This window comes from Scleropages formosus, chromosome 13 (assembly GCF_900964775.1).
Source record: "Scleropages formosus chromosome 13, fSclFor1.1, whole genome shotgun sequence".
NCBI classification, from domain to species: Eukaryota; Metazoa; Chordata; class Actinopteri; order Osteoglossiformes; family Osteoglossidae; genus Scleropages; species Scleropages formosus.
In genome coordinates this window covers 27,097,866-27,168,055 of record NC_041818.1, presented here as the reverse complement: position 1 = coordinate 27,168,055, position 70,190 = coordinate 27,097,866, and the positions used below count along the sequence as shown (strand labels likewise).

At 46.2% G+C, this 70,190-nt stretch overlaps 4 protein-coding genes across 7 annotated transcripts; all 4 read left to right on the top strand.

Annotated features, from left to right (window-relative positions):
- Positions 1-13,245: 13,245 nt before the first annotated feature.
- Positions 13,246-20,013, top strand: lman2 (lectin, mannose-binding 2). Of its 2 annotated transcripts, none has more exons than XM_018733200.2 (8): positions 13,246-13,606; positions 14,146-14,264; positions 14,410-14,527; positions 15,657-15,736; positions 17,592-17,753; positions 17,911-18,025; positions 18,168-18,287; positions 18,512-20,013. In XM_018733200.2, exons 1-8 carry the CDS (start codon positions 13,408-13,410, stop codon positions 18,670-18,672), a joined length of 1,074 nt encoding a protein of 357 aa, XP_018588716.2. In that variant the 5' UTR covers positions 13,246-13,407; the 3' UTR covers positions 18,673-20,013. The 2 variants fall into 2 exon arrangements, with proteins under 2 accessions (XP_018588716.2, XP_018588715.2); XM_018733199.2 differs by lacking the exon at positions 15,657-15,736 and adding an exon at positions 15,529-15,611.
- Positions 20,014-20,569: 556 nt separating this feature from the next.
- On the top strand, positions 20,570-24,306 carry tmed9 (transmembrane p24 trafficking protein 9). The gene is made up of 5 exons (XM_018733220.2): positions 20,570-20,764; positions 22,573-22,673; positions 22,794-22,919; positions 23,329-23,475; positions 23,949-24,306. Exons 1-5 carry the CDS (start codon positions 20,617-20,619, stop codon positions 24,096-24,098), a joined length of 672 nt encoding a protein of 223 aa, XP_018588736.1. The 5' UTR covers positions 20,570-20,616; the 3' UTR covers positions 24,099-24,306.
- A 2,036-nt stretch (positions 24,307-26,342) lies between these two features.
- Positions 26,343-31,249, top strand: b4galt7 (xylosylprotein beta 1,4-galactosyltransferase, polypeptide 7 (galactosyltransferase I)). 3 transcript variants are annotated; one of them, XM_018733443.2, is made up of 7 exons: positions 26,343-26,816; positions 27,862-28,194; positions 28,419-28,644; positions 28,742-28,825; positions 30,161-30,265; positions 30,344-30,412; positions 31,026-31,249. In XM_018733443.2, the coding sequence occupies exons 1-7, from the start codon at positions 26,764-26,766 to the stop codon at positions 31,083-31,085; spliced, it is 930 nt and encodes a 309-aa protein (XP_018588959.1). In that variant the 5' UTR covers positions 26,343-26,763; the 3' UTR covers positions 31,086-31,249. The 3 variants fall into 3 exon arrangements, with proteins under 3 accessions (XP_018588959.1, XP_029113343.1, XP_018588958.1); XM_029257510.1 differs by adding an exon at positions 27,130-27,171 and having other exon boundaries at positions 30,344-31,105; XM_018733442.2 differs by having other exon boundaries at positions 30,344-31,105.
- A 7,453-nt stretch (positions 31,250-38,702) lies between these two features.
- Positions 38,703-50,281, top strand: emx3 (empty spiracles homeobox 3). The gene is made up of 3 exons (XM_029257610.1): positions 38,703-39,638; positions 48,579-48,763; positions 50,114-50,281. The coding sequence occupies exons 1-3, from the start codon at positions 39,212-39,214 to the stop codon at positions 50,279-50,281; spliced, it is 780 nt and encodes a 259-aa protein (XP_029113443.1). The 5' UTR covers positions 38,703-39,211.
- Positions 50,282-70,190: the final 19,909 nt, after the last annotated feature.

Here is a 70,190-nt window from a genome sequence, read left to right as displayed (position 1 = left end):
TTTTCGTTCCCTTTCGGTAGGATGTCTCTTCTATCCCTGTTACTTCAGAAAACACTCTAAGAAAGGTTGGATTCTTTGCCCTCTTTTGCTTTTAGCTGGTTATTCTTTCTCTCCTGTTGGTTTCCATGTCAACCTTAAAAAGAGGCACCCTGGGAGACAATGACTGACACTTATTATTATTGTTATCATTATTTTTAAAAGTAGTGTGTTCATTAAATGAAGTAACTGAGACTGCAATTTCAGACATACATGTTGCAAGTCATTATGTGAACTTTACTATGGTGGAAGAGATGATAAAATAATTATTGCAGTTCCAAACTGAATGCAGAAAGGCTGTCAATCATCAGCGAGAGGCGCAAATGTTTGTGAGTGAACACGACACTGTTCCTGTTGAACTAAAACATGGGAAAGTTTAGTGCATACAGTACAGTACAGCACAGGCCATTTCTGTTATTAAACCAACACCCAGGGGCATTGCAGTGTATCCAGCCCTTGCTGCCCATCTGCGTTAATGATAGACTTCCAGCCAATGAGAAAAGAGCCGATTATGAGCACTTGTGCTAAACACAAAAACGCATTACAAAATAGGTATAAAAGGTATAAAATAAAAAGCGTGACGTGCTTTATAATAAATACCGAGGTTTATATGAGAAGGAAAAGATGAGCACAGTTCTGCTGCACTTCAGACACTCCAGTCTCATTTTCAGATGGTTACCTGAGTTCATCGGTTTTGTTAGCAGTGCCTGCAAATTGCTGTGAATCTACATTTACATGACATTTCTGTAAAAGTTGTCATGGTTAAGCTGTGATTTAAGGGTGATTCAGTTTTCCAAGAATTCTTTTATTATGTACATCAGGTATTGCATGCAAGGGTTTGAAAACTCAAGGATTCATGAAGTGTTCAGTTCTGATTCCTCAGAATTATAGTCTGTGTTTGTCACACACCGCAGGAAAAGTATGTGTGCATCACATTTACATTTACTCCTTTGGGGGAAGTTGTTCTAAGAAGTGGCGTGCAGTTCAGACTCTACAACTGCGGATTCTGGAACAAAGAGCTTTAGACACAGATACAGGATTATGGACACAGCTTGCGTGTCTCACACCACCATGTTGCTGATTCACTTCCCTCCAGTAGCGCCAAAGTGACATTCACATAGCAAACACATAGATTATCATAGCACATGGTGTTGATGGGAGGGATTCAGCAGCTCTGAGGGGCACAGGGTGCTCACCAAACTCTACTAATGGAACTTAGATTCAAATAGCAAATACATCAATAATTGCAGCAGATGGTATTGGACTCATGGAGCTGTCAGGAGATCAGGAAGTGGCTCTCAAAGAGATGGGTTCAAGACCTTTCTTCCATCTGGGAGGGATTCAGCAGCTCTGAGGGACACGGGGAGCTCATTCCACCACATTGGAGTGTTTTATTAGGGACGGCTACAATCAAATATCTGCAAAAATGAGCCTTGAAGAATAATTGAACTGTCAGCTGCACTGACAGATCTGTTCCATGAAAGTCCCCAGGAGCCCCGAAATGCCTTTTTGAGGGGCCCACGAGTCGTTCCGTCACCATCAAGACAAAACCCAATTTCAGTTTCCAGCATGCAGAGACGCCCCAGCCATTCCTGCTCCTTTCAAGCGGAGTTTCCACGGGGAAATGCTTTGGCTCTCTCGTGCTCCAGCACAATAATGCGTGTGTCAGGTGTGTGAAGCCACAGGTGGCGAAGCAGTTATAGAATTCACCCGCTTCTGTGTGTCTCTCCCAAAAGGAACTCTTTGGTTGCACTTTTCAGAGAGAGTTTTACTCTGAAAGATAAGTAAAAATCCAACTGTTCAGACAGATAATACAGTGTTTTATGAGTTTCGATTTGGACAGCGGATAAATCTGCTTATTGTGAGTTGGGTGGCGCGACATCGCTGTAAAATAGTTCATAACTGAGCGTTATTTTCCTTTCTGATAAAAATCAGTCTCCAAACATATCGTTTTGTTGGCGCTAATCGATTTTAACCTCTTTGTCACAGTGAAAATTAATTTAGTGGCAACAGTTTAATTACATTTAAAAAAAAGAGAAAAATGACTAAATATTGAGTCTAGATATCACCCCCTCAGCATCTCATCAAAAGTAATTTCACTCTTCACATTAACTGTTCGGTTAATGACAAACTTCACAAAATGTGCATTTTTATGTAAAAATTTGCATTTTTTCTCAGAAATACAAAACATATCCCATGGCTTTAATGAGGAATTGGCTGTAGGCCACAAGTGGTCTATCGTGTCTTGGGGTAAGTGCAGGGAAGTGTTATTAATATTATTTCTTCAGTTAATAAAATCCATCAATACATTTACATGTATCCATTTGAGGGGGGTGTGGTGGCGCAGCGGGTTTGGCTGGGTACTGTTCTCTAGCGGGTCTGGGATTCAAGTCCTGCTTGGGATGCCCTCCAATGGATTGGCGTCCCGTCCTGGGTGTGTCCCTTCCCCCTCCAACCTTGCGCCCGGTGTTGCTGGGTTAGGCTCTGGTTCACCACAACCCTGCTTGGGCTTAGTGGTTTCAGACAGTGTGTGTGTTCATTTATCAGGCACTTTTCTCCAAAGCGACGTACATCTCATAGAAAATTACAGACGTGTGATTAAGTGCAGCTAGTTTGTTTCTTTACACCATATGAACCAATGTTCATCACACGAGTAGCTGCATAAAACTTTATCCCAATATCGACAATTCCTGATCACCTTCCTAGTATTTTTTTTGAGATACATATAAACGTTTATGTTACATTACAGGAGTAGCTGTGTAAAGGTTTATCCGGCATCATCTTACAGTTATAGACCATGAACATTTATACCTTACATTTACATTTATACCTTACGGGTAGCACGGTGGCACACAGAGTAGCATTGCTGTCTCACAGTGCCTTGGTGGTGCAAGAGGATGTGGGTTTGATTCCCCGCTCAGTCTGTGTGGAGTTTGTATGTTCTCCCCATGTCTGTGAGGGTTTCCTCTGTGTGCTCTGGTTTCCTCCCACAGTCCAAAGACATGCTGTTCAGGTTCACCCACAGTGTGTGTGTGTGTGTGTGTGTGTGTGTGTGTGTGTGTGTGTGTGTGTGTGTGTGTGTGTGTTCCGCTGATGTATGGATGAGTGACCCATTGTAAATAGTGTATCTAGCAGTGTAAGTCACCGTGGTGAATAAGATGTGTGGGCTGATAACACTACATAGAGTTCATTGGGAGTTTCTGTGGAGAAAAGCATCTGATAAATAAATATACATGAACTTAAGAGATGATTGACCAAGTGAGTCTGGAAGAGGTGAGTTTTAAGACCCTTTTTAAATGTGGACAGAGATTCAGCAGTTCTGAGTGAGAGGGGGAGGTCGTTCCACCACAACGGAACCAGAATCCCTCATGCAGCCAACAGGTACATCACACGTAACATCTTGTAGAGATCACGACTCCAGGTTTTTAGAACCCGTAGTTGCGCAGCTTCGAACGTAAACTGGGTGACATGTTGGATGGTGGGCAGACTGGGCAAGGCCCACATACACACACACACACAAAGACACACACACACACAAAGACACACACACATGCACTCAGAATGTCTACATTACCTGGAGAAAACCAAAACAAACCGACAGAAGATGTACAAACTCCATAAACAGTGCGACCGTGCAAAATGGGGCTGGAACCTCGACATCCGCATCCGCAGCCCAGAGCCACCAGCTGCCGGAACATCGACCCGCTCGGCCCAAACAACGGCGTCCTGGCAGCCGCAGCAGAGCTGATTGCTTACAGGACCCGCAAGGCGCCAACAATCTGCGTGGCGCGTCCATCGCATCTGGCGAAGCCACCGCTCATTTTCAGTCTCGGTTCTGATGGACCAGCCCGGGTTGGCACCTCGGCCCATTCCCTCCTTATTTGGTCCTCCTCGGTTGACCTGTTTTTTCCACTGAGTTCAACCAGGGAGCAGAGCCCAGGAGGCAGACGGTCACTCGCTTGTAGATACATGATGACTGCGATGAGGCGCACCTGAGATACCATCTGACGGACGAAGAACATCAGCCTTGGCGTGCTCCGGGCGACAATGTGATGTCCGCGGATTAGGAGATCTACGGATGGGTCGTTTCACTTTTGCTCCACAGATCTCAGTTCAAGTGTCGATGTTCTTAAGGAATATGTTTCTGCCCTCATTCTCTTTTTATTATTTATTTAACAACGGAACAGTGGAGAAGCAGGTCACAGCAAAGCAGAGACAGAACAACTGATAAACTGACAAGTGCAAATATATACAGATATGTAACAGAATGGCTGGGGAAATTGACAGTATTTAATGGGGTAGGGGCGGCGGGGGGGGGGGGATGCGTTTCACTCTTGGAGGAATTCCAGATTGAGGGCTGAATCTTCCAAAATTTGTGATGTAGCTCAAACGAAAAGTTTTCCGGGCGGAGAACGTTAGATGGTCGAGTCAAACGTATATGTGCAGAGATCTTCCAGCGCAGACCAGAGCAAAACTCATATTTTCTTGCCAAAAGTGTGTGAATATTCAGTTAAGCGTGTTTTTATAGGGCGCTCTTCTTAGCAGAGGGACGTGTGCAATCAGCGAGTATTGTGTTCCTTCATCAGAAACAGAGTACGGGTTGTGCCTCGACAGGTCTGAAGAAAGTCAGACTTTTTATGTTTTTAATGGTTTAAAGAACACTGTTCTTGTTAGCTGCACACACACACACACACACACACCTACTCTCTCTCTGCCCTGGACGTCCCTGACACTAGACAGGGTGTGAAAATGAACCCATTGAACCACTTCTGGGGTTTTCAGCATCAGATCTCTCTGAATAAGATATTCATCCCTAACCCTAACCCTAATCCTATTCCTAACCCTAACCCTAATCCTAACCCTATCCCGATTCCTAACCCCAACCTAACTCTCACTCTAATCCTAACCCTATCCCTAACCATAACCCTAACCCCTAACTGCACAGACATAAGTGCTGCAATTTCAGAATGCTTTCTCGCCCCCGTCCTCTTGGTGGACACCACATCTGGACTCATCGTAGTCCTTTGGCAGCAAGCACGGAAGAAGAAAATGATTCAGATCCACCACCCAAAACGAAGACGACTCCCCAGGCTCATCTCATGCGAGTTGTTATTGAGAAATTGACAAAAAAGCGAGTGGTTAACAAGTGCTCTTGGGTCAGCGCCTTGGTCAGGAAGAGGACAAGGAGCTCGGCCCTGCAGTCGTCACGCTGTACATCGTACACACCCCGCAGACCTCATATTAACCCCGCGCACACCTATCCTTCAATGCAGCAGCCTTTGGGAAAAACACACATTTTTTCTAACGGCTGCACTTTCAATAAGTGCTTCATTTGCATATTCATGATGTTCTGTGATGATTGAGATGAGTATGTTATTCAGAGAGAGCCGATGTTGAAAACCCCAGGAGTGGCTTAACGGGCTCCTTTTCACACTCTGTCTAGTGTCAGGGACGTCCAGGGCAGAGAGAGTAGGTGTGTGTGTGTGTGTGTGTGTGTGTGTGTGTGTGTGTGTGCGCGTGTGTGTGTGTGTGTGTGTGTCGGGAGGGGGGCACTCAAGCCTTAGCACGGTCCAGTAAAACAATCCCAGCATGCTGTGCTCCCCTCCTGACCCTGACACCACCACTCACGGCTCAGAAACAGAGCCCTCTTTTTGTTTAGGCGTGTGCCATTGTGTGTTTGTTCTGTGTGTGTGTGGCTGGGGGGGGGGGGTCCTCCACAATGGGAAGCAGGTGTTTCCACTGGACGGCCCCTCCGCAGCGAGGCAGTGAGTCAGCGGAGGAGCGCGGGAGGCTGAGAGGCACCGGTATGCCATCCCGCCGTGCCATCCACTCCTCTCGCAACTCTGGGGACAAACAAATCGATAACGCGCTCTCCTGGGGCGCCGCCGACCGACACAAATCCGTTGTCGTGCCCTTCACCGCATACCTCCCTCCAGCGTACTGTAGGGTTTTACACATCATGTACACATACAGACATTTTGTTTTTTAATCTGATGAGTTATTTGCCTAATCACCCCGTCATCAGCACCTTTTGCTCCGCTCTCTGTGATTGAGGGCAACATCGAGGCTGGAGGAAACTTCTGGAATTCCATCGGGCTGATGGTGATGGTTTCTACAGGCTTGTCCTTCACCACGTGGCCATGTGGGCTCCGCCCTGAGGGGGGCACCTGCGATCTACACATGCAGAGAAGGAGCGGTCGTGTCAGTTTCTGCTCTCCATCCTGTCTTACGCCTCCATGACTTTCTTCTGTTTCCACCAGCACTGTGTCTCCAATGTAGAAAAATCATTTCCACTGTAACTGGCTGAGGAAACAACGTCACTTAATTCACACATAACCTGTAATCAAACAGTAATAATTGTTGATAATAGCAATAAAAATAATAATAAGTCTGCGCAATTATTCTAGTTTTGCATTGACAGGTATTTATTTAGCAGATCGCGCGGTTTCCTGCAGCGCCACCTAGTGCCTCGGAGGAAAACTGCATTGCTTAGGGAAATGAGCAAGCCATACTGGAGATCGATGGAGCCAATGGGAGGAAAGCGGAATGATTACCCCTGATGGAAATGCAATGAAACCGTGTAACATTGATCCGCACCATAATGTCCTTCCAAATGGCCAATTTGTTCAATCCACTTAGGTGGACGTGCCTCTGCTGGGCACATGGATCAGGGGAACGGGACAGCTGATTTTGGGAGATGTATTTGAAAACTAAATGCCTTTTGCAGGCAGCTGCGTGGCTTTTGTTTCACCCCCACCCCCTCCTCAAAGCTGCTTTTTGAGCCAGAGCCTGAGAAAAAGCCAAACATTGGTTTCAGTCCAACACTTTTAGCGTAACAGGCTTGTCTGGGATGTGATAAATCAATGGAGAAGTAAGTCACTATCATAAGCTCTTCTCCATGGAGTTTGCATTAAACTGAAGGCTTTGGCTCCCGTCTTAAATACCAGCCACGGCCTTACTTGGTGGTATTGGCATCTAGTGGGGAAACATAAACCATCATCTCTAATGTTGTTTTTTTGACATTACTAGGTAAGAGCAGAAGCCTGAGCACTTTGTAGGCTGTAGAATGAAGCAGGGCTGTGGAGTCGGTACACAAAACCTGTGACTCCAACTCCAGTAACCCAATAATTGCTTCCGACTTCGCAGCACTGCCCAAAAGTTGCACGTTATTTTCAGACTCGACTTATACGGCGAATATGGGCCTAAACCTATATTACACCTCTCATTTTTGGGGGTCGACTATACGCCGGATCGACTTATATGCCAGCATATACGGTACGGTACATTTAGTTGGAGTTGGAGTCGGTACATTTTTACCAACTCCAGTAACCAAATAATTGCTTCCTACTCCGACTCTGACTCCACAGCACTGGAATGAAGTGTCTGGAGCGGGAGGTACATGTGTAAAGCTCTTATGGTGCAACGTTAGTGCTGCCCAGAAACTCATCTGGTGTCAAAAAAGTTCAAACCGCCCCAATTAAGCTTCTTCCAGACGCTGAGGTTCTGATGAAAAGTTCTCACGGTCCAAACAGAGTGATTTTCGGTCAGTGTGGTTCTTGTGCAAAGTTCCAATCGTCCACATTGAGTGAAAGCCGGACACTAATCTCGTTCTGGGTGTCAGACTTCATGCTTCGCAAGCCGTCTAAGTCTCCTTTTTAATCCCTGACCAGAAGATTTCAACCAGTCTCCCATGACACCCAGTCGTTCACGTTACTGCGCAAGAAGAGTTCGAACGGTGCTGGTTGGACTCGTCTCTTTTACTACAGGCACTGGATAGAAACAGACATTTTGTCAAGTTTAACAGTTTATTAAAGCTTTATATGTCTTCAAGCTGAACTACACGAACACGGCCACATGTCTTAGGTAACAAAACCAAATACTCTTCTTATTTATTCACTTATTTATTTTTTATTTCCTCCTGGCTACGTTTGGTTGTTCTGGATCAATGTTCTTATACTGTGAGATCTTAAATTTTTCATTTAATTAAAAAAAAAAAAAACAAAAAACTGAACACACAGCACTTCCTACTTCCTGCTTCCTGTCACATTGGCAGCGTCAGCCAATCACAGCCATCGATTGAGGTAAATACAAATCACAACTGAAAGAGCACATTCGCTGCTAGATTTTAGAAATAAGCAATGAACTGTATTAATGTAATTATTTAAATTATAGAAATAGATTTAACAATATGAATACTCATAGATGGTTTTTAACCCAGTCACCGATACCCGAACCCAGAGGACTCTCACTTTAGTCTCATTTAACCCAGCGTGTCTTCTTCCTGCCAACCTGCCGTCAGTAAGGGAGGGGTCACTAAGGTCCACAGCAACACGAGCGTGAACATCTTCGAACACTGACCGTGTTACAACAGCGAGACGGAGAACCGGTCGAAGGTCGTCTCCGAGGCCAACTCAGCGTTCTGAGCGTAATGAAATCTGATTGTAGATTTCATGCAAAAGTTTTACTGTGTGAAATGCCGGTAGTAGATTAGGTTCATTACACACGTGACACCTTTATTAGCTACTGAATCACCCTCTTGTTCGGGGCCTTGGACTTGGGGACACAACCTTTGCCCTGGGAATCGTTGGCCGGCGGAGGCGGTTCGGCGCAGTCTGTTCCACGGCTCAGTTTGGAAACACAACGGAGGTTCGTTTCATTTCGCTGCATGTTTATCTTGACCCCACAGACTGACAGACGTGCGCAAAGACATCTCGCCCGTTCAAAAAAAAGAAAAGTTCCAAGTTGCGTATAAACCACTCTGAAGTGACAGCTGGAGAGAACGCGCAGCACAAATGATAAATCACCATGACAGATTATCCTCTCTTGCTACAAATGCCTCAAGTATGAAGAATCTCTATAATAAACGAGATATTTTCATTGGATCTCAGCTTTTGCTCAGTACCTCCTTGATTTATGACAACTTTTATGGCTTGATGTCCATCGCTGTGTGTTCCAGTGTGACCAGAACCGTTTTTCCACTAGAAAATTTGAGCTGTTAACTCAGAAAGCATGAACGGGGCCATATGCAAAAACTGGAAATTAGTGGGGAACTCCTGGACCATGGCTGATGGCCACTCTAAACCGCCTGCTGAACGGTTCCTAATTGGAGAGGCTACTGAAGTATTGGTGTGGACATGGACAGACACACACACACTCAGAGCCAAGCAGCTGCAGCAACATCTATGGTAAGGTGCGGACAGCTTTGTGTAGGTTGGGGTTTGCTCGGTGGTACTACAGCAGGGGACAGGGTTTGAACCTGTGTCCTTTGGATGCAAGGTGGCAACTCAATTCTAACCACTACGCCACCTGCTGCTCCCTCGGAAAGCCCTTGATTCCCACTCCTGGGTTCAACTCTTCATTCTTTGCTGCAGTTCTCTTGATGAATGCATTTATACTGAACTACTGCTGTAAGAGGGTGGCGCGGTGGCGCAGTGGCGCAGTGGGTTGGACCACAGTCCTGCTCTCCAGTGGGTCTGGGGTTCGAGTCCCGCTTGGGGTGCCTTGCGACGGACTGGCGTCCCGTCCTGGGTGTGTCCCCTCCCCCTCCGGCCTTACGCCCTCTGTTGCCGGGTAGGCTCCGGTTCCCCCGTGACCCCGTATGGGACAAGCGGTTCTGAAAATGTGTGTGTGTGTGTGTGTGTGTGTGTGTACTGCTGTAAGAATTACCCAGCTTCACGCGAAATGTAAGACCTTACGAGCAAAATCTTGTTTAAAAATGCTTAAAAATGACAGGAGTGCCGTCTTAAAATAAAAATGTCCTGAAAAATTCTAAATGTTCACAAACTCAACCAGTGTAGCTTAGCAACTCCCCACCTCCTGAAAAGTTTGAATGTGATGTGATGTAATCAGTTTTGGGGGGATCTTGTCTAATGGCGTGTGATTGTTAAGCCTTTTAGTAATCAGAGGTGTTTCTGGACCTCCGAGCATTTCCCTCCCAAGCGTTTCCTAATCAGCTTTTAATTGAACACAATTTATGCAAAGCCGCCTCGATTTTCTCGCAACATGGCATTCTGGGAAGGAGGCCTCGCTGTACAGCCTCCGCCTCCAACACTTCATGAGCGTCAAAGCGATCGCTCTCGCACTCTGACTCACCGCACAGCCACAAAGCCGGGAATTTGTTTCATTACTGGCACTAATGGGGCCCCTGGATGCTGTCCTGTCCCGCGGTAAAACCCCTCGCTGCCAAACTGGCGTCACGTGACCTCCCCCCCTTTCAGGGACCCTTGTCATTATTTCTCAGTCGATTTGATTTGCAGGTACAGGCAGCAGCATCTGTCCTCGCTTGGGCTCCGTTAATGGTCTTCAGCCTGGCAAAGTGGGGCCTCATCTTCCTTTTCCAAGCGATGGAAACTGCAGGCGTACCGTAGTAAATGGACAGGCGATGGAAAAAGCAGCCTTTGACCTGTAAAGGGAGGAACGCAAACATGACATAAATGAGGAAAAAGGTGCTCAGAGTTTAGTTGTGCTGCTCTGTGCGCAGCAGCCGCCCCACGAGTGCCTGACCACCAGACATTGGTGGCTGATTTTGTTCCAGACCCGTCGCTCACCCCCACCGACACTCGGGCGACCTCTGACCCCTCGGCAGCCTCCCATTCACATTTCATACGCATCACCTCCGAATGGCGTGAGGAGCCTAGAGCTGAGGCACTTAAGACAGCAGCAACAGCAGTGTGGATGCTGTTAAGGCTACTGCCTTGCAATTTCAAATCCCACTCCTGCTGTGTTACCCTTCGTCAGGGAACTCACCCGACAGAGTAAAATCATGCAACGATGAATGAATCATTACAAATTTGTGCACAGTGCCAGCAATTAACACTGAAATTGAGCTGGAACTAAACCACTGGCCAATGTCTTTGCGCTGTGAGAGGAAACCAGAGCATGGGGAGGAAGCCCATGCAAACATGGAGAGGATGTGCAAATTCCACACACAGAGCTGGATGTGAATTCATTGCCCAGGAGCTGTGAGGCACCAGCGCTCCCTGCTCTCCCACCCATATCCAGCCTTTTTTTTATTTAACAGGCTGCACGGGGGCACAGCGAGTAGCACTGCTGTCTCATAGCACCTGGGTGAGAGGACATGCGTTCGATTCCCCGTCTCAGTCTGTATGGAGTTTGCATGTTCTCCCCGTGACTGCGTTGGTTTCCTCTAGGTGCTCTGGTTTCCTCCCACAGTCTAAAGACATGCTGTTCAGGTTCCCCCATAGTGTGTGAGTGACAGAGAGAGAGTGTGTTCCACTGATGTATGGATGAGTGACCCAGTGTAAGTAATGTATCAAGCAGTGTAAGTCACCGCGGTGAATAAGGTGTGTGGGCTGATAACACTACATAAAGTTCATTGGAAGTCGCTTTGGAGAAACGTGTCTGATAAATAAATGTAATGTTTCAAGTGTTTGTGCACATTATGTTTGTGGGGAGGATGCAGTGGTGCAGCGGGTTTGGCCGGGTCCTGCTCTCTGGCAGGTCTGGGGTTCGAGTCCTGCTTGGGGTGCCCTGTGATGGACTGGCATCCCGTCCTGGGTGTGTCCCCTTCCCTTTCAGCCTTGCGCCCTGTGTTGCCAGGTTAGGCTCCGGCTCCCCGCGACCCCGTAATGGGACAAGTGGATTCAGACAGTGTGTGTGTGTGTGTGTATGTATGTGTGTGTGTGTGTGTGTGTGTGTGTGTGTGTGTTTGTGTTTGTGGGGGGGTCTGTGCTGACATGCGTTAACTGGCCACTGGTGAGAGCAATAAAATGAGCTGTTTATCACTGACTATGTAAAGTGCATGCGACTTGCACCCAACCCCAAACGTCGCTTTGCTGTCATGCTCACGTCGCCCCCATACCCCACCACCGGATTAAAGCCTGAAAGCAGAAATTTTAGCTGTCAGTGTTTATCAGCACTTCCTGTACACACTGTTTGTTGTGCATGAATCAGTGATGCTTTGAAATGGAAAAATACAAGAAAAACACAACCAATATTGTTTTGTTCTGCGTGTGCAGATGGGGGTGCAGCCAGGGCCACGGCGCAGACGTCTGCGTATCAAAATATTGCTTTGTTTATTGCGGAGGAACATTAAATGGAATTTCTCTGCTTTTGTGTGCCTCGCGCTGCTGACTGAATGGAAATACAATTGATGGTGTTTCTAAGAGAGTTCTTTCATTCTTCTCCACCAGTTTCTTCACTGTCACTTCTATAACAACAACCGCTTGACTTGCGTTGCAGCGCCACCTACAGGAGAAACACACATCATATAAACAGAGAAAATCTGAAGTCAAAATTTAGGAGACAAAAACATCTCATCAACTCGACATGGGGCTCCTCTGTCCCACTCAGTGAAATTATGTTCAACTGCATTTATATTTCTCTTTAAAATTCTGTCAACAAAAAACTTTGCACTGTTTTCATTCCCAGTCTTGGATTCTGCGGTTGGTTTAAGCTCTGTGTTATTATATGTATGATTTATTGATGATTTGTTTATATGCAAACTTTGTGTAAGGAGGCACTTCCACCCGGATTCCGCGGAAACAAAGTTCACGTCAACGAACCGGAAGTAAACTCGCCGAATGGTGTAACGGTGGCGTGTCATGTGATTACGTGCGCATTTCTGATTGGTTTCCAGTGGTACAATAGTAAAAATAGTCCGTACTGCAACACACGGCAGAATGCGCTCTGTAGTGTTGCTTAATTGTTGGTTAATATACAAAGACGGAAATAAAATCAGGTAAAGTAAAATAAGATAAAATAAATGCGGCACAAGCAACAATAATACAGGTACCCAGAGTTCCCACTGCAACGGGTAGTTTATTTTATTACACGCTTATGTTCTATAACTTTTCCACATTAGCATGATTAACAATCACATCTGTTTAACCTGTGAATTTCTACAGGTAAATAATATGTGGTTATCACTCAGCTTCTGGTATTTTTATTTTAGGCTGTCCTGTTTTTTTTTTCCTCAAACGTTTGAAACGTGAGCTGTGCTTGATCAGAATGATGATTTACATGGGAAGGTTCTTAAGTGCATAATGAACGTGTAAATGTTTATATTGAATAATGTTATGATTTTAACTGGATAATAGTTGCCTTTACGCAGCTATCTGTGGGATGTACATTGGTTTATGGTGGAATGTGACAAGTCTGTGCTTTAGAATCGCGTGTCTGCATTGAATCTCTCTCTCTGTTGATGTATTTTTCGCTGAGATGTACGTGGCTTTGAAAAACAAAAGCGTCTGCTAAATGTTTAAATGTAATGTACATTTTGTACATGTTAGGAGACCGTTTCGAATGTTTCATCTCGTGGAGGAACTATAGTAAACGGTGACTGTTTCTAGTCGTACAGTCAGAATGCAAACAATAGGAAACCGGAAGTCTGAGAAGTCAGCAGTCTGAAAGATGGCGGCCGCGGGCGGGGAAGGCTCTATTTGCGCTCTGTTTCGGGCACGTTGTGTGAAGACAGCGAAGGGCCTGGGTGGGGCGGGCGCTCTTCTCACGCTGCTGGCGGCTCTCCTGGTGCCTCCGGTCCGCGCCGACATCACAGACGGCAACAGCGAGCACTTGAAGCGGGAGCACTCGCTGACGAAGCCGTACCAGGGTGAGTGGCCGACGGCGACTCGAGCCCGAGTCGCCGGTGAAACCCGCGTTCGCGGTGCAGAGCTTGAGCCTTGTCAACATACCGACGCGCTCCTTTAAAGTTTAAACTGTTTTATGAGCCTCGTCATAATTCTGTCTTTTTATTACATAGATTATTCAGAAAAGAGAGCGTTAGCTGGGGGTGTTTTCACGGAAACTATGCCCTGTGGGGCAGCAGTGCATGCGCTCTCTAGCCTAGGATGTAGGATCGAATCCCAGCTCCCTCATGATGATGCTGAATTGATACGGTAAAGACTGTTCTGCAGTAATGGGTAAATCAGCCGCGTAACTAAGGCGCCTAGGCTGGAGGAAAAGCATCAGCTCAAATAAATAAATGTGGAGGTAGTGCAGCAGAAATCATAACCTGCAGCCTCTCTAAAACCCAGATTTTGTGGAACTTCAACAGAACATCATTGCAAATTGGCATTGGAGGGAGGAGTGTTTTTGATTAGGTGCAAATCTTTTTTGTACTCGTGTGATGAATGTAACCCCCCCCCCCAGGTGTGGGAACGAGTCCGTCGAGCCAGTGGGACTTCTGGGGGAGCACCCTGGTCACCAGCCAGTATGTCCGTCTCACGGCAGACGAGCGCAGCAAGCAGGGCTCCATCTGGAACACGGTGGTGAGTGCGTGGAAGCGGTTAAAGACCCGTCACGGAGGGGTTCCTCAAGCTGCTCCATTGCATTCTGGTCCATCGATCCCAATTCAGCTCGATGACTGTCCCTCAGATTTGTTTATGGAGCTCATTAGACTGTCCCTGTGCACAGCCATGCTTTCTCAAAGACTGGGAGATGCACGTGCAGTTCAAAGTGCACGGCTCCGGAAAGAAGAATCTCCATGGCGACGGCTTTGCGGTCTGGTACACAAAGGACAGGCTCCAGCCCGGTAATGTACTGCTTCAGTGTATCGCACTTCTGACCTCATGACTGTTATTTGCCATAGTCACCATTCAGATGCACTGTAACTGTCATCGCTACTTGGTACATGGGCTGCAGCCTGATAGTTTACTGCATCGGTATCAACCTCGTACCCTGTCTGTGCTTCACTAGCATCACAGTACAGTGGGCCTTCTTTCTCCAACAGGTGCCTATCTGGCAATCTGCTTATCCAGTGTTCCTTCCTTTTAAAAAATATATATATATCAGATGAAACAACTTTTCTGATGGGTGCTTGAGAAATCCTAAGATGAATTGAAAAAAGTAAAAAAATATTTGGCAACATTCAGGCAGTGTGAGGAGTAGCAGTACAATGTCCTCTTGCTGATGTTTTTGTCAAATTTGTTCATCCTTTGTGTTTAGTTTTTGTAGTAATAATTATGGCTCCTCCTCACACAAGGCCATTGTAGGTCATGTTGTTGAGTTCAGCACAGTTGCCAGTGATGCTATTAATTTATTAGTTGTGGTGACAGCTGGTAACACAGTGGTTAGAGCTGCTGTCTTTGGACCCAAAGGTTTGAATCTCACCTCTAGCTATAGAACCCTTGAAAAAGGTACTTACCCTAAATTGCTCCAGTAAAAATTACCCAGCTATATAAGTGGGTAAATAATTGTAGGCAGATTAACATTGTAAGTTGCTTTGGGGAGAAGTGTCAGATAAATAAATGTAAATTAAAGTACATTAACGATATTGTCAGATGGCGTTCTGTAAAACTGATACACTCAATGGTCCTGGTACTGTTGTATATATTTGCTCAGACTTGTTGTCTGAGGAATGGGCAGTTATCCAGCAAGGGGGCCCACTGTATTTCATTTTTCTCGATTTGTGTCACTCATTTTGTGTTTGCTGGTTCTGTCCAGTTCCTCTGTAATGGCCTCCATTTCCGGCTCTGCTGAATGACATGTGCATGAAGACATGTGACCCTGTAACCTGTGTTTGCCTCCACTCAGGACCTGTCTTTGGGAACCAAGACCACTATGTTGGCCTGGCCATTTTTGTGGATACCTTCCGCAATGACCTGCATGGGATGGATGTAAGTGTGTTGGTGGCTGTCTTATGGATCATTCTGTCTCTGCAGGGCCTGTGTTCGGAAGCACAGCTAACTTCCACGGGTTGGCCATATTTATAGACACGTATCCTAATGATGAAGCTGCTGACGTGAGTTCAAGAGCTGACTTCCTTCCTTTGCTTTTTATCTGTATGTACAGGGCCTGCATCTTTCAGCCACTTGGTGTTTACTAAAATAGAACACATTAAATGCTATAAAATTAATTTTGACATAGCAAAGCATTTATTCTGCCATATCTCAAAGGCAGCCTTAGAGCACATTCTGAAGGTTACAGAAAAAACAAATCACAAACCCATGTTTTAGGAGACATTATATATTACAGTAATATTTACAACTAAAATTATAGGGAGAAAAGCACGTAATTGAATAAATACTTTGATAAGATAATTGTTGTATAGTTCTTTAGGGTGATGGACACATGCATTTTTATTTTATTTTAAAAAAATTACATGGAAATTCAGTCTCATCCATTATTGCTCCTTGTTATTGCATAGAAGGTCCTAGTTTTCCTATCAAGTTGCATTCTATCACTGCTTGGTTGAACAAAATGCAGTTTACATCATGCCTGAGCTTGTCATTTGTTCTGAGTCCTGTGATGAATGACTGCTCTTTTCACCTGTGTTTTAGAAACCTGAGTCATTGTTCAGGGTTTGTTTAAGAAGCTTCCGACTTGACTGCACCTACACTCAAGTTTCTGTAGACAGACTTTAGTCTCCACCCAGGGTGACATCACTCCTGTGGAAGACATGTCTGCACTCTGTCTACTTTGCGCTGGTCTTTTCACGCTGTAGCTTGCAGTGCTTTGGGTCATGTGTATCGCATGCGTCTGTTATTCCTGTGTTGTTTCTGTACTAATGTCCTCTAACTGAAGCAGAAGGAAAGGCAGTGTCATGTTTGTAGTTATTCATTATCTCTACATCCTGCTGCAGTGAGGGCAAATTAGAATTAACAAGTTGAATGCTTTTGTTGAATTACCATAAGGGCTCACAAAGTGCCTTGAACAATTTAACCTTTCAGTTGCACCCATTAACCCATTGTCTTAACTCCATTTGGTTAACCAGTCTAAGGGTATGATTAAGTTTCAAGTTTATTGTCATAGGTACAAGTACCGTGTACAAGTATCATGACATTCTTCTTGAATGCTTCTCCACAGACTATGGACAGGACAGAGACAATACAAATACTGCACAAACAAGGCAATGACAGTGAATAATGCTAATAGCAATGACAGTAATAACGGTAATAACAATAATACCAGTAGACAGCCAGAGAACTCAGAACGTGAGACTGGGAATGCGAATACTTAAAATGATTATGGATGCTGTGTATATTTTTTTTCTTCTTAATGTTTTCACCTGGCCAGTGTGCTTCATTGTTTAAAAAGAAAAAGGTGTGTCACTTGAGAGTAAACAGTGTTCACTGTCAATAATGTATAGTCTTAGTTGGAAGTCTTCTTTTTTTACCCCTGGGCTCCGGCTTTGTATGCAGGCTGTCAGGTCTGTTTTTATGAATTAAGAACCTCATTACTGTGAGAAAATTGCAGAGTGATTTCAGTTGCATATGCGCTGACTCAGAATAGAAACCTGTTCCCAATAGGTCCCTCCAGGGATGAAGAGCTCCACTCCTATGTCATTTGTGTAAAGGTTATTCCTATAGTCTTAGCCATGTACTTGTCATAATCAGACAAGTACATGCATCTTTGCAACGAATGCATCTTTTTTGTGAATCTAAAAATGATGGCAGTATGCATTTAGAATTAATTGAGTAGTCTGCTCTGTATGTTTAACTATTCACACTCCCTATGTTTTATAATTCCAAATTGCTCTTTAATTGTAGATATTCATAACTTTGCTGAATTTGACCCTTAGAAATATACAGCTGCTGTTTATCACCCACTTTAACATTGGTCTCATATTGGTTTTTCCCCCTCCCGTTTCCCTCCAGCGCTCGTTCCCCTACATCTCGGCCATGGTGAATAATGGCTCTTTGTCCTACGACCACGGGAAGGACGGCCGACCTACGGAGCTCGGTGGCTGTTCAGCTGATGTCAGGAACAAGGACTATGACACATACCTGGCCATCCGATACTCCAAGGGCCGGCTCACGGTCAGGAAGGGGTGGCGGGGCTTGAAGCTTATTTAAATCCTTCTTTCTGAGCTAAAGTCATAGTCTGCCTGATTTTTTGAGGATTCATGTTTATGACCTGGAGAAATTGTATAACCATTCTTTCTAATGCTTGACATCTTCTTTGTCCTGAAAACAGGTTATGGTTGATATTGATGACAAGAATGAGTGGAAGGAGTGCATTGACATCGGAGGTGTCCGCCTGCCTATTGGATACTACTTTGGAGCTTCTGCAGCCACTGGGGACCTAGCTGGTAGGAAAGGCTTTTGGACCACTTTGTTTGTATGTTAGCATGTGTGTCACAGGCCGGTGTGACTGTTTCATCTCTCTCTCTCTCTCTCTCTCTCTCTCTCTCTCTCTCTCTCTCTCTCTCTCTCTCTCGTTGTTTTCCCCAGACAACCATGACATCATCTCCATGAAGCTGTACCAGCTGATGGTGGAACACTCTGCTGAGGATGACAACCTAGACTGGACAAAGATTGAGCCCAGCGTGAGCCTGTTGAAGTCCCCCAAAGGTAGGAAACACAACCATGTCACCAAATCTGAAAGTTTCCCAAGGAAAGTGGAAAAGAATCCAATTTGAAGGGAAAAATGGAGCCATATGTGTGTATTCATTGACAAGAAGCCAATAAGTTTCCTGTAGTGTGTGTGGGGGGTTTTTTTTTTTGGTTTGGTTTTTTGAGTAAAAGTAATCTGTTGCTGGTGTTGGTCAAACCCTTGTGTCCTTGTGTCTCTTCAGATAACATAGATGACCCCACTGGGAATTTTCGCAGCACTTCTCTAACAGGATGGAAGGTCTTCCTGCTCCTGCTCTGCGCCCTGCTCGGCATTGTGGTCTGTGCTGTTGTGGGTGCCGTAGTGTTCCAGAAACGTCAGGAAAGAAACAAAAGGTTCTACTAGAGAGAAAATGAAAGTGGATTCAAGAGATCAATGTGAATTTTTGAAGATTGCATTAAAACCCAAGTGTTTTATATCATAGAAGTCTGGATGAGGAGAATATTGCAAAATATTTTCCACTGTCAGTGATGCTCTGGAGGTGGTGGATCGGCAGCTTGGTGTAAAAAGCTGGATTTTAAAAGGTGTATTTTTTTTAAATGTTCTATTTTTCTTATGAACATTTCTGAATATTTTCACATTTAAACTCCAAGCCACCATGAAAAAACAAAAAAAAAAAATGCACAATTGGAAGGAGACTTTTCTGACCTGTTTCTCAACGTATATTTCCATCAAGTTACATAAAGAATGTAAGTTTTTGTTTTAAATTTGTGAGCTTTCTGATTTTGTTTACAATTTTTTTTTTTCTTTTTGATTAGTTGAAAATGATTGCTCTTTTTGACTGATTTGAGGCTTTGTACTCTTCCTACATGTTTTAATTATTGTATGCGTGGTTTTTTTTTTTTTTTTTTGGTGGGATAGTGATGGGGAGTACAGGATGCGTTTAACTGTATTTCCCAGGCAACAGGCTCCAAACAGAACTTTAAACATTAGTCTGTTTGCCAGACTGGGGAGGTTAAGTGTGTGAGCCATGACAGGAAAGCTAATTGTTGTAATTGTTCAGTAATTCAAGGGTTAGCTGTAGAGGAGTTTTCAGGAAACTGACGATGTGGCTCTTTGTAGGGTCCCGATTCATGGGGTTTATGTCCACTGTATTGCTTCTGTAAGAATCTTGCAGATGCTGGTAAATTGGTTGTTAAGCATGTGGTGGCAGCAGGATGTGTCACTTTTCACAGACTACTGCAGGAGTAACTTTCAGGAGAAGTTCATGGTGACTTCATTGCTGTCATCAGGGAATAAAGGTGTTCATTGATATCCAGCATAATTTTCCTCCATGAGAAAAATGTCTTCTGTGATGAGGGGTAGCAGTTTTTACCATGAGCCTTTTTAAGATTGTATGTTTGATACAGTTACGTGTTGGAATAATTTTTGTCTGATTTCCAAGGAAAGCCACTCCACGAAGCCAAAGTTGTACATGTAGAACTTTAATTTTCTATAATGTATGTACATCCCCAAAAAATGAGAAATTATGTGCTTCCCAGTTACTATATTTTTCCCTCCAACATATGTCATGCAAAAACATGAAAATGCTTTAGAGACCAATCAGCTGGATTTTAAACCCAGGTAAAGGTATTTGATCTGAGAAGGGGGCTTCCATTTCCTCTTAAGGGAAATGAGAATTGTATCCCACTATGTTCAGTGAATCTTCCACTATTGAGTTCTGCTGTAATAAAGTTACTGACTAACTGCCGGACTACTGACTTCATTAAATCAAACTGGTGGCTAGAACACATTTAATTTTAGTGAATTTCAGACAGTATGCCTTTGGGTGATTCTAAACACAGCCTAGGTAATTACATCAGTTTGTCTGGAATAACTTCCAGTTCTTATCTTTGTTTTATTTTGTTCCGCTGTGTGTTCTCTTACTAAATTATGTGGTCAAAATATTGGCCATGTGCTTGTTATATCAGTGGTAGTAATACAGGAGCTGGAAACCAGCCTATGGATGTATAGCTTGAACCTAGGGTTACAGGTCCATGGAGTGACAAGTGAAAACTGCATAATTTGTTAAATTATGGTGGTGGCTGACAGTGGTAATTAACAAAAGAATCATGTTAGTATAATGCAAAAAATTGAATTGTAAGCCTAAAACTTCTCACTGAGGTGACTTGCTAACGCGGTATACTACATTAACCACAAGTCTCATAAGGATGAGGTAGACAATTTTTATTGGACGATCCCAAAAGTTCGGCTTACGTGGCGTTAGTCGTTCTGCGCAGACTCAGATGACATTAGCTGCTCTGCGCAGACGCAGGCGACACTGCCGTCTTCTGGACTCGCGGCACCAAGATGGCGGATTCTAAAATGCGCCTAAACCTCTTCTCAGTTTTTCTCTTTAATCTCCTTTACAGTTTAACGTTTGCCTTATATTTCCACATAGGGGAAACTGAGAAGAAATGCTTTATAGAGGAGATTCCGGATGAAACTATGATTATAGGTAATTGCGCTTATACATTTTTGGGTGTTGCTAGCCTAAGTTAGCTAACGAGGCTGGCACTGGGTGACAAGACATGTTGATGCCGGTTGTGTTTTTTCATTCCTTATTTCACCATTAAAACGAAAATGTTTCGCGAAATCGAGTGAACTCACACGTGATCGTATGTGAAGGATCAATCGAGCTGATTATTTAAATATGTTAGGAAGTCCTATCTCTTCAGCTGACAGATCAGATGGCATTTATTTAAAAAATGTTTTCATTGAAAATTGTATTTTGTCTTCGATTTAGTCCACATGAGACTATATAAAAAGACTTATTGTTTTTTTTTTAAATTTGATGTGAGTCATTCTGGTTGACAGCACCACAGCACTTCCTGCTTTGCAAACTTACAGGCCTCTGTGAGCTCCAGCTGAATGATAACTACCAGTCTGAAATCTGTCATTTAACCTGCAGTTTAGCCACCTGTTTGAAATCTGTCATTTAGTCCCTCTGAGCAGAATTGTGGCTCGTGAAAGTACCGGTTTCCGGATGGCAGGTGGGCACATTCCATGGACAGGTGTCACTATAAGGCTGTTTATGTGAAGTCCTGGATCTTTAGCTCCACTCAGGTGTCAAACTGCACCATCCAAGTTACTGTCCTCCTTTCTGACTTCTTAATGGGGTCAGGAGAGCAAAATAAAAGCATGGTGGTTAACAATAATAATCTTTATAGAGACCCTTCAGCAGCATTTCAAAGTACTTTTCCATAAAGAAGGTAAATGGCTTACAACTGTAAAGCAATTTACTACATCAACACCGAAATTATAGCAGTAGAAGAGCAGAATAAAGCAACAAAGTGAAAAGAAAAATAATAGATAAGCAATGAGCAGGAAAGGTGATAGTAGAAAGGGAGCTTGCAAATTGTAACGTTTAAGCAGTTTTGATCACGTGGGTCTTCGGCCTGGATTTAGAGGTGTTTATAGTAAGTGAATCCCTGGTGTTCTTGGGGATGGAATTGTATGGTTAGGGGTGTAGCAGGAGAAAGCCAAACCTTTCACAGATTACAGGAGAACTTGAGGGGCAGGTAAGAGACCAAAGACAGGGGAGCAAAGATTTTTGGGGGGGTTATCTGACAGAAGGTCAGGGAGGTACTGAGGAGTCAAGCCATGCACAAAGTTACAGGTAAGCATGAGGATTTTGAATTTGAAGCCAGTGCAGGGATTCTGAAATTGGTGCGATGTGGTGAAGGTTAGAGGCATCACCTTGCAACTGAAGGACCCATAACTGAATTCCATCTCCTTCTGTAGTAGCCTTGTCAAAGTACTTTCCCTGTATTGATAAATTAAAAATTGCTCAGCTATCAGTAATTGATTGTCAGTAGCTTAGCATACAAACCTAACCTTGTAAATCACATCAGAGAAAGGTATCAGATAAATGAATAAGTAATAACAATGTAGACCTGCCCAAGACTGCAGTTGAGCGGTTCTGGGTCTTTAGTATGTTGACCTTCATTGGCAGTATTTGGGGTGTGTGTCCTGTACGTGTTCAATTCTGCCTTGAGAATCACCTCCTAATTCAAATACCTGATTACCTCCTGTGCTTCAGAAGGTAATCTAAAGAGCTTAATAGTGGTGATGCGCATCAATAAAACATCTAATAACAGAAAGTGGGACTGAGGACAAGCACCTTCAGCTGGTGGCCCCCAAAGAATGAGCAGTTATGTTGGGCAAGTGGAGAAACCACTGTTCACAAACAGTGCTATGCCAGGTCGGAACCCACTGGATTGTCGTATCATGTGACACTCCAATACTTGTTTTCTGTAAATGTAGGAAACTACCGGACTCAGTTGTATGACAAGCAGAAGGAGGAATACCTGCCTGCCACGCAAGGCCTTGGCATGTTTGTGGAAGTAAAAGACCCAGATGAGAAGGTACGTTCCAGTACAGATAGCTAACAGCTTAGGACTGTGATTCTATATCCTTTTCTAATAGTCCATTAAGGTACAAGCCAGTTCCTTATTTCGTTCTGTTTCTGTCACCCTGGCTCCCAGGTGATCCTGTCTCGTCAGTATGGGTCGGAGGGAAGATTCACATTCACCTCTCACACCCCGGGAGAACACCAGATCTGCCTCCACTCCAACTCGTCCAAGTTTTCCCTCTTTGCCGGAGGGATGCTGGTGAGGGCCACAGCGGACTTGATTACTTCTGCATTTTGAAGTTGCATGCTATTTTAACTCAATTCAGTTAATTGCTTGGCACTGACTATAATGCATTGCATTGATTGTAAGTTGGGTTACGTAGCAAATATTTTCTACCCCAGGGCTACAGGTATTTCTCAGTGTGCCATTCTAAGACATACCTTTAGCTGACGTCAGCGTGACGGTGATGTGTAACATAGGTGCACGTTAGCCTTAGCTGACAGTGACTGTATCACATTGGTTATCGAGTTTATTCTTGGAACAATTACAGGACTTTGGCCTGTAGGGTTCTGTCAGAAAGATGGTTTGATGGATGATCTGAACTAAATGCTCCCCTTTTTTCAATGGCTTGTGTGACTTAGTTTCCTTTGGCCCTGTTTTTCTTCAGAGGGTACATCTGGACATCCAGGTGGGTGAGCACACAAATAATTATGCTGAGATTGCAGCCAAAGACAAGCTGACAGAGCTGCAGTTGAGGGTGCGACAGCTCGTTGAACAGGTGGACCAGATCCAGAAGGAGCAGAACTATCAGAGGGTGAGCCCCACCTCCATACCCTTACATAAAAATGACATCACGTGTTTGTGCTCCATCTCTAGCCTGCTTCTGTTGCGTGTAGTTTCCAGGTCATCTGTACATGTTTACACCTCTCTCTGCTCTGGAATAATCTCCCATTTCCTTCAGCAAATATTCTGGCTCTCAGTCCTCCTCCTCTTTACTGATCCTCTCAGGTGTTTCTTGCACATCCATGATTTCATTTATCGTTTTTGTTGCCTTAGTGTCTGAAAAGTCCATCCTGAATTGTTACATTTTGGCTGTTCATGATTTCCTTTGTCGTTTCTCCCCAGTTGTGCCTGACTTGTACTCACAAATTAGTAAATATTTGGCAATGTACAGTGTTATACCTCTGTTTTTCTCAAAAGGGTTTTGATATAGTAAGTTGTTTAGCCGCTATTTATTTGAAGACCTCTGGGAGAAGCATGTGATTTACGAACTGCTTTGTCTTCCAGTACCGTGAGGAACGCTTCAGGCAGACCAGCGAAAGTACCAACCAAAGGGTCCTGTGGTGGTCCATCGTCCAGACCATCATTCTGGTCGCCATCGGTTTCTGGCAGATGAGGCACCTGAAGAGCTTCTTTGAGGCCAAGAAGCTTGTTTAGAAAGCACTCAGTCTCCTATTTATGTGTTCAGGTCATGCAGTACACATCAGCAGCTGCTGGCTTCGTCCTCTGGTCATAAAGATCAGGTTGGGTGGAACGATAAAATTAGCTGCAAATGTGATGTAGATTGGTCTTCAGATTCATTTGAATGTGTCTGTCACATCCTCTGCCCACCCCGCCTTTTTTTTTTTTTTTTTTAAAGACGAGGACAATACACCATCGGTTTCATTTTTAACCTTATTTCCCACTGTTGTGTGTATAGTTTACATCTTCCTAATTTTTATTAAGTACACAAACCGTTAGTCTGCTGTGACACTGTCCTCATCTCAGTGAGTTAATTGATCATGTCTACCCAAAATAGTGCTAGTTATCCCAAGTTCTTGTGCTAGTTAAATGAATACAAGACTTTCTCCAACATTTGGCTTTATCTTTGAATAGGTCATTTGTGCCTATGTCCTTGTTTTGTTGAAAGTGGTGTTCCCCCAAAAAAAAGACATCTAGAGAAGTCGGTGTGACTCTGCCCTTCCAGTAACTGAAAATAGCAAAGTTTAATTCAGTCCCGCTGTGATTAAATGCTTTGTGTTTAGTGCAAATGGAGTAAAATTAGTGCCCCTCTGTTGTATCAGTTCTCTCAACAATAATACTGTAATTTTAAAGTTCCTTGTCTTACAATTTGGTCTTTGGTAGGCCATGGAAGGATGTGAGTCGACGTCAAAGGCTGATGAAGCTCACTGAAATGTGCTCGAGGAATACGTCCCAAGTGTATTAAGCGCACCATGTTCCAGGAGGGGTGGATGTTAAAAGCTTTTGCAAACTGTTTATGGGTTTTGTGCTTAATTAAAAGGTGAAACTAGACACAGACACAAATCTGCGCTGCTGGTCTGTGATCCTGAGAGGGTCGTTGGCATGAAGTTTGTCTCTGGGGTGGAAGGTGATGGTGTGCAGCTGTCTGGGGAGGGAGTGTTATTGCTGGCTGAACCAGAGTGTTGGAACCGTACATTTGTGGTCACGACACTCAGTGTTTCTCATGTAAACTTTCAGCTGGCTTTGGAGGTGCACATATTATTTCTTAGATGAGCTGTAAATGTAAGTGGTAACGCATAGCTGTTGTATGTTTACTTTCATACTCAGGTCAGGAGATCCAAAGAGGGCAAGTGAGACACTTGTGAGCTCAAAAAGTGTCAAACACTGTTTTTAAAAATAAAAACCTGAACTTACAAAAGTATATGCATTTGATCCAGAACTCATTGACACTGTATAAACATGTTTTAAAAATGCTTTGAGTGGATTTAGTAATTTTGCTGATAATTTCATAATTTTTAACCGCTTATTGACCGTTTCTCCCTGCCGTTTGTTTTCTCATGACCACTTATTGTTTTAGTGTGTTCTCCTTTCTTCGTGTGCACGTATCATTTATCTGCATGATCATCATCGCAGGTCTTTTCTAATTGGTAATGTACATTTCCTTCTGCCTATAGTTACCACAAAAGAGTGTTTGGGTGGGTTTTTAAAAAAATAAAATTCTTTGAAAATTTGAGTTAATCAAAATGTTTGTTTAAGTTTGGGCTCTTCAAAGTTAATAAAATAGGGTTGCCTATTACAATTTCTAAAGCAAACTATTTTTGCATTTGTTGTCCTTTTTAAATATGTAGAATAAAATTGAAATATAAACCATGTGTTTTCTTTCTCATTTCCACAACAGAAAATGTAGTAGTTGTAAAAAAAAAAAAAAAGAAAAATTGACAAATGGGTTGCAAGTCAAAGGAAACATCCTGTTTTGCTCTTGAGCCAGGTCACTAATTTCATCTGTAAAATATTCAGCTTGCTTTGGCATCCACTAACTGGTTAAGATAGAATCTCATTGTGTAAAGTACAAAATATATGAATATCTAGAGTTTTAGATGCACAACCAGAAGCCAAAGTATAGGAGCTTGGCTGGAGGCAACACAATTTGAAGATTCATATGTTCAAATCCCACCAACTGCTGCTATATAATACCATTAATCAAGGCACTAACTCTGATAGTTAAAAAAAATCAGTATAAATGGCTGAAGTTGATTTTCTAACACAAATCGCCATTGAGAATCGTGTCCTCTAAAAAAAGATCAATTTAAAGTAAATTTTTTTACTGTGAACGTAACACAGAATGTGGTTCGACTGCGGTTCGGCACTGCAAATCAGCCGTTTGCGTTTCCAACCGGACCAATTTACCGACGGACCGACTTCCGGCGCGACCGGTGGGAATCCGCCAGCGTGTGGAGTTCCTGAAATTAGAGCAGAGGAGCAGGATGAAGCACCGCTGCTCTTTTTTTCGTTCCGTGCTCACCGTTTTTCTTTGCAGAAATGTTTAATATCTGCGTGCGTGTGAGGCTAACCTTTGTGTGCAGTTGAGACACAGGAGAAATAATACGAGTTCCTGTTAATTTAACCGTGACGCCAGAATGATATTCAAAGCTGGGGGGTGAGAGTGAGAAAGTGAGACACGTTTGAGGAAGAAAATCCACACATTACGTGATATGAGAGAAAATGCAGCGGTGACAGGAAGAGAAGGAGCAGAAACAAGTGGTGTGTGGAGGAGGATATGGAGAAGTGCGGGTTCAAAAAAACCCGAAACTGGTGCTGAAATTAATAATTCACACAAAATAATAAGGAGCGGAGTGTAAAGATGATGTATTCTTCTCGAAGGAAACCCGTCCTCTATTTCAAAGAAGACAGAAGGTAGAGTATTTATTGTTTAATAAATGCTGAAACACTTGCATTATTACTAGTATTATTTGGATTGTTGTTGTACCAAGAGTAATAAATTATTGTGAATATTTCTTCCTTCCTGCCCTTGTCATCACTCACCTTTCCAGTTCTACTTCCTCTATTGTACCTGAGTGGCTGTGAAATTTCAGAAATGTGTGTGTTTGCACTAATCATGGGAGGTGTCAGTGGTGAAAGGAAGACAAGTGTGTCGGTGTGACGTGTAACGTAGGTGCACGAGACGCGCTCAGCTCAAACACACTTGTTCCCGGAAACGGTCTTTCAGATCCGACCCCCGCAAAGGTCTTCCTCGGCCCAGGAGCGGCGTGTGAGTACGGGGCAGGGTGTGTGTGTTGGGGCCGGACGGGCGAAGAGCACCGCCCTCCAGAGACGTCCGATCAGGAATCGGCGGAACTTGGAAAAGAGAAATTGACACGGAACGTGTTTCTGCGAAGCGGCGTACATCTCTCGTTAGCTGGTATTTACACCATGCATAGCTGAAGTCGGAGAACATTTACCCCTTTGTACCGCAGAGCAATATAACACACGCACATTAAGGGAAATGTGGAGTTTCAAATCCACCTGAAACACACCTATTTGGACTGTGGGAGGAAACAAGAGTGCCTGGAGGAAACCTACAGAGTTGCTCACCACATGCTTGTCATGTAAATAACGATCGTTTGTGTTACGAACGTTTGCTGTGATTAACGTGAACGTCCACGACTGCGTGACTTCTGAAATGCGACTGCCTGACTTTCCTGCCTTTGAGTTTTTGTTGTTTTTTTTTTTTCTTTGCACGATTTTTCACTGAAACTTGAATAAATGGCAACCAGGTGCCAAATATGGGCGAAACTTGGTAAATTACACAGCGACTGTGCAGGGGTGTGTGCGCTGTTTTCCGTGGGAGAACCTTGTCTACACAGAACTGGTTAATAAAAGCTGTTAATGAAAAATTGCTGGGTTTTTTTTTTTTTGCGGAAAACTGTGCAAACTGTCTTACGTTGTTTTCCCTCCCTAGATTGCCGTGGCAGAAGTGCTCCGTCTTCAAACTCTTCTGCCTGTGCACGGTGCTGGTGTTCGGCTCGCTCCTGTGGCTGCAGCTCAGCTGCTCTGGGGACGTGAGCCGCGTCTCCGTGGAGGACGGCCATGTGCCTCAACAGCCTTGCCCCCTGGGGAAGCAGGCGCCCGCGTTGGACGACCCCTCGTGGGGTCCTCACAGGATGGCCCTCCTCGTCCCTTTCCGGGAGCGATTCGAAGAGCTGCTCGTCTTCGTCCCGTACATGCACTCCTTCTTAAACAAGAAAAAAATACGGCACAAGATTTTTGTCATCAATCAAGTGGATCACTATCGGTAACTAGGCAAAGCCTTGTTCTTAAACTTGTCTTAGTCACTAAACTGTAGTGGCTCTCATCTGTACGCGATGTAACCTCCACACATGGCACTTTACCATCATCTGTGTCAATTATGGCACCCTGATCTTGAACTTTGGCTGAATTTTTAGCACGTAGACAAGGAAGCTGAACTTCACTCCCCTGTTTATCCTGCAACTTAGTTCAGTCTCTTTCTTCTGCCAGGTTCAACAGGGCTTCCCTGATCAATGTCGGTTTCCTGGAGACCGGGAACGACACTGATTACATCGCCATGCACGATGTGGACCTGCTGCCTCAGAACGAGGCCCTGGACTACGGTTTCCCAGAGCGGGGGCCCTTTCACGTGGCTTCGCCCGAGCTTCACCCGCTGTACCACTACAAGACGTATGTCGGGGGTATCCTGCTGCTCACCAAACAGCACTATCAGATGGTAAGGCCGTCTGGGCATGTGTTGGGGAGCACATTACCACCATTGTGCCAAGGGTTTCATGTCACGTGGTGCTGTAATACCGGTCTCTGTGCTGCAGTGCAATGGCATGTCTAACCGCTTCTGGGGATGGGGACGAGAGGACGATGAGTTCTACAGGAGGCTGAGGAAGGCTGAGCTCCAGGTAACCCAGCTTTGTCGGGTCTAAAGCACAGCATGAAATACCTGCTTTTCGCGATGGCTGCGTGCCGCTCCTGTGCCGCGGACGGGAAGCTCCTATTTGGCAGCCTCACAGTCCCCATTATATTTCTGCACCTTCCTTTAGATTACCCTTATAGCTGCTCGTTATTCTGATTTCCATTTATGCAGATTGTTCAGGTTGTGGGTTTATAGTCGGTCCCCAATTTAGGAAGTTTTTGCCATGAAAATCTTTTTTTCGAGAAGCATTTAGTTTTTCTTTATCATTAGGATAGCTATCGTATCTATTCAAAGTGCACGTCAAAGCTTCGCCCGACGTGTCCGTGGATAGCGATTGCGAATAGTCAGCACTGCCTGGAGTTTGTCAGCACCCTGCTGTAGCTCTGGCCACAGTCTTGTTGTGCTTTATTTACAATGGTAAATGAATACACAGTAGGGGGATTAAGACTGTGCAGGTATGCGCACGAGTTGTCCCGGCTCACCAGAGGGAAGGCCTGTGTGCTATTCTGGGTTCTGTGAGTTAGTGTCAGTCAATCAGTCCGCTACTCGGTTCCTATCCCAAACGCTCCGCTGTCATGTTGCTGACATTTACATTGCGTTGATTTGTTTAGCAGACGCTTTTCTCCAAAGCAGTGTACAAGTGAGAGTAAATAAAAGTACATTTCACAACAAAGATCTACAGATAGGCATGTGATTCTCGAAGCATTATCACTTGGTCCAGTAGCACTGCTTTCATACATTACATGATTATCTGTGTATGGAATTGATGAACAGCCCCTCGTCTGCTTTAAATTTATTTATCAGACACTTTTCTCCAAAGCAATTTCCAATGAACTCTATCTAGTGTTATCAGCCCACACACCTTATTCACCGCGGTGACTTACACTGCTAGATACACTACTTACACTGGGTCACTCATCCATATGTCAGTGGAACACATACACTCTGTCACTCACACACTATGGGTGAATCTGAACAGCCTGTCTTTGGACTGTGGGAGGAAATCGGAGCACCCGGAGGAAACCCACACAGACACGGGGAGAACATGCAAATTCCACACAGAATCGTGCTTCGTGTCACGGCTGAATAACAAACTTTTCCGGCAACGAACAACACGTCAGTCACAGTTAAGCTCCTAAGATTAGGGACCTGCTGTGTTTGGACATCGGTCTTACATTCCGTCAGGTAAACATGAATCCTCTTTGAAAGAATAGCATTTGGACCTCAAACGAGACAGCGATACTGATTGACATGCATAGTTGGTATCCTCTTTGAGTGTGGAAACTCATCACCAGAACTTAGTTATCCCACCTCTGCTCAGCTTTACCGACCAACTGGAATAAATACTGGGTACCAGACGTTCCGGCACATCCACGACCCGGCCTGGAGGAAGAGGGACCAGAAGAGAATTGCTGCACAGAAGCAGGTACAACACACTTCTTACTCTGTTTACTTGGTTTACAGCTCATTGTGATGCCTCACTGTGACCCTCGTGTGACCACAGGAGCAGTTCAAAGTAGACCCCGAGGGCGGACTGACCAACCTGCATTACAAGGTGGAGTCCAGACAGGAAGTGAGTATCAGCGGTGCCCCCTGCACAGTCATCAATGTTGAGTTGGAGTGCGACCAGGATGAAACGCCCTGGTGCCTGCTGAACTAGAGGGCCGCGGCTGCGGTCGCAGAATGCTGGGTTGAGTCCAGCAGGACCGGGCTCCACCCACTTGCTGTGATGGGTGGGTCCATCGTCCAGTGGAGCAGGCGGATCGACGTGAGTGGGTGACACGGTCGAAGAGTTGGGAAGCACAGAGACACGGCAACGTGTGGTTGCCCCACCGAAATGGCAGTATGAGTATCGCCAGTATTTCTCTTACATGCTTTACCGTGGACGGCAGGTACTGTAGGTGCTTAGATCACAACTCAAAGGCCTCAAAGAGAAAACTAAACACCCAGTGGTGTCTCCAAAACGGTCAGCAGTCTGAGCTTCATGTTTTCTATTGAACTGGTAGGTGTGAAAACAGTGTCAGACATAGCTGATCCTCAAGTTCTTTCATTTTTTTTTTATTTTTAATATGTATTCTGTAGATGTATAGAATGTGACAGTGAAACTGCTCATATTTGGCGATAGAGTTGTTTCGGTTCGGTACGTGAAAATAACACATAACAAAGCGGTATTCGCCTTCCTGAAGGCTTCAAACTGCACGTCTCCACTTCGGAACCCAAGAGATGGGTCGCTGGCAGATTCCTAGAGCACAAGTGGCCGGAAGTTCCAGATTGCCCTCTAGCCCCTGGGAGGACCTCATGCTTTTGATTGTTTACTGTGGAACTTTGCTCCATTCGTGAACTCGAGGTGTCGTCAGTATGAACCACAGGTGGATTTGCACATTATTTATACAGATGTAACGATGAAGGAACCAGCTCTCTGCATGGTGTTCATACTTCATAATTGCATCATATTAAATGTATCTTAAATGTTTTCAGCTATCTTTTTCAGTTATTTTAGTCCATTTTACTTTATTACACTGTTTGCACTATGAGCATATTGTGTATGCAACATGTCTTGCTTTTTGCAGGAGTGTTGCAAAGTACTGATCTGGGATTACGTATAAAATCTATATACTGACTCAGTTTATGAACACAGTTTGGATGAAAAATCAAGAAATCTGTTCAAAACTCTCTTTGTAAATCTGAAGTGACAAAGGTTAATTATAATGCAAATGTTCCTCTTCATGTGTTAGGTGCTGTATAAAAATCTGAAATATAGCTATAAAGGGGAAAACTTAATCTAATAATTCCGTACTCCGTTAAAATTTAAACTAAAATCACTGAAGATAAAAATACATTCTTCATAAAGTGCTATTCAACACTGCTGGTTGACCAATTCGTCCTATTACCACGATCACAAGGAGACACGAACTGCCACGAACTCGAGTGCAGAGTTTATTTACCTGTACAACTACACAATGCAAAAGGTGAAGACAGAGGGTCTGGTGCAGCGAAGATCTGGAGGCTTGTGAACGATGAGACATGGAGTTGGAGACATGGTGACTGGAGCACTTGGAGGATGCAGGAACACAGGACCGTGGAGACTTGGGAGGGCAAAACCTGTGGGCACACAGCAAATGGGGATTTGGAACAACAGGTAGGTTTGCTGGTTTGGGAAACACCAGGCACAGTAACTCTAGGCAGGATGGAGGTGCTGATTATGAATCCACACCTACTGTTACCGTCTTTCCCTTTTGAAGGCCTTGGTGTTATCAGGAAATCACCCTGCTGATGGACTCATTAGAATCAGTTTTGCAGGAGTAGGTCTGTTAGCCTCAACTGGAGCCATCCAGTGGTCACGGGGACGTTGGGTTGTGACATTCGTGTCCATACCGGTATTGATCATCAACACTTGGGAACACCGGCCATGAGCTGTGAACGCTGGAAGTGAGTTGAATTAAGGCGGTCCCACTATAGGTGATGTTTGCAAAATGCAACAAAAATAAAAAAGTAGGAGCATCAAAAATTCCTAGCATGTTTGCCGCATGTGAAGCTGGTTTACTCTTAACTTTCTCGATGGAAGGAAAAGGTCATTGACCATTTTTACATTTTCACCCGACTTATGCCATGTTTATGCTTTAATGCGCTCCTGTTTTATGCGCTCCTGTCAATGTTTATGCATTTTTATGGAGTTTTATGGGACCTCATCCTTATCAGTAAATATGTAATATAAAAATCAGATTTTGTAAAGGCTGTGAAGCGGTTTGAAAGTGCTCATTTGTAATACATTCCATTAGTTTTTGCACTAAAATCAGTAATTGTGCCAGGATCACATTATGCCCCAATGCATTATTATTATTATTATTATTATTGTTGTTGTTGTTATTATGATCTGACATCTGTTAAACAGTGAATTTACCAACGATTTACCCATTTATACCCCAAAGTCCTCTGCTGGAAAAATTTCTGTCGCTGTAGGAATCCTGTCTACCGCCAGGTGGCGCCGCGCCCGTCATTGGGCCTCAGTCGCTCGACTCGCTCGCACAATGTGCGCAATTCCTGTACAATTTTATTAACAAACTATGCAGTATTTCAATAGAATGTATGAGCAGTTTAAAAAAGTAACATATTGGACAGAACACAGTTCCAGTTTGTGAAATTAAATCTCCGGCTTTGTACACTTAAAAACTTATATTAAAACAGACACGGGCAGGAAATATGTTATATGTGACACAAAACTGTTACATTTTGACACTTTTTCCAAAGCGACTTAGTCTTACAGTTATTTACCCATTTATACACTATACAGCTGGGTAATTTTTCGATAAGTACGTTGCTCAGGGGTACAACAGCCAGAGGTGGGGATCGAACCCACAACCTTCTGTGTCATTAAATATATATAGTGGGAATGCGATTCGCCTTCTTCCTTGAAGTAAAACACAGATAGATAAATGAAGAAAATGTTGGTATCTTCAGAAGTTTGTATCCCGAACATTCGTAACTCAGAGGCTGTGAACGCCGGACACTCACTGGACACGTATAGACAACCCTTTGCGGCGGGGGGGGTCGTGGGGTCGGATGCATGCAGCCCATCTTGTGTTTGTATTGTGATATGAGTCACTCAAATTTAGGACACGTGCGTTTCTTCATTATTTCGTTTGTGTTAACAAATATTACGTTTTTACTTACATTAGAAAGTATAAAATATTAATTTAAAAGTGGAATTAAAATTTTCTAAGAAAATTAATAGGAATTTAAAAGGCCATCATGGGCAAGTGGGCAATTACGAAACTGATCAGTGAAACGCACAAATGTTTTAAATAAAAGTTTAATTGTGGGGGGGAAAAAACCACAGTGATCAGCAGGCCATCTTTTTTTTTTTATTTCTTTTTAGCAGCAGTTTTGTAACAATAATTATTCCAGTTCTTTGAAGTCCACGACTTTAAAATTAAATTAAAACCGTAACCCGCTCCAGAGATTATTATTATTATTATTGTTAATAATAATAATGGTAATAATAACAGTGGTCTTACATTTTATTTTTAAATTCTATAACTTTAGTTTAATAAACGAGAGAATTGAAGCGCTTTGCACGCGCGGAAAACGAACAAATTAAAGACGGGAACGAAAAGAATTTGCTCTTTATTGTTCCCAATTGCTCCTCTTCTGTCCGGCTGTCCGGTGAAACGCAGTCACGCAGTGCAGTAAAATGCACGCGACCATGAAGGTCAATCAGTGTAACACTTTCCTCCGAGAGGCCCTGGCATATTGGGGAGGGAAATGTCTTTTACTGCCTTACAGCAAAAAGGAACGGGTATTTCACTGTAAAATGTACCTCTAAGTCCTGTAGAAAGATGGAGCTCAGGCGCTGCGCTTCCAGGGTAAACGTGACCAGTTTTACTGCAGTAAACGTAAGACGGTGTGACGCGCCGCAGTGACATCTGAGTTACGTACATTACTCACGCGACTTATAGCACTAATCTGAGTTCCATACAATTTACTCTTAAAGGTTCCTTCAAGTTACTGTTCAGCTTTACGCGCGACCAAAAACTTTTATTTCATTTTATTTTATTTTATTCTATCTATCTATCTATCTATCTATCTATCTATCTATCTATCTAATTTGTTTTATTTATATTTTACAGGGAAAACATGCAAGAAATTGCTTTGTACAGTGTTATTTATAAATTATTGTAGTGTGTCTTAGTTGTTCTCTCTCTGTATATATACATATGTGTAATTATGTATACAAAAATATATGTAATTGTATATAACTGTACATATACAAATTATTTTGTATATTTGTATATATAATATACGTATTATACAAATTTACAAAATAATATATAATTGTATATAAGTGTATCTCTACAAATTATTTCGTATATTTGTATATATAATATACGTATTATATATACAAAATAATTGTAACAGTATATGATACATAAATTATATGTATTATAATGTGTATATATAATTTTTTTTTCTTTATTTTTCAGCGACGGAAAATGAAAGTTCAGCGCACATTTCACTTGTTACACGTCGCTGTGTCTGTGCGATTTTCTGATTTGCGCGCAAAGTGCGCTAATATGGAAATATGGAATAATAAAAATTCCGCTTCTTCTGCGACTCTTAGTCACTCTTCACATTCTGTCGCTGTTCTCTCCTTCTACCTTCTACCTTTTTAACCTTCGTCGTGCGCCTCGTTCAGATAAAGGCACCACTGAAATAACTGTAATCTTGTACAAACCCTTCTGTTCTGTACTTGTGAATTATGCACAAATGAGCAAAAAACCTTAGAATCAATGTATGTGATTTTCTCCTGTACATCAGTGTCTGTTATTTCTGCTCATCAGGGATTACCGAACTTCCAAAAAGGATCTTTATTCCCTCATTTTACCTTATTTGTCACGCGTGAAATAATTAGCATTAATTGCTTATTTGTGACAAAGCCCTTCTCGTGCGGGTTTTACACATGATCACATGAAAGGAATGTGTCTTTAGCGCAACATCTTAACTGTAACAGGTGTTGGAGAGAAACACACTTTCTATGGAGCTTCGGGCTCCTGGGCTCCACTCTTTAGTTCCATGTCGCTTCAGATCTGGGATTTATTCAGATTTATTCAGGAGAAGCTCAATCCAGGCTAATTAAGCCCAAAATCCAGGAGAGCAGAGCCCATGGAGCGCAGTGGGGTGTCTGGAGCGAGTCCCCCGCAGCTGCTCCACACCGTCTCGGAGAGGGTCAGGGGGCCTTAGCCACGGCGCCGCCCTGCTGGTCATCACCGGGACACAGGCGTGAGACCAGTAAAGGGCAATTATGGCCTTTATTGGAAGGACATTGTTAAGGCCGCCTGCGGGGACCAAGAAGGTGGAGGCCTGGAAGTTCTGCAGAAGAACATGTCCATTCCATCTTCTGTGCGTTGGGTGAGGCTCCTTTCAGCTGCAATGGATACGTCATTAATTTTTACCATCAATAAAAAGTGGGACACAATGTGACCTTCTGCTCACTGAACCTTAAAAGCAGTAATGAATGAATGGAAAAATGCTTTTTAATTTTTAAAAGCGCATTTAGTCACGTCGTCTGTTCCAGAAGGCGGATCCACAGAATTAAAATGAGTTCGCAGCCGTTACGCACGTTACAGGTGTGCAAAGTGTTCATGTTTCTGCACACACACGTATATGGAATGTGTTTAACGTGGCACTGTGTTTCGCGTTATGAGTAATACGGTACGTCCACAATCAGATATTAAGACCGGTTCCACTAGAGGACATCATTAATTTGTTGTCATTAAGCTGGTGAATTTTTATTCTGAAGGGTCATTTTTATAAATCATCTGATATTTGACGTCTGCAGGGGAGCGATGACTTTTGCTGTACGAGCGAAGAGCGCGTGGCCCCGGCGCCGCACCGTGGCGCATCCTCCTCGGCCGGGTGAGGGTGTCCCAGACCAGGTAAAAACGCGGTGAGCTGCGGGTGCGGACACGTCCGGGGGCTCTTTCAACGGGTGCCAAAGGGCTTCCTCGTCACAGCCGTTGAGATGCACGCTGTTATACCATTTCCGGCGACGGGCCTTTGTGGCGCCGGAACTCGGCACCGCTGCGCTCTCGTCTTGCCCTTCTCAGGGGGACACTCCTTTTGTGGGCGCCGTTGTGGTAAAGGTTCAGTCTTGCTCATTTTGCCCGCCCCGGGCCTTTCGCACCGAAGGAGGTGCGCGCTGAAGGCCGGGGTGTCGGCGCGGCGCCCCGCGGTGGCCCCGTCCACATTTCCCGTGGCCCGGTGCGTGCGGGGACGGGAACGGAGGGCCCGTCTTCGCCTCTAATCTCCTTTGCGGAGCTTTTTATGACCAGTGAAAGAGCCGACGGCGCTTTATTAAGCCGTTCCCTTTGTCGGGGACTTAACATCAGTTAGCTGGTTCCAGGCGGGGAACAATAATCACTTTTTAACTCAGCTTCGCACCTCGAGTGCCGACAAAAACTCCAGCTGATTAATGCCTCCTTTCAGAGCCACACAATCTATAATTAATTGCCAGAGGCAAAATTAATAGACGTTAATGGGCGCTTGAATCAAAAGCGAAGGGGCAAAAAGCTGCAAGTGAAAGCTATTAATTATATGCTGAGGGATGGGCGGGCAGAGAGCAGGGGGCGGGGCCAGGCCTGCCGAGGGGTTCGAAAGGGCCTCTGGCCTGCACGATTCACATGGGCTTCCGCTGAGTGCGCGCTGAAAGGGGGCCGGCCAGGGGGGGCTTTTGTGGCGGCGCTGAGCCCCGATTGTTCCGCGTGAAAGGGGTGACATCTGTCCTGGGGTGTGTGAGACTCTGATCTGCCCACCCCCTGCGGAATCGGAGATTGTAAGCGACAAAGGAGGGAGGCCGCGGCACCCGGGCCCGCAGAACTGGTGCCTGCCTTTGATCCGAATCAAATGAGCATGTGTCTGGGCTCAACTGCCACCCCCCCCCCACCAGTCCACCCCAATCCACCCCAATCCACCCCAGTGCACCCCCGATACACTGCACTGCGCCACCCTGCCCCTAGAGGCGCTGCCTCTTTAAACGGAACAGTCTTACTCTGCTTCTAGAACTCGTCCCATTCCGGAACCAACGACGGGGGGGCGGTTTCCAAGATCCCCTTCGCCATTTTCCATCAGAACATTACATTTACATTTATTTATTTCTCGGACGCTTAGTGTTATCAGCCCACACACCTTATTTACTGCGGTGACTTATACTGTTAGATACACTGCTTACATGGGTCACTCATCCATACATCAGTGGAACACACACTCCAGGTGCGCCGAAACGTTGCCGCAGTCTTGCGCGAACATTTAAACCCAAGTGTTTCGGAGCCCCCCACATGTGAGAGCCCCACCAGCTTCTCCACCGAAACCCACTTGTGAGGTCAACCGCATCTCGTGTGGCTTTGAGACCCCCGCAGCTGGGGAGCACAAGGCTTCACCGCCCGCCGTTCGTCACCGTTCGTTTGGACTGTGTGTACTGTGTTTGTACTCTGTGAGTACTGAGTACTGAGTATTTTGTGTGTGCTGTGCGTATGTCTCACACACACTGCTGTGCAGTTCCCTTCCACATGATCACTGACATCAGCTGCTAACTTTAGTGCCTGAAGTTTGTTTGTTTGTTTTACTGTATTTCCGCAGCTGGTCGCTGGGGGCGCTATAATTCTGCATCTCTCAGTGCGTGTAATTGCACGAGAGAGGTATTTAAATGTAATTTTTACACGACTTTACTCAGGCATGCTTTCAAAGATTAGTGTTCAGTGACGTCGACCCCGATCTCTAATGTGCACAGAATGAACATCAGTACAGTCGATTTGATTTATTATTATTATTATTATTATTATTATTATTATTATTATTATTTTATACTTATCTTCGTGGAATATGTATCGATATAATTATGCCACTTTATAAATTAATACCTCTTGTTTTTGATACCTAAATGTTCTTGATCGATATCCTCTGTTTTCCTTACGCACTGTAATAATTACACACTCCTAATTTTTTTAATGTTGCATAAGTATCTGATCTAATTGACCTGATTATGCAGTAGCTCGAGGCCATAATAAACAGTACCACGTTATACTGCACCGCTCTACCCTGTTTCGCACCAGGTACCACAGTATACCGCGCACTCTATGTCACTGTACCACATCACGCCACAACGCACCACACTTTACCACCCTGTGGCGCGTTGCGCCGAGGCGGCAGCGTGCGCGCGCGCTCTGCGCATGCCCACCACACCTCCGAGAGCCGCGCGCGCCCAGGGCAGGTACTGCGCTCCCTGACTGACAGCTCCTTCATCAAAAGCTCGCGGATCCGCGCGCTTATTAGCGTCCCGAGAAATGCTCGCGCGGAGATGGGGAGCGGAGCGGCCGCGTGGCGCGTGAGGAACCTCTGGGCTTCGAGTCCCGCGCGCCTCTCGGACTGGTGACGAACTGATGACGAGCTGGTGCTGATCGCCGTGGAGCTCGCGCGCGCTCACCTTATTCTTGTTATTATTATTCTTATTATTAGTATTATTATTATTATTATTATTATTGCGGAGGTGTGTTTGTGCGCCGAAAGTGAGCCGAGCGCGCGCGCGCCGAGGAGCCGCACCGGGGATCGGAACCCGAGCGCCAACCCCGGCCCCGCCGAGGCGAGGGAGGATCGGGAGCGAGGAGCGGGAGCCCCACCGAGGCATGGATCGCTCGTGGACTAATGACACTGCGCGCCGCGGAGGGTTTTAGGGTCTGATCCAACAAATCCACGGGACCGCTGACTTCTTCTCGCGCACCAACTTTCTCGTCGCTCCTCCTTCGGGGTCTCCGAGCGGCTCCGCCGAGGCGCGTGGCAGGCAGCGCGCGCGCGCGAGCCGAGCACCAGTACCAGCACCACCATGTTCCAGCACAACAAGAAGTGCTTCACCATCGAGTCCCTGGTCGGCAAGGAGTCGAGTCCCCCCGGCGCCGGGGACGAGCCCGTGCGACCGACGGCGCTCAGGTTCACGGAGTCCGTTCCTCCCGCTGCTCATCCTCCTCCTCCTCCTCCTCCTCCTCCTCCTCCCGCTCATCCTCCTCATCCTCCTCCTCCTCCCTTCGCCAGCTGCTTCCAGAACTCGGGCAGGAGCCTCTACTCGAGCCCAGAGGTCCTGTTCTCGGACCCGGGCTCGCACGCGCACTCGCACGCGCACTCGGCCACCTCCACCCTGTCGCTGCACCCCCTGCAGCTGCCCTCGCAGCCCTTCTTCAGCCCCCACCACAGGGAGACGCTCAACTTCTACCCGTGGGTCCTGCGGAGCCGCTTCCTGGGACACCGCTTCCAAGGCGAGTACCTCCCACCCCCCGCCGCGCGGCGCGCGTGCCGCCCTCGCGCGCGAGAATCACGCGGCTTCTTCTCCCTCAGCAGACAATGTAACCACCCGTGTCCCTCTTTGTCTCATCCGTAATAATAATGATGATCGTAGTGATAACAATCATAATAAACAGTAATAATATTGATAATAATAATACGTCAATTAATTCTTATATCAATAAGTAATAATAACTGTTGAAAGGTTGATCTGTGCTCAACACATGCATTGGATTCTATTTAACTCATTTGCCTCGGGGGATATTCCACGTGTGAACCGAGGCATTTATTGTTCTTCTTCTTATTATTATTATTATTATTATTATTATTATTTTTATTATTATTAATGTCGTTGTTAATAATAATGGTGAGAATAATTTTTATTATCGTCGTTGTTGTTAACAGCAACAACGGTACTTAATACAATAACACGTAAAGTACATTTGAAAGTATCAAGTAACTTGGAGTCATTCAGGCGGTAAAAGTTTGAGTTATAAATTTAATTTACTTATTTCATACTAAAATTATTTTAAAGTAAAAATAAATATATCTTTTAAACTACATGCATTATCTATTACACCGGGCTTACAGATTTAAAAAAAAACATAAAGCAACAGCAATGTATGTTTTATACTGAAATGTATAAGCGGTAATAATAATATCAGTATTTGAATTCTGTGTTATTTGAGTTACTGCTGCGCCACAATATATGATGACACATAATAAATAAAAACAGGGCGCTCAGAGCAGAAGAGGAGAATCTTTGTAGCCCACCACGTTTCACCACGTTTCACCGCAATTTCAGCAGCATTTCACCGCAGCGCGCGCTGACACGGGAGCCGCTCACGAACGAAGCGCCTCGGTCCGCTTCTCCCTCCGTCTCCTGTCTCCTCCCTCACATCCTTACCCCGATCCTTACCCCGATCCTTACCCCGATTTACCCGTTTGTACAGCACAGCAGAGTCCTTTTTACTGCATCAGTTCAGGGTGAGTAGAGCAGCACAGCGGGAGGTGGGATTCGAACCTTCAGCTGCGACGGGACCGAAAACACACAAGTGTGTGATGTGTGTCACCTTTACTGTGGTATCTGTACTGTGGTTCTGTACTCTTACGTATTTCTAGCAGTATCGCAAATGCGCCTTTCAATTAACAGCCACATTTTCTTATTATTATTATTTTAGTAATTGATACTTTATTTCATTATTATTATTTTATTCTTATTATTATTATTATCACTGTCAGTTATTTAAAGGTGCGTCTTTCTCCCCCGTGCCCGACACACACCTCTCCTACCTTCCTCTCGACTTCTTTAACCTTATTAAAGCACTGAGGTTATTATTTAATAAATTCTGCGTTTATTTTGGTTGAAAAGCAGCGACGTGTCGAACCGCCGGTGCGCCGAAACGTTATTAATAATTCATAATTGTTATTAATTATGAATAATAACTTTTTAGTAAGAAAAAAGGTGGGATGTTTCTGTATAAATTATATTTATCGAGACATTTTCCTCATACGTTTCAAGTGAATTTGCGCTGAAAGAAATACAGCGATTTATGAAGAAATATGAGCTTTTATGAAGAATTTGGAGGAAGTGCTAATATCTGCATGGCAAAAAGGAGCTTTGGGGGGTTTGGAGGAGGGGGGGCTGACACACAATTCGTCGTCTTTTCACAAAATGTGTCCGTGAATAAATGAGACCAAAGCAAACAACAAAAGTGGAAATGAGCGAAACACGGAAAACGAAATTCGATCCGCGTTTAAAACGTTTCGCAGCGAAACACTTTCGGCGCCGAAAACTGCGCTGATGCTGCTGCACGCGGCGCGAACGCATGATCGGATTCGCGTCGTTCCCGCGTGATCACGGAGACATAAAGGAGCACGTGCGGTTGTGCACGAGAATTAAAAGGAACAAAAGGTGAAAATGAATGTTTTATAAACGACTGCCTTCAGAGCTAAGAAATAAAATGATTTAAATTGGTCCTCAGCAGAGATGATTAACTCTGTGACATTGATGGACAGCATATAATTATCGTTAAAAAGAATAAAACGTATAATTTAGTATTATAATAATAATAATAATAATAATAATAATAATAATAAATATCCTTCCCGCCATGAATACTGCATTAATAATTTGCCAGCGGGGAGATGTGTAAAAACCCTTTATTTTTATCAGTAACACTTTTTACTCATAATTCGGCAGATCTTTTCCTACCCCCCCCCCCCCCCCCCCCCCACATGGGCACAATCACTAGAAACCTCCTCTTGGATGAAGTGACTCTCAGATATTGTTCTGTGAAGTTCTGGGCCGTGCTGTCGATCTCCTTCACCCTGTTCTGTACAGGATTTGTGAAAAAGCAAGGTAAAAACATGGTAGAACATAAAAACATATATATATACATGGACTGCATGTCCCCAGAACACACACATGCACACAAACAATACTAACCTTTCAACTATACTTTTTGCAGGTATACAGACATTTTATTAACATTTTATTTCACATTTTGGGTCTGTTTTCAACATAAGACCGTTTTACTGTAGGTGAGCGTGTTTACACTGTTTACACAATTTGGAGTGCTCTGTAATGTGGACACGAGGCCCTTTCGGCCTCGCCGAGACCCCCCCCCCAACCCGTAAGCGCGCCACAGGAATGTGGGAAGAGTGTGAGAAGCAGCCTGTGACACCGTGGGCCCCGTTGCGGCTGAGGGTGCCATTGGGAAAGCAGCGCGTCGTCTAATCGCCATCGTCATCATCATCGCCGCCATCACCATCGTCATCATCGCCATCATCGCCATCGTCGTCTATCCAGGCTGCCGCGTGTTCACTTGTCCAAACAGTCGCGTGTCAATAACCCACCAAGCCGAGAGACGCCGTTCCTTCCTTTTCCACGACCTCGGACGTGCAGCTCAATACCGCAGCCGGAAGGCTTCCGAAGCCCCCCGCCCCCCCGGGCTTCACCTGGACTCCCTTATGTACTTTGTTTATTCGCCCTGCTGGGGCTGGGGGCTCGGCGCTGGGTGGTCCCGATAACGCGGCGATTTGTTAAAGGAGGCGGATCAATAGCAGCGGCCTCCTTCGCCCCTTGTTGACGGGCACGACGTCGCCGTGTCAGGTGTGTCGGGCGTGCCGGCCGCTGCTCGGGCCTCTGTCCCAGGTAATTGCTGGAAGTCACAGGCTGCTGTTAGCGCTCTGCAGATGGGGCCCCCAGATAGAAAAGGGCCCTTTTGTTTGCTGACAGAGCAGATCCTCCCGCTAATGGTCTCCAATAACCTGGAGAGCGATTGTTTGGACAGGACTAAATACGGCCGAGGGGACGGAGCGGTTGAGGATTACCGGCCGTGAGCGGCAAGCATTGTTGTGAGAAACGCGTGTAAGATGTGAGCCGTGTCTCTGGGCCATCGGGGTGCGGGGTAAACAGGATCTAGAGCTGACCCCCAGCCCACCCCCCTCCCGCGATAATGGACGGCTTGGCTGTCATCGGGGAAAAAGGGTCACTTGGCCCCGTCACTCACCTGCTCGCTCGGCCCCAAACGGTGCGGAGACACGGTGAGCAGCGCCAGCTGAGGGCCTTCGCCCGCTCCGGTGACGTTGGGGGTCTCTTGTGTTTCCAGAGAGGGAGAGGGGGCCTGAAAGAAAGAGCTGGGACGGCAGCCTAAGCTCTCCACAAAGCTTATGGATTGTGCACAAGACTGTTTTGGTGCTGAGAACCGGGAGCCGGGTGCTCTCCTTCAGTCTCATCGGCGGGGGTTAGGAGGGCTGCACGTTTTGGTGGCTCCAGCAACATGTGCGGGTGGCACCTCTCCCGGGAGCACCAGGATCGACCGTCTTAGGTTGTTAGACCCGACGCACCGGGGGCGACCGTGATCGGTGAGCACATGGTCACCGGGTCCCTTCCCCACCGAGTCCCACTCGCCGTCCACCGTAGCAACTGCTGTGGCAAGACGGGGCCTGTTAGAGCAGGGAGAACGGACGCCGCGTCGCCACAGGTGCCATCTGGTTCTCTCCCGGCCGTGCCGGGGGGGGGTGGGGGGTGCTAACCGAGGATTGGCTGAGTCGCGTTCCAGCCCACGCCCTCCGAGCGTTCCCATCGCACCACCGCAGGGCCGTGACGCTGTCCGGCTGAGACTCGGGGACCGTTCCTCCGTTTCCCCGCTCCCTCGGGGGTGGAGCTGGGGGAGGGGGGTGTTCTGCGGTGATGCAACACAGCAGATGATGCCAGAGCAAAAGCACATCCGTTTCCCCGCCGTCGCCAAGGCGGAGGCGCGCGACTGCGGGCCGCTGGAGACGCCGCTCGACGGCAGTCGCACAAACTGAAACTGCACAGTGCAGAACTGGACGGGATTCTCAGCAGAGCCGCTACAGGGAGGAAAGTTCCGGCAATGATGGGAGGATCGATTGCGTCACGGCGTCTGTAATCGAGATTTTGGGGTGGAAGCATCAGATACTAGAGCCTTTTGTTCTCCATGATGAGTTTGTTTTCCATCACGATTTCTACTTGGTCGCTGGTGCTTCCTGGGGGCTCTAGTAGGTAGCGCCGTCACCTTGCGGTTGAAGGATGTGGGTTCAAATCTCAGCTCTGTTACATTACCCTTGACTAAGGTACATACCTTGAAAAATGGCCAGAAATTACCCTGCTGTTAAAAATGGATAAATTATTATTATAGGAGAGTACAAATTTAAGATTACAGGTAGTCTTGGACAAGGGTGTCAGATAAATGATGTTTAATGCTAATAGTCTTCAAAATAAATTTTGAACCAGAAAGCAGACTGAGGTACACATAAATACATAGATATAGATACATAGATTATACATACATACAGTAGATACATAAGTACATATAGATACATAACTAGATAAACAGAGACACATATAGGTACATATAGATAGGTGGGTACTTTGATGTCGCCCTTGGGCATCCAGAATGGGGTCCAGACCCACAGTGGTTATTTGTGATGGGCTGCAGACCTCAGTGAGCCGGTAGTTTCCATCGCGAGCCCCGTGGCGGACGACGCAGGACGCTCTCGTGCGCCGCGTGTCGACCGCTCCGCCCTGCGATGGAGCAGTGAACGTAGCGGGCCGGGCCCCCGCGCACCAGGAGGGGCGCTAAGAGCATTCCCCGCCGGGCCACCGTGGACATTTCCCTCCCGCTTCCCTTCGTCCGCTCTTCGGTCCCTCACGGCCGGGGGGCAGAGAGCCCACTTTCCAACGCGCCTCAATGTTGCTGAAAGCGGTTAAAGATTCACCGGGAGGAGCAGTGAGATTCCAGTGGGCTCTGGCGCTGCAGCACTTTTGTGGCTGAGGTTACATGCGGTACGATGACGGTTACAGTTACACTGCGCCGCAGGTAGTGGCACTGCGACCTCTCGAACCCTCTGCTGCTGTTTATCGACAACAGAGGAGCAGCTGCTGCTCTGGAACAGGAGACACTTGTGTCAGACGTCTCTGGACTGGTGTCAAAGGGACACGTTCTTGATGTTTTTAATGCCTCCCGTTAATATAAGGAGGGAATATCAGTCTATCGTGAAGCGTGAACTTGTACTTTTTACCGTACGACGCTACAGCTCATTATAATGCAAACCGCAATGCATTGTGGGTTTTGTGGTCACTAAATAACGCGTGATTGTTGGTCCATCGCCCAAGAACACTCACTTCGGACACTTTTCTTTAATGTTTTCATACATTCCAGTTATGACGCTCTGGTTGAGCAGGAAGAGAGTATTTATTGCATTTAAAGGGTTATTTGCATGTTTAGTCATTTAAAAGGGCGTGATGAGACTGTTTGGTAGCAGCCTAATAAGTACGTGTTAAATATTAAAAATAATAGCAGTGGTTGTTAACATGGTAAAAAGGCTGTTGTACATCCCTTGCTTTATATTTTACGCCGGAGTGGGTGTGAAGCTCTTGGTGACGTGAGCTGGATTCTCATGTGGCTTTTTCACTGAGCCTCATATGTGAGGTTAAAAAACTGCAATAAAGCAGTCAAGTTTTTTTTTTTTTAAACAGAAAAATGATTTTCCTCCACTTACTTTCTGCTGTTTTTGTTATCGATACTAATATTTATGGTTAAGTGCTCCTGCAAGTATTCGCTCAGACTGCCACGGCCATTTTTCCCCATCGTTCTCCATTTTTTCCCTGCGAAGCAGCGGATTTCACAGCGAAAGATGCTGATGAAAACACCTGTGACTGGAGCACGTTGGCCCTGATGGACCGAGAGGCCTCCCGCGTGGCCACCAACCGTCCTCCCATTCGCCCGTTCCTGCCGGTTTTGTTTGCGCGTCATTGCGGCGGCGGCGGCGGTGGCGGCACCCTGCACCTTGGGTCCCGCTGACGGGGCGACCGGCCCCCTCTCTCTGCGCTCCCACAATTTTCTGGATCTATTTGCTTATGTAAAATATTTCATTTTTACGTGTGATTTTAATAAACGGCCCACGCGCCGGCGCCTCCAGATGTTGTCGGCCGATGGGGAAAACGGCGTAAACAATGCAACCGAAAAACGCCGGATTTTACTACTGCCTCGCGTTGAATGAACTCAAGGTGTAGCTCATCGATTTTGATTTGCTTAACTGCACATCAGTACCTTCCGCACAATCGCTTTTGCATTTGCTCCAGGCCCGGTGATTTACGTAGGACGTCCCGCCAAGCATCAGCCGGCATTAAAGATGAGACGCGTGTCGGCTCAGTCCAAACATCGGTATACAAATTACGGTACGATGAGGCCGACGGCGGCGACTTTGCCGCACTGACCTGCTGCTGTAGGGAAACTGTCTCCACATCCCTAGAACTTCATGGTTTTGGACGTCAAACCTCATTTAGTCAAAATGTCTCGGCAAAGAATATTTTGCATAATAACCTTCGACAGGCTTTCTGTAGCTGGGCTGTGAGTTGGTCACCGAGTGACACGACTGGGGCACCAGGTGCTACTGAGCTTTAAGGACCTGGCTCCATATCCCACACCCTACCGTAGTTCCTTTCTTGAAGGTACCTTCCCTAGTCTGACATAGTCGACATTATCCGGTAATGGGTAAATCGGGGTAAGTCACTTTGGAGGAGAGGGTCAGGTAAGTGGGGACAGCCGGTCGTGTCGTGGTTAGAGGTTCTGCCCCTTGAATCCCAAGGTTCCGGGTTCCAATCCCACCTCCGGCTGTAGTAACCCTGGGCAATGTTGTTACCCTAAATTCCTCCGGTAAAATGACCCAGCTGTATGAATGGGTAAATAATTGTAGGTCGCTTAACAGTGAAAGCTGCTTTGGAGGAAATCGTCAGGTAAACGAGGTAAAAAATGACGGGCTGTGGAGCCTGTACCAGAGTAGGCCCAGCCCATTGTACTGCATTAATTGTTTTTATGTGAAATAGAGTTTTATTGGGGGAAGCCTGATGTACTGACCTCACCCCCCCCCCCCCCCCCAAGATACACCTTTTTAAATGGATTTCCTACTCAAGTCAAAGCTTTTCAGTCGCTTTGCAGAAGAATTTGTAACGAATGTTTAATAAACATGTTCATATATCAATGAAGAAACAGATTTTTTGATTGTCGGCCCTCTGCGCCGCACCTCCTGCGAGCTCCATCCCTCAGCCTGTACTCGCGATGGAAGGGGCTCCGCCGGTAAAGTAGGAGTAGCCAGTAAGCGGCCCGGGACGAGGCAGCGACCAGCAGTAACGCCCCCCCCCCAACCCCCACCTTCGCTCCACGAACTCGTAAATCCTTGCGGCGTTTTTTTTTTTTTTTTTTTCGCCAAGCGCTGCCACTTTTCCCCTGTGAACCATCGCAATGGAATGATGGCGCAATTATCGCCGAACTGTCATCAGCGCCGTTGACAGACCTCTGGCACCGTTTTATATATTTTCAATTGTGAGCAAATACCTATTTGTGTTCCCCCTCCCCCCTCCTCCCCCCCACCCGGCTTCAGAGAGCGATATGAAGAGGCTTGTTTTTGTCTGCCCATAGGCCATCAATCTCGTCCATTAACATTTTTTGCAGCAAGCGAAGACAGCCTGGTGTTATGCCGGGGAACACGAACACAGCTGAGTTACGACCTAAATGTGAGTGAAAGACGCGAAAGCGCTCGAACTTGAAAAGTGACACCGGGGGTGGGTGTCGGGGGGAGCGGGCGCGTGCGCTCAGTCGTAAATCATTATCGCGGCCTCTCACTGGAGAGGCGCCGGAAGGGTCGCCCCACGCGAGTCCCTCGCCCCCGACTCGAGGGGGTGTTCGCAGAGCTTTCGGCTCATTTGAACGCTCTTCTCGAGATGTTGTCTCGCCAAGAGTCCCGTTGCGCTTCAAAGTCCCCGTCTAAGGTGCGTGAATGAGTCGAGTTTGAGACTCGAACCCGCGCAGGCCGTGGAGCTCGGTGTCCTTCCGAGGACAGGTACAGCGAGTGTGTGGAGGTGCAGGTGGCAGTGCCGTCACCTGGATTTACCGCTGTACTTGGGGTAAACGGCGGCTCCGACGGGTGCTGGGTTTCACCGCGGCAGCCGGTTTGCTTTTCTGCTGAAAATAAATCTTCGCTCGAGAGATGGGAGGAAAAAAAGGCGACGTTCGCACCTTGAACCAGTGAGAGTACAGAAATGGCGCTGACGTCGCGAGCGGCAGGCGCAGCGTGCGCGGCTTGGCGGAGGGTCTGCGTCGATAGCGGGGTGTCAGTTAAACATTAGAGGCCTGCCGCGGGGAGAGAGCGCTCGAACCCGGCTCCATCCGGCGCCGATCCGCACCGGTGGGAACGCGACCCGCTAGAGGAAGCCGAGAGGGCGCTTGGCGAAGCGGCTCGGAGGCCTGACGCTGGATGTCGAAGGATGTGCCTGATTTAGAGTGTGGGAACACGCGCGCGCAAACACACACACCCCCCAGTGCAGAGACGTCGATTCATTCCTGTCTGTCATCCTGAAGACGCCGTTTCCTGCCCTCCCCTCCCAGGTGAGGACAGCAGCCCGGAGAGCCTGCTCCTGCACGGGCCCTTCTCCCGCAAGCCCAAGCGCATCCGCACGGCCTTCTCGCCCTCGCAGCTGCTGCGGCTGGAGCGCGCCTTCGAGAAGAACCACTACGTGGTCGGTGCCGAGCGGAAGCAGCTCGCCAACGGCCTCTGCCTCACCGAGACGCAGGTAAGGGCGGGGGAGGGGCGGGAAGAGGCCGCCGGGCTGTACCACCAGGGTTCAGGGACGTGAGCACGCAGGGGGTTATGCGGGCTTCCAGGGTTACGGTTAACGTGGTCGGGCTGAAGGTTAGAACCATTAGAGATAGGATTCGCACCGTTAGGGTTCGGACAGATAGGGTTGCTATGGTAACGGTTAGGGTTGGCACGGTAAGGGTTAGGGTCACCGCAGTTAGGGTGAGGGTCGGGGTTTGGACAATCAGAGTTGATATTAGGGTTACATTTACAGTGAGGGTTAAATTTACGGTTACAGTTACGGTTAGGGTTAGCAGCGTTAAGGTTAGCATGCAGGGTTCCGGGACTCAGCTGAGCGAACGACTCTCCGTGACTCACAGGGCTGCGGTGTCTCACGACTCCGACACGTCTCTCACACACCTGTAGCCGTGACGACCTCCACAGTCACGCTGCCAGGCGGTGACACATTGGGGATGTGCCGGCGGAGCACCGGGATCGCTGCGGGTCCCCTGTCGCTGCACACTCATCGTGGCGTAAGAGGTGTCGGCGCCCTACGAACACGAGAAAAACAGGCCGCGGGAGGAGATCTGCAGTGCAGATAAAGGGATTTTTTTTCCAAAACCGCACAACACAATAGGAAGCTTCCGGCAAGAGGGGGTCTGGCAGAGATTCAAGACACGGAGCGCTCCTATTGTACTGCTAGAAAGGGTGGAAATGTTTCTTTGCGCTGTTGCCCTAACTTACCTGACGTGGGACTGGGATCGCTGCGGTCCCCTCGGATGGAGGAGGACCTAAAGGAAACCGCACACCGAGGGTGCCGTGGTTGTACCGTCGCGGCCGGGACGTGAGCAGAAGCGCGTGAGGAACACGGCCGTAGGAACGTCGACGAAGAATTCAAACCGCTCTTTCTAAGTAGCTATAAGGCCGCGAGACGGGATCCCTCGCAGTTGGTTCTCACGTGTTCCGTGACGCAACGACGTGTCCTTTGTGTAAAACGTCATGTAAATCAACTGGGCGACTAATAAAACGCAGCCGTTGGGGATCGAGCCAACTGGGCGAGGATGTAACGGGAGAAGATGGCTGCGGTTCGGTGTGAACGCCGCACCGGAACCACCACTTTCACTCGGAAGTGTTTGCGTGCAGAGGAGTGCCGGGGGTTCCAGGTTCACGCGGACACGTTTACGGTGGCGCCGGGTTTGCTGGAGGGGGGACGACGAGGACGAGCTCGATCCCGAGGGCCTCCGGGGACTTCGTAAGCGGCGCTTACGGGAGGGTCTTGGTGGGGACGGGGTGGGGGGAGCGTGGAGCGTGGAGCGAGCAGCCCTCACTGGCATTTCTCTCCCAGGTCAAGGTCTGGTTCCAGAACCGGAGGACGAAGCACAAGCGGCAGAAGCTGGAGGAGGAGTCGCCCGAGTCGCAGCAGAAGCGCAAGGGCAGTCAGCATGTGAACCGGTGGAGGGTGGCCACGCAGCAGAGCAGCCCCGAGCACATCGACGTCACGTCGGAGGACTGAGGGCCCCGTGGGGCTCCGCTCGCCGCCCCGTCCCCCCCACCCCCCCGCCCCGCCCACTCTCACAGAGAGGAATGAACACGAGACATAAAATAAGTTAAGGAAAAAGAGACTCACAGAAACATTTTGATCGCAGAAGTGTGTCGCCAGACCACGGCGGCGAGAAAACACGCCGAGGCGAACGGCAAGCGTCGCCGTTCCCCCTCCGACGCGGCAGGAGCCTCGGCGCACGGATTTGGGCGGCGAGCACCTGGCGTAGGGCCGCAGGCCTCGCAGTGGCACCGCGAGCGCCACGTTCACCGGCCGTCTCGCAGGCTGCCTGGACCGCAGGTGTTTTTTATCCTCATTTTCCTTACTATTTAATAGGCGCCGTCCTCGAGCGAAACGTCACATTTGTCTGTTTAGTCTGTGTCCGTCTGTCCCGTCCCCTGTGAGGGATTCACACCGGACACAGTCGCCACGGTGGCACGGCGACCCCGGGACTTGACCGATGAACCATGGGACGCTGTAGGACGGGCTGTTGTCTTTGTCATGCCACTCTATGCAATTTTAATTTGGGACAAATGCAAACATGACAGAGCTAAATTAAGGTTGAAATGTACATGGAAATGTTTTTTTTTTTTATGCTAATATTTTAGTTTGACACTATTGGAATAAGTTTGTTTGTACCCTCTCATGAAGTTAGGATAGGTGTTTGGCTTTTAAAATACAGCTAATAACATGGAATGAATAGTCTTGAATGCATTTGATTTATTAAAATAATAATTTGAGCTTTGATTAATATTTTGCAGTATATTTTACTGGTGCGCGCGCAATGCATCCTGGGAAAAGCGCTGCTTCGCACTGGAACAGGAGCGCAAGTGGAGCCTTGAAATGAAACGGTGTGAATAATAATGGATTGAGTAATAATCCCTAATAATCGCACATTTTCCCAAAAATAACGTTGTTCAACAAAGGACTGAACTGCACCGCTGCCTTTTCGTTCACGGAAATAAAAATAAACTATAAAATCACTTAATAGCAATAATAGCAATTACTGTCTTAAGGGTGTCACATTATTATTATTATTATTATTATTATTATTATTATTAACCTTCTCTTTACTTTGAGGTAATTACTGTAGCTTTCTTTAAGCTTGAATCAGCATTTTTTTAAAAATGACACATAATGTCATTTTGTTTTCTCATTACATCTAAAACATTTCTGACATTTAAACAGAAACACGTGTTTTATTTTCTAGAACTACTGGCTCACGTTCAGTTCCACTCGTTACTCCCAGCGGCCCCTGTTATTTCCTAAAGGGATCATTGAAGAAGAGAAATGGGAACACACACATTCACACACACATTCACACACACAGTTGGCCCAGTTTAAAAAACTAAGAGCATAAAGTTCGGAAATGTTTTGTTTTCTCTCTGGTTGTAAATATATTTTCTCTTTTAAATTTTCTGTGTCTGTGCACCCCCCCCCCCCCCCCCCCCCCCCACACACACACACACACAGTTCTTTCTCCCAGTTCGTTTGTTAGTGTATGAGAACAGCGGTAAATGAATTTTATTTATATTTCATAAACGTTGCTGTGTGCACGTGCTCAGGCTGCTCTCAGTGTTTCCCCGCGGGGGGTAAAGGGAGCCCTTCAGGGGCACAGTCCGCTCCACATGTACAGTACACTGATTTTACTGTGTTTCTTTACTTCCTTTTTACAGCAGCACTTTCATTCATTCATTCATTCATTCATTCATTCATTCAGTCGCTCTTCTCTAAAGCGACGCAGAGCAAAAACATTTTATTTTTCTCGTTTTGCCTCCAGGGGTTTTTATCACATTTCAAGATTTTTTTCCAGAAAATTATACGTTGCTCAAAATTAATCTGAAATGTAACCTTTACATGTAATTATATGTTATTTAATTAGATTTAAGATTAAATTTATCTTAGTTTTATATTACATTTATTTTTTTGAATATTATGTTATATTTGTATTTTTTTCCGTAACCCAACCGACATCCAAACACCGTTCACATTAAAACGGACTTTTTCACTGATTGCTCAGTAATTTGTACAAAGCAGGGAAATACTTTTAGAAGTAGAAATATTTGTGAAAATCTGAAACGTGAAAAAAAATCTTAAATATTTTCAAAACGGAAAACGGTTTTAAACACATTTAGGTGTTTTTTTTTCGGTTGGTGTAATTTGAACAAAAATAAGTTCTAAATAAAACAAGTAAATTTATCAGCTGGGGGGGGCCAAACAAAGCAATAATTAAGATAAAACCGGATCACAATAATTACCGGCTCACCTCTTATTCTTTCTACAGAGTCCCGGATTACTATTTTCTCACCTCTCTTTTTATGTATTTATGTATTTCTGTGGTTCCTTTAAAATTAAGGAACTTCGGGCGACACATTGAATCAAACGCGCTTTTAACTCTTCAAAGGAACCAACTGAGCCGAAAGAACGAGGAAGCATTTTAAAAAGATAAAAAAAGATCCGTTATTAAAAGTAGTTAAATATGTACATTTCTACTAGTGTTATATAAAATTATATAAATTATATAACTTATTATTTATATAATTATATATATGATATATATAAATTATAGAAAGTAATTAAAAGCAAGGAGCGGGTAGTGGAACAACAACACGTTTCTCTTTTATTTGTTTAACTTGTTTGTATTTATAAGCGCACCCGGGTTTCGTTTTCGACTCTTAAAATTCGATTAAACCTGAAAAACACAATAGATTTTAGTGTAAATTCTCTCCCTTCGTTCGCGGAAAATACATTAATTTCCTCCAGACCGCGCGCTCAGTCACAGGAGTTACTTTCGTCGCGTAAATTACACCAAAGGTGAGGTTTAGTGCTTCACATTTAATTTATTTTATCACCTTATTGTTACCGCCGTGAACTGAAAATAATAAAAAAAAAACACTCCGAGTTCCTTCATCAGGCTTCAATTTTAATCATTTTAACGCTGTTACAGAAATGATCTAATTACATAATCGACATAAATAATAAACTCTGATGAGTGGTTTCAACGAAACAATGTCATGATAATAATTCCAACGCTTTTTATTCTATTGGAATATTTATTTTTTCTTTTTTTCTCTCTCTAAATATCAGAAATAAATGGCACGGAAGTGAACTTATTTAGTTCGACACGGGGACACGTCGATTTCGGTGACAGAGAAACGAAAGAGCCCTTTTCTCAGAGATGCTCCTGCCTCTATGAGTCCGGTTACTGGGCCGGTTCGGGTTCCCCGGCGGTTCCGAGGCTTTTCCAGTAGGGCGCTAGGGGGCGCGCTTCCTTCTGGGGCAAGAGCACGCGCCACAAGTGGGACGGAGCCCCGCGTGGCGCCTGTGTTGGGCCCTCTGGAGGGGGAAGGAAAGGGTTAAAAGACAAGCAGCGCCGAGGAGCCCAATGCACTGGGGTAATTGCCTGACTGGTGTATAATTATGAAATTATTGTTGGATAGTATTTTATTTTTCACAGTTTACGGCTGTTCATATTTTTGCTTCCCTTCCAGACTCATTGAGATGTTTTTTTTTTCCCTTCTTTCCAGACATTTCCATAAAAGTATTTTAGTGCGGCGCAGCCAACAATCTGTTGGTTTGTTTAGCCTCAGTTTATTGAAAGTTTTACAAATTAAATCCCCCCTCTGATCAGAGGGAGCGGCGAGGCTGATGCCCCCATTTGTACAGGGATTACGTGAAGGAGCATCTGAGAGGAGCTCTTCTGCAGAGTGCACAGAAATGACACGGACAATGACGGGGGGGGGGGGGGGGGGGCTTGAGAGTAAACATCAACTGGAGAAGCACGTCTTTTCTCTTTTTTTTCCTCGAGATATGCCATAAACCCGCTTCCTGACATTATCTGTCGTTACCTTTCATGTGGGTGGAAAAAAAAAAAAATCCCAGCTCGAAGACTTGGGTTGCCGGTGGAAGTCAGAGCGGCCTCCTCCGTCCCGCTTGTTAAAGTTCGTTCCTCGGGCGGGAGACACACTCGACCACGTTCTGGAGAACCACAGAGGTCGTCGTTCCTTCTCGCAGGGCTCCAGGTCTCTGAATACATTAGTTCGATTAAAAGTCCAGCAGGGGGCGTAGTAGCTAGAGCCGAAGGATTCATTCAACCTGACTTCATTCCCCTGCTCCCAATTTAGAAGCCTTGGTACTTATGGGTTTTACAAGCTGCCTGTGTTGACACGACACAGTAAAAATTACCTTGCTGTATGAGTGAAAGTTAATGACTGTAAGTAGTTTATAGTCCAAACCCAACACTGTAAGGCACCTTGGAGTAAATCATCAGCCAAACGATGTCCTCGAATGGCAGCAGGTGGCAAGGCTGTTAGAGCTGCTGTCTCCCCCCTGAAGGAGCCAAGTTCGAATCCCACCCCCTGCTGGAGTACCCTTGATGGCGGTACTTGCCCTAAATTGATACAGTAAAAATTACTCGGCTATATAGGGGTAAATCAGTGTAAACCAGTTAGTGTACAGAATGAACGCTGTGCTGTATCAGATGATAGAATAAAAACGGAGAGGGCTTCCCGTGCATTAATATATTCTGCCGCTCTAACCGTCACTCTGTAGCGTAGCGTAAATAAGGAGAGGGGATAGGAGGCAGGAGACGACTTTCCACTGGAGACCTGCTGTCACGATCCATGAGGTGTCAGGGATTTTGAGAGCCTCCAACGGAGTTAAGCGATGCGACTGAAAGCCAAAGAGCGAGTCGCTGCTGTCACAGGTGAGGAACCGGGAGGGGAGGACAAGGGAAAAGAGCATGGCGGCGGCAGCGGCGGAGGGGGCCTGCAGACAGGGGCCAGCGGGGAACTTTGCTCCAGATGCTCAAGTGCAGAGGCAGCAGGAAGTGAAATTCCTTTCCGCTGCAGGCACCGCTGCGGTGTCGGAGCATGCGAAGAACAGGCAGAAGAGCGCCCAGAGGTGAGATTAACACACTGAGCTCTTCATTTGTCAACGTGCACTCAGCCGTGTACCTGCAACACATTTTCACTCTAATTTAGAGATGTATGTAAAGAATTTTCCTATTATTAGGGGGGTTTCCTTGGCAGATTCCTGAGCGCACAAAGGATACAGAGGCCATATCAGATGAATGTGGTTTATAGCCTTCCCACCATACTAACCATTCCCACCCGGGTTGTTTTCCACCATTTGTTGTGGTTCTTGCTCACAATCTAACTTGTTTTCTTCTGCGTGATTTATTTATGATCCTGTTGATTGATGGTAAATTGTTCATAAAAGTCTCAGGGCTGTGGGCTGTTGGTTATACCAGCTGGAAAATTAATGCATGTCACCTCCATGCTCTGTGATCTACACCTGCTAATTCTTCCAGCCTGAAGCTACTGAGAGGTGTTGGATTTATATCGTTCTCATCACCTTTTTACAATAGACAGTCTCATTATCAGCTGATATGCATATAAACTGTGAAAGAAAATGTATGAGCAAAGCAGTAGCACTCTTATAACTGGAGCTGATTGTCTACCAGGAGTCTCCTACATTCATATGGACGTCGGCATCTCTTCCTGCAGTATTCTTTCAAAAAGAATAAAACATACGTAGGTAAATTAAACAGCATTTTTGTTGCGATTATTAAATTAATAATCTCTAAGCTGTTGTGATTAAAATGCTCTTGTGACTGTGGGCAGGGGGGTGGACACCAAATCCATATAAAAATCCATATAAAAATCCCCGCTTCGGTTTTCGCTTTGGTCCCACATCCACTGAGTACTTTGCGGCGCCGATGTGTGGTAACCGTGGATAAACGCTGACAATTGCCACAGGGTTTGAATCCAGGCCACAGCAAGGCCCTTACCCGTGCATCTTTAGGCTTGGTCCAAGTGTAGCGTTTACATATGTCTCTGTGATGAGCGCGAGGAAGACGTTCCCCACTGCCACCCTCAGCACGTGCGCTCTCACGTTCTCTCATTTGGCAAAGAAGAAGCACAATTTCCTTTACACACCCTGTGGCCTCCACCATGTCCAGTGCCTTGTTTCATCAAAGCCAGTTTAAGGAGTCCCTGCTACCTGCTTCCTTGCGGTTACTATGGAGACAGAGAGGTGTAAACTAAAGAACAGATGGTTGAGTGCAAATAGGTGTTGAACGGGCTTTGCATCTGAGTACACTCTGAGACCACTGCAGTTAGTTAGCAGAGACGGTCGCCCAGTTTCTGCGTAACATAAACCTGCCGCTGTCGTTACTTGGTGTTGGAAATGTTTATCGTATTTGTAGAGTTTACCCTGTTTTCATGGGCTTGATTGCAGTCGACTAGTAACACTCCTTGGGTGTTTACCACAGTAGCTGTCAGATACAAATATTTCATTCTAGTTTCTAGCTTCTTCGATAATTCTAAGTTCTTTGTTGTTGTTTGGTAATTATCTGAGTGACTCAGAGGTCAATTGTTCTGCTAATTAAGATTGTTTTTACAGATTTAGGCCAATATATCTGTTACAGCAACAATGGTATGATAATTGCTGCATTATGACATGTGACATGTGACTAGCTTGAGGCATCTGTTCATGATGTGGAACTTGGTGCACTTGTATTTCATCTGTAGGGACATCCAAGTGTGTGTGTGTGTGTGTGTGTGTGTGTGTGTGTGTGTGTTTTCATCTGTGGCTGACTTCCCCATATTTCTGAAAGTGAAGTATTTCACTTTCATAACTAGGGCAAGAAAGAGAGAAGGAATGTTCCTGGAGATATATCTTTACTCATCTATTTGGTGTCAGCAGTGGGATTTGTTGGTGTTTAGAGGAGTTCAGTAAACCACTGGTGCAAACGTGCAATCAGAAGAGCTGTTCTTACTGTTACATGAGAACAGACCTGGTTTTCATTCTGATGAGAGTTCAGTTTGTATCTGTACAAAGGGCTTACCAGAGGGTGTGCCTTGGTGGACCAGGGGGTGAAGCTCTTCTACCTGACGGGTGCGGATGGCGCCGTATGTGCTGTGGGGACCCGTAGCACTTTGGCACAGCGAGATAATACAGGCTGTCATTGAACTGACCACTAAATGCAGGCCCGAGGGGGTGGAAAACAGAACAGGTTTGATTTTTGCTATCAAGGAGATCACACGGGGTGTGGGAAAATCACAGCGTTTGCTGTTTGCGGTAATTTTTCACTTTAGCTACGGAGCGGGAACATTAACAGAGATTCTAATTCACCGAGCCAAGCCCATCTCCTCTCCCTTTGGAGATGTTCTCGAATCGTGGTTTGGGATTTGGTCTACAGCGCTGGGATTATTTATGCGTACACTTCCAGCTGTTGTGTTTTATTTTGGGGAGGTTGCGTAAAATTACAGTCCTCCGTTAAGTATGTTTCGTTGCGGTTTTTTTTATGACGTAACTATGAGATATTTCCCCTCCGTTACACAGACACTTCCTGCTGCGGCAACGGTGGAAGGCAATGGATGGTGTTGAAGGACGGCTGCCATTTTCACGGTTGCGGCACGAGGCCTTACTCTGAGAACGGCACTTCACCCGAACTGCATAGCTAAATAGCCGTTTAAACGGCTAAACTGTAAAATTGACAGTTGTGTACGTCGCTTCGGATGAACACATCCGCTAAGTGGCTGCATTAAAATAATGAACTAAGGAAAACATTATTGCAGAGAGGTAGCCTCGAGCCATCGCCCAGTGATTTCCCAGGTGGCTTCATTGGCCGTTCCCACGGGTCAAGGTGACGAGAAGGTGACGAGCTGACGTGATGGAGACACAAGTTCAGACAGGCGTTGCCGCAGAATCGCGTTCGGGGGATTCGCTCGGCTTTTGTTGTGCTTTTTCTGTTGTTCTCCTGGACTTCCAGAGCGCCTCCAGTGTGTCGGAAGTGGAGGCGAGTCTTCGGAGCCGTCCGTCTCCGCACCCAAGCTGCTTTCGCGGTCCAATAGGCAACGCTTTGAGAAAGCAGCCTTTGTCTGAGGCACGTCGAGGACTGATTGACAGCCCTGACACCTGCACGGGTTTGTCACGCCCAACAAAAGTCCACATTGTTTCAAGCAATTAGAATTAACCATGTTTATCTGGCAAAAGAAATGTCTTGGGGTGGTGACAGACGACTTGTCAGAATGAACTTCCCTGAACAATGATGTGAGATAGCTCACTGTGCTTGGCAGGTAGACGTCGCGGTTTCTAATGAGGTCAGAAGTGAGGTGCTCGATCAACAACCCTGAAACCCGACACGTTTCACTTTGTCCTTGACTAGTCACATCAAGACAGTAATTCTCTACAGTAATTTCTTTAACTAATACTCTTAAAGTGTAAAAAAATGAACACACCCAAGATTAGAGAGGATTAGGCCTTTGTTTGGAAAAGACTACATTGTGGTGAAATACATATCAAAAAATATTTCAGTAATGAGGTAGAGAAACAGCCGGGGGCAGTTTGTGCACCTCGTTAATTAAAACCAGACGAACATATTACACAAACAGAAACCGATTCTCATGAAGCAATAATTTGCTGAATTTCTTTTCGGTCGAACCGAACAAACAAGCGGTGCGGCCTACTTTCAGAATAAAAGTACCCATAAAAATGTAAATGCGGGCCTCTCCCGCTGTCACACATTCGCACCAGGTGCCGGCGTTGCTAAAATTGCTAGCGGGCTGCTAGTGCGAGTCCCGTCGCAGCGCCGAACGGGGATGCGATGAGTCACTCTGTGTGCTTATTTCGTTGAAAAAAGTGGAAATAGCAGCAGAAACTGGGAACAGTACAGGGAAATTCTGCACTGGCACTGCAGTATATACACATATGTAACACACAGGCGGAGGATATGTGGCCTACATGGCCGCCGTCAGCAGCGCTCCTTCTACCAGCGCTAAAACCAGGAGACGCCCAGCAACTCCGCAGCCGCATTCGCAGATCATAAATTCCCCGCGCAAGCCTTTGATGTTCAAACGCTTGAAAATGAATACGAGCAAAAAATTACTCTGAGGGGCATTTGCATCGTTGCGATGCCATCAAAACCTGTAGTCGGCTGCTAGCGCTGAGCTAACAGAGTGTGGGCCGGTATGTGGTGCGCGCTGTGCAGCCAAGAAAAATCATGCTGGAATTTTTCTGCTTAACTGACTCTTGTGAATTGCCTGCGTGTTTACCATTTCCGTGTTTTTTTTGCTCCGAACACGTGTTCTATGTACACTATGTTGTACCATTTACCGGCCAGCGAAATGATGGTAACTCAGGAACGACCCAGCAGCAACGGGTCTTTCTGGGTCCGCTAACACACCTGTCCCCAAAGAGGAAGGAGGGAAGTTTCCCAGAATTCTCCAGCATCCCTGGACTACCCCCTCTGCCCTCGAGGAGTTCCACTCTAAACCAGCTGCTCCATCTGGAAAGTTCTCTGGAGATGTCCTGAAAGGAGCACCATTAAGTCAGGCACTGAACCACCAGGCGTCAAGTCATTAATGCTGGATTTATATTCCACGCATCCTGCTGCCGAGTCAACGCGTACTCAAACGTGCGGTACATTGTTTGTAGTTTTAACCCATGTTACATACTTGATTTCATGTTAACATGGAGAAACGTGGAGCTGGGTTTGTCTTTTAAAGGATGACTAAAATCAGAACGCCCCTCTCTTTTCCAGGTAGCCTGGGGTAATCAGCGGTCAGCAAGCGGGTGAGGAGTGTCGTTCCCACTGACTTGGTTGCCGATATAGCTTACCTGGGCAGAGTTGGACAGGTACCATCACACCTGTAGATTTAATCAGCGGTGGTAAACAGGAGAACAAGCGGGGGGGGGGGTGTAAATTCAAACTGTCAGGACACGGCAAGGGAGAAATTCCGGGGTGGTGGGATTTAACGCCTGCGTGTAATTGGCTTCCTGCGGCAGCATTGCCGAGCCCGGGCCGTGCCCAAACCAGCCGTCCCCGACCCGTCAGGATGTGACTGCGAGACGCAGGAATTTACGAGGCTTTAACAAGGCAGGACGGAGGTGAGTCAACGGCCTCTCCTGCAGTGATCCGGGGCTTTGTCAGAACCACGCGTTCGAAACGGAACCGCTTTCCAGCCGTGCGGTAAAAGCAGGTAACCCCGCGACTGCATCCCCACCCCGGGTAAAGTCTCCGGGGAGCACCTGGGAAACAAAGTGTGGCCCTTATTCGTGCAGGAGACCCCAAAGGTCATGCTGCAAAGCCTGCTTTTGCGGTGCCGTCCCCACCCGGGTCACGTGACCTGTCCGGGCTTTGTGTGAGAAATTACCAGGTAAGGGCTGCAGCACATAATTGCTGTGCATCTGATAATGCCATGACAAGGGCTGTGATGATTTACAACCCAAATGATATGATAATTGCTGGCTGGCGAGTTTTTGGAGCTCGCGAGTCTGTTTTACGAACTGGCTGGGCTCGTTTCCGCGGACGCCACCTGTGCGGAGGCCTCCCATTGGCTGCGCGCGGGAGCGACGGGAGCGAAGCAGACGCTCCGTTTTAAAGCACTGCCATCGGGCCCCGCGAGCGCAACCGATTGGTTTCATGAATCAGGACAGGGATGTCGTTAAAGAGTCATAATTTCCACTAATAAAACAAACAGCACTAAATAAAGGCGTAGTTTTCGCTTATCTGTTTTCTTGTGCTTTGCTGTCGTCGCCAGCATTACTTTGCATGTTTGCTCAGCCATATCAGTCATTCAAGGAACAATGCAGAGACCATAAAAGCAAAAAAAAAGGACTCGGACCACGATTCAAATCGAATCGCAGATCTTAGCGGACGTTACGCCGGAGCTTCTGCGCTGATCTTTTCTTCTTGCGTCTTGAAGCTACTCGTAGAGAAATCTATGAAAGCCTCCTCGTTACGGAGTCTTTACTGGTGGTTTTCGACAGACCGAAGGATATTGTGACGGCACGCACGGCTGTTTATGGAAACGAGCTGCCGAAGATGAGGACGGTTACCCCACAGGCAGGTGCGAAGATGTGTGACCTTAGACCTCACGATGGGAGCGCGTCATTTTCTGAATTATCAAAACAAGTCTCGCATTGTCCTTTAACGGATTCAAACAAGCACGGCATATTTGCAGGCAACAGTGTTCACATAATTACAGCTATTAATAAATATTCGCTGGCGGACACCTTTGCGGTGGAAAAATGCGGTCGGACTAGAAAGGTGAGCACACGGTCTCTCGTATCTGGGGCGACTGCCTTGTCCAGGTGAGAAAGGATCCCACCAGTCGCTGAGCACAGCTCTCTGGTGTATTTGTCATATAAATATTATCATTCTGTGCCACCACACAGTGCTTTCAAAGAATATCACATCATTAAAAGGGAAAAGAAAACAAACCGATCCCAGTTCAATGTGGAGAACCCCAACAGTTGTCCCATCTGCAAAGGAATGGCCCTTTTACACCCATCTGCTGCATGTTTGCGCTACCGTTGGGTGGTTCTGCGCGGAATAAGTTGACAAAATAGTTGACAAACACCGAAATGCAAATTCGAGAGCTCAGCTGCAATATTACTTCATTTGAGAAAAAAACCCCTCTGGTTTCCACTGGCGTCAGTGAGCCTCATTCACCTTTCACTTCTGTTTGGCTGTAGGCATTCATCTAAAATTACGCGACGGACGCGTGTACCTGTTGTTTTACTTGCATTGGCTCCCCAAGTTATGTACACAGCTGGGACTTGTGGCTTCTTGTCAATCAAGTTTGTTTATAATTCGCTTTCCAAAGTCCCTTAAACCTCTAGGACACAATCAGTGAAAGGTTACTAACGCAAACATCCTTCAGTGTGTCCGCGAGTTAGCCGAAAGTTTCTGGTACGAGTACGATAAAAAAAAAATAAATAATATTTTCTTAATGAACTTTGAGCTACTTCAAAATCACATCAAATTTTAAAAGACTGAAAATTAAAATGTCTTGTCTGCAAGAGCCCCTATTCAGTGCTGATTGTTGACTGAGTCATCCCATAAACACGCGACCTTCGTCACCACGTTACTGATCGCCAACACTGAGGAACACCAGACGTGAAGTGTAGACACCGGGGAAGAGAGTTGAATTAAGGTGACCCACATTCCCATTCTGTTACTGCGCTTACTGCCATCTGCTTTGATGGGTCAACAAGCTGCATTCACTTTTGCGGCAGACAACTTTTAGAGCCAGCGTCCCGCTAAATATTTACTGTACCAGTGTATTTGTAGTACTTTTAACTAGGGTGAGTTAAAGCTGATGACAATACCTGGGTGGTGCGAGAGGACATGGGTTCGATTCCCACTCAGTCTGTGTAGAGTTTGCATGTTATCCCCGTATCTGTGTGGGTTCCCTCCAGGTGTTCAGCTTCCCCCGTAGTGTGTGATTGACAAACAGAGTGTGTGCCACTGATGTTTATGAGTGACCCAGTGTAAATCACTGCGGTGAATAAGGTGTGTGGGCTGATTACACTACATAGAGTTTGTTGGAAGTCGCTTTGGAGAAAAGTGTCTGCTAAATAAATAAATGTAATGCCTTTAGCCACTACACTATGTACAGCGTTAATCATTCCTTCACTGTAAAAACTTGAGCATAAGTGCAATCCCAGATGTTGAGTCCGTCGGGGCGACGCAGGCTGCGGAGCGACCTTCGGCAGCGCTTGTCAAGTTTTTGACGGCTTCCCCTCATTCCTGGGAAAGTAACTTCTTTCCTTTTTCATGTGACTAATCAAGGACATTCACTACTGTGTAAAAATCCAGCAGATATGGTTGTTTCATAGCTCCTGATGATGAATAAATGTCGAAGTCCCCCTGCCAACACCTGTCTTATGGGATCAGCTGTGACACTCTCCTTTGGCATGCCGCTGCTGGCGAGAACCACCTCTCAACAGCAGTTCTCCTTTAAACCCATCTCACGCCCTCCCATCCTGCACTATTTTAGAGGCATTAGATTGATGGGGCAAAAAGCTTATTGATGGAACTGTAGTGGTGGGAAGGGTTAGAACAGCTGTATCTCTATCAGTGTTTCAATTCGCATGTAAGAAGCCACATGAACATCTGGTTGCTCACCCAACTTGTAGGTGGACTGCGACTCCTGAACCAGTCCAGTGCGCATCAGAGCCAGGCTGGTGGAATGTGTAAACTGGTGTGGATGTGGAATACCCACCTAGGTGCACTGGTTTGGCTCAGCCACGTTGAAGGAAAATGGATGGCGGGGGGTGGTGGGATCGCGCTGATCAAAACTATAATGACACCCGTTGTCATTAGTAACTGGTACTGAGCTGCCACCTTTGCCCAAGGCAGTGAAGAGCACGAAATACAGTGCAATGCAGTGCTGGGTTTCCCATTAGGGGCTGTAGGCACGGTGCTAAGGGCCTATGAAACTGTTAGGGCCCATCGGGGAGGGAAAAAATGTAAAAAGCAGAAAAAACTCAGGAAGAATTAAGGAAAAAGTTTATGAGAGAAACGTAATGCAAGTAAAACTTTGAGTCCGTGTCCGAAACATCTTTCCGATTGAGGCCTGCAGCCACAGAGCAGCAAGGCACCAGTGCTACCCGTCGCACCGCTGTACTTCTGGTAAAGTCCAGAGCAAGGGGCTCTCGATCGCTAACCGCCGGTGGACCGATGGTGTGGATCGTCCTCACCGGGCCCCCTTCAGAGATCTTTGGGGGCGAGATGAGAAACGGCGAAGCTTCTTCTGCAAAAAAGGAAAAAAGCGAAGCTTTATGGCGCACAACAAGGCCTCTCGCAGCTATGGAGAAAACGTTGTTCGATTCGGCCCGCTCACTAATCGTTCCCTGGAACCGCGAGCCTCGGGTCAAATCTGCCATCCCTGGTTTTCCCCTTTCCTGGGATGGGTTTTTCACCCGTTGCCAAAAGCGTTCTCATCAGATCTCTCTTACCTCTTAAAATATTATGATATGTTTGAAGCCAAATTGCAGTAATTTAGTGGCACTCGACTAAATCACACCTGTCTCACCCCTCACTTTCCCTGCATTTAATGCCCTCTCTAGGCAAGAGTTTTCAACTCAGTATGAAAGGCCTCCGTCCCGTTTCTTGAGCAATAATTCCCAAAATATGAATAGCTACGCGCTCTTGATAAATCGACGTTATGAAAGCCGGAGCGATTAGTGAGCGATTAGGAAACTTAAATAACAGGGCCTGAAAGGACGCCTCCCAAAACAGCAAACAAGCACGAAGCCTTCGAGACGAAATTTGCATCACGGTATAATTTCACATCTCCTCCTCGGAGGTGTCACCGTTTATTCCAGCGCTGCAAATGAATTTTCCCCTAAACGGGGTGATTTTATTCAAATGAGAGCGCTTCTTCATTAGCACACCTGTGCCGTGCAGCCTCATTAAAAACTGGAATCCTGTAAATTTTTACATCCGCAGACGGCGCTTGCGATACCAAATATTGAGCAAGGTAGCACTGTGTTAATTAATGTTATAACGGGGGAGTGAGTCAATGTTGGCTCATTTGCATAACCTGTGCAAAAACAAAACTGTCTGCGAGAGCTGACGTCCGTGGCTACGGCAGGGCCGGCTTCGGTATTGTTGTCTTGTACCTCGGCGCCCTTGCTGTTACCGAGACTCGCCGGTAACGGAACCTTCGCGGAGAGATGCCGGAGAAACAATCGCTCATTCGGAAATCTCGTGCTTAACTCAGTCAAAGTGACTCGCCGCTGGTCTCCTGGAAACATCTCGCTCTCGTGGAGCAGCCCGAGGAAGCGGTCGTATTTCTGCGCAGGAAACAAGTTACCGTGATCACGTTTAATTGGTTTAATTAGTGCTATTTGGAGACAAGACCGACCCCGTGATCTGCCGTGGAGAGCGTTCGCAGACGCAAACGAGACTTCGTGCAAAAGGCGTAAAAAAAACCGACAACCGACGTCGCTCCAATTTCTTGCCTAGGTGTTCGTGTGTGCAAGCTCTAGGAAATAAGGTTTGAGCTGCTGAATGTTTATTTCATGCTCACGTGCGGCTATTTCGTTCAAGAAGGTAGCGCAGCGGTTCCGTCCACCGCCCTCGGATTTGGAGGTGGCAAGTTGCATCCCTCCTCCTGCTCTACTACCCTTGAACAAGGTACTTACCCTAATTTGCTCAAATAGAAATGGCCCAACTGCATAAATGTAAATGAAGTTATGCGTGGTATACAGATATGGTACAGTACGGCATGCAGTACATCATGACCGATTCCCAATGGTCCCTTTGCTTCCAGCCCAGCTTCATGGTTGTTCTTCAGTACATAATGAACTATTTGTCAAATATACACTATTTACTGTAGACCTACATTAATGCTTCAGTAGCTCCTTTACTCGATGCCTCCAGCCTTAATTTTTCCCTAAACGCTTCGTGTGAAGGGTTTAATAGAAAGGTTTTTGTTTACGGTTCGAGGAACACTGCAGTGAATCTAAGAGTGAGGAGGCCTTGGTTTGCATCATCGTCTTTGAGCAGAAGCCACCGGGATGAGTTCCAGCTCTAAAAGGACATGAGATCCCGAGATGAAATCGGCTTGAGACGGTGACTTTGACTCCCGGAGACTCCCACAGAAACCGAATATTCCTCTGTTATGTAAACACAGCCGGGCCTGAACACCAGCAACAGCTCTGCGACGGCTAAAACAACTTTCCGTTCTTTACGTGAGACCTGCGAAATCTGGCCCAGTGTGTGCTGGGTTGCGGTCATCATCTGAACAAGGTCCAAAAGTGGCAGGTGGGATCTCGGGATGGTGGGGTGGCGGCGGGGGAGGCCGGGGTTAGAGGCAGGATAGGGGGTCCATTTGTTTAAAAAGGAAACAGGGCTCCGAAACTGGCCCCCCGGCGCTTCCTGAAACTGTGAAAACCAATCGCCCCCACCCACCCCACCAGCCCGGCGGCGCTCGCTCCTGGGGCTGCGTCTGAACTCATGCATGTCAAGAAGGAGGGTGGCCCCGGACTCCTGCAAATTAGCAAGGCAATTTACATCGCAGAGTTTGGACAGCAGAAGATGGAGCGGAACACTCGAGCCTAAAGAGAGGCGCGGCGGCCGGCACGGCCTCCCCACCATTCAAAGCGTGCGGCAGTGTTATTATAGGACGGGATTATCCAAATGGCCTTCCTATGCTCTGTTAGATTCTGCCCTCGCTAGGTCATCTGAGGAGGGGCTCCTTGCTTCTGGCTTCTGCTCACTGCCACCTAACACAGCCTCCTATTGTGGGCAAAACACTCAGCAAAGAGGGTGGCGTGCTGCTAATTCTTTACCTGCGTTTAATATGTTTATAATTTAAAATTCGTTCATTTAGTCGACTCTTTTCTCCAAAGCAACTTACAGTGTTAAGCTTCTTACAATTATTTACCCATTTATACAGCTGGGTAATTTTTACTGGAGCAGTTTAGACCAAGTACCTTGCCCAAGGGTGCTACAGCTGGAGGTAGGATTCAAACCTGCAAGTTTTGGATCCAACAGCAGCAACGCTAACAACTACGCCACCAGCACACCCCTGCTAAATTTATTCATTTCTCTGACACTCTTCTCCGAGGCACTTTACCATGATTTGCCCATTTTTACAGCTCAGTAATTTTCACTGTATTGGGGTAAGTACCTTGATCAAAGGTAGTACAGTAGGAGCAGGGATCCAAATCCAAGACCTTTAACTAGAAGATGGTAGCTGAAGCCACTGTACCACCTGCTGATGTTGTCCTATCAAAAGAGTTTTGGCAGAAATGTTGTGCTGTCATATTTAATCTTGCGAATACGTGTGATATCTGGGAGGAGGCTTGTCAGCTGCATTTCTCTTGATCCCGAGTAAAAGGTTTGTGTTCTGTGCAATCAGATGCAGACCTTTATACTAATCGTGTCCTTCTCTGTAAACTGGGAAAGACTTTTAGCAGCTTCCATAGTAGCTAGAGCCATAGCCTTGCAAATTGAAGGACAAATGGTGTTCCTGCTATTGTACCCTTCAGCAAGACACTATTTCATAAATGGGTTCGTTCTCGTAAGTAGTTTAGTACACAAACTTAACATCATCAGTCGCTTTCTAGAAAAATATCACATAAATTAATAAATCATAACCATAATTATTAGCAAACAGAGTACACTAATACCCACTAAAGTCATGTTAGAGTAGACATTACCAAATCCTGTGCTATTGCTAGAACATGCTGAAATGGTCTTAAAACAGTGGTATGAGATTAGGTGACTATCACAAGGTTAAATGAACAAAATTACATGCTGCAATCACAAGCATATGCACCGCGGGCTGTTCTGTTACTCTGAAGAACGTTAATCACCAGAAAAAAACAAGAAATTGCGGCCTTGCATGCATGCAAAAAAAAGAAAAAAAATCCCCACAAACTCTGGAAAGATTTCACGGGTAATAATTCATAAGTGTGTGCTAATCTCACTCTAGGAGTCTAATTAACGCATCATTAAAAGCATAATTCTGATAATTATAATTTCTCACCTTTTAAATGAGAGCGCCAAAGAGCTGAGTAAGGAGAGGTAGGATGTCTGCAGAGTGGGTTTGTTGATTGAAACATATTGGTGATGGTGGGGGGAACAAGGGGAAGGTCAAATGGCATGTTATCAGGGCTGAATTTTTTTGTTGCAATTTTTCTTTTGCTTGTCTCCCACCGCTACCTACGTGCAATCTTTGATAATCTCTTTTCAATGTTAATGTTAAGGTTGTTTGTTTTAATCATGTGGTCACTGAACGTTTCGAAAAAGAAAGCAGCAGAAAAATCTAAATCCTCGAAAAGGTGCGTAATGCGTGCGGCCTCTGGGCTGCCGAATGGTATGCAGCAGAATTCGCGTTGACCGTATTTTTTCATTCATTAGATGCACAACGTGGACACTTGTGCGATGTGGTAATGCAACAAATACCAATGTCTTTATTTGGGGCTACGCTGTAAGACTAGCAGCGGGGCGTTCTAGTGCTGCTGCATCCGCCGGCCCAGCAGAGAGTGCCGGGATATAATTGCCAGCCCAGCAGATGTTCGCAACGTGGCAGCCGTCCAAATCAATTATTGCTCTCTCAGTATGAATTCAATTCCGTGTGGCTTATCAGAGGTGCGAATAGGTAAACACAATTTCATCCGCTTTCACTCTTCTCTTCTCTCCCCAAAGACGACTCTGTTCTGCTAAAAAAAAAAAAAAAAAAAAACCACAAGGCCTCTCTGTGAGGATGAGCCCCCGCCTCCATGCCACACACACACTGTGGGAAACAAACGTGTGTCTCCTCAGCCATGAGCTTCGAAGTGCGGACCCCTGTCAGAAGCGGCACGTACCCGCCAACTGGTCCCAGATGCCCGCTCTCCACGCATCCTTCCGGAAAGATGGGGAAGGTGGCGATTCGCACCGGGGCTGTAAAGGCGTTTTTCGATTTATCCATCTGAAGATCAACCGGGGAGCAGGAGGAAGCGCCGAGACAAATTAGCTCGTTGACGAAGGCGTGGCAAGGCCTCCTGCAGGAGCGTCTGATTAGAACAAACAACTATTGTTCATGCTTCAGCACCTGGCAGCACTTGGGAGGTGAGACCTCCGCCGCCTCAGGTGTGGAGATGGTGTCGCGTCTTTGCGGTGCATTACCTCGCCCAGCGCCAAGCCCCTCTGAGCGGCGGAACAGAAGTGCTCGATACTGTGATTGGCAGGGAAGGCGAAGCGCAATGAGGAAGGATGAGGTAAAGTCAGCGTAGCAGAAGCTGCTCTTGCCAGGCTTTGGTGGGGTCTTCGGCTTCCTGCCCTGGAGGAAGGCTGTGTCACTGAGGGACGCCCTGTTACAGGTAGGTTTTACAGTGCCCTATACAGTGCACTTACAGGCAGATATAGATTCTGAGCAGGAAGAAGCGTCAACCTTCTCAGGGCATCCTGGGTGACGTAAAGGTGCTTTTGGGGTAACAGAAGCTTTTTAGCAAAAAACTGGAGAAATCAGACTTGAGCCAGTGACCAAGGCTGTGGCAGAAGAAGATCAGGAATGACTCGGGGAGGTTACTCCTTACTCCAGATCAGAGGGGTCAGCTTCTCTAGCTCCAACAAACTTGTGGAACACTGCTGAGTGAAAGAGAGAGTGACAGACAGAAAGCTTCCTGCATCTCGTATTTGCGATCTATTTAACATAACATAATTGTGAAAGGCAAGTGAGAATGTTCTCTTTTTCCATTATCTGAAAGCGCCTCAGCTATTCCCCATCTGTCTCCTCCCTCTCGATGAATCGGAGTGTGACTTTGCACATATAGCTCTACACTCTTAGCTCCAGGCCATCCGTGGCACGAAGGAGATGCGAGGTAGACGTGCGTGCCTCAGATGTGCCCTAAGGAGGCCCGTTCTCTGAGCGCCTCTGAAGAAAAGCCTTCACCACTTTGTAGAGTATGGAGGAAGCAGTAAACCGCTGTGGGTACCAGCGCAGCCCGGGCTGGCGCCGGCTCGCAGGCCGGTACAGACGGCGGGAACGAGTCCAGTCCAATCTTTGCGGCGCAAGATGGCTGGCCCGAATCCTGCTGCCTCACAACCTGCCGCACACCGAACACGGGGACAGTCATCTGGGACTCTGTGACCCCACCAGTCGTGGTGGATGACTAACAGCGCCACATTTCATATTTGATATTTAAAAATAACAAAAAATATTCTGAATTCTCGACGAGTTAGGCCGGAAACAATCAGACAGGTGTTGCTCGGACAGGCAGGTGGCGGAGGAGCTACAGGATGTGGACATAGACTGAAATTCCAAAAGGGTACGTGCTGTTGCAACTCCCCAACTTGAACCTTAATTTGCTCCTCAGAAAATCCAGCAGCATCCACGGACGTCCTTCTAAGGTACCTACGACGTGATCACAGCTATTATAAGTATGTAGCAGAGGTATGTATTCAGAGACTTGAAAAAGTGGCACTTTCAGATTTTACCTACTTTCATACATATGGGAGTGTGATCTATCTACTTTCTAAACGGTACAACAGCAGCTCTCTGCGCTGATTTAAAGTTTACATCCCCCCGTCTCCTTAAAGATTATGCCACCTGTTGGCCTCTAATTAAGCTGCGATGCTCCACTGGGAGGG

Coding starts and splice junctions, on each gene's coding strand:
- lman2 (XM_018733199.2), top strand. CDS start 13,408: ATGGCGGCCGCGGGCGGGGAAGGCTCTATTTGCGCTCTGTTTCGGGCA. Junction 15,612..17,591: donor ATGACCTGCATGGGATGGAT/GTAAGTGTGTTG, acceptor GTTTCCCTCCAG/CGCTCGTTCCCCTACATCTC. Junction 18,288..18,511: donor CCTGTTGAAGTCCCCCAAAG/GTAGGAAACACA, acceptor GTGTCTCTTCAG/ATAACATAGATGACCCCACT.
- b4galt7 (XM_029257510.1), top strand. CDS start 26,764: ATGATGTATTCTTCTCGAAGGAAACCCGTCCTCTATTTCAAAGAAGAC. Junction 27,172..27,861: donor CCTCGGCCCAGGAGCGGCGT/GTGAGTACGGGG, acceptor TTCCCTCCCTAG/ATTGCCGTGGCAGAAGTGCT. Junction 28,645..28,741: donor CCAAACAGCACTATCAGATG/GTAAGGCCGTCT, acceptor TCTGTGCTGCAG/TGCAATGGCATGTCTAACCG.
- emx3 (XM_029257610.1), top strand. CDS start 39,212: ATGTTCCAGCACAACAAGAAGTGCTTCACCATCGAGTCCCTGGTCGGC. Junction 39,639..48,578: donor CCTGGGACACCGCTTCCAAG/GCGAGTACCTCC, acceptor CTCCCCTCCCAG/GTGAGGACAGCAGCCCGGAG. Junction 48,764..50,113: donor TCTGCCTCACCGAGACGCAG/GTAAGGGCGGGG, acceptor TTTCTCTCCCAG/GTCAAGGTCTGGTTCCAGAA.
- tmed9 (XM_018733220.2), top strand. CDS start 20,617: ATGGCGGATTCTAAAATGCGCCTAAACCTCTTCTCAGTTTTTCTCTTT. Junction 20,765..22,572: donor GGATGAAACTATGATTATAG/GTAATTGCGCTT, acceptor CTGTAAATGTAG/GAAACTACCGGACTCAGTTG. Junction 23,476..23,948: donor AGGAGCAGAACTATCAGAGG/GTGAGCCCCACC, acceptor TTTGTCTTCCAG/TACCGTGAGGAACGCTTCAG.